Source organism: Artibeus jamaicensis, unplaced genomic scaffold (assembly GCF_021234435.1).
Source record: "Artibeus jamaicensis isolate MK-2021 breed Jamaican fruit bat unplaced genomic scaffold, CSHL_Jam_final contig_240, whole genome shotgun sequence".
Lineage (NCBI taxonomy): Eukaryota > Metazoa > Chordata > Mammalia > Chiroptera > Phyllostomidae > Artibeus > Artibeus jamaicensis.
In genome coordinates this window covers 6,806,233-6,878,321 of record NW_026521506.1, presented here as the reverse complement: position 1 = coordinate 6,878,321, position 72,089 = coordinate 6,806,233, and the positions used below count along the sequence as shown (strand labels likewise).

The 72,089-nt window shown below is 37.3% G+C and overlaps 1 protein-coding gene, 1 non-coding gene and 1 pseudogene across 2 annotated transcripts; 1 reads left to right on the top strand and 2 right to left on the bottom strand.

The window, feature by feature from the left end:
* Window positions 1-34,533: 34,533 nt before the first annotated feature.
* PRR32 (proline rich 32) lies at window positions 34,534-47,887 on the bottom strand. Its single transcript, XM_053662322.1, has 2 exons — window positions 47,823-47,887; window positions 34,534-35,410 (listed from the first exon to the last, which is right to left on the bottom strand). Exons 1-2 carry the CDS (start codon window positions 47,885-47,887, stop codon window positions 34,534-34,536), a joined length of 942 nt encoding a protein of 313 aa, XP_053518297.1.
* A 2,524-nt stretch (window positions 47,888-50,411) lies between these two features.
* LOC119045882 (L-lactate dehydrogenase A chain-like) lies at window positions 50,412-51,524 on the bottom strand (annotated as a pseudogene).
* Window positions 51,525-67,544: 16,020 nt separating this feature from the next.
* Window positions 67,545-67,708, top strand: LOC119045889 (U1 spliceosomal RNA). The gene has a single exon (XR_005081874.2). It is a non-coding gene; the product is annotated as a U1 spliceosomal RNA (small nuclear RNA).
* Window positions 67,709-72,089: the final 4,381 nt, after the last annotated feature.

Genomic DNA, 72,089 nt, shown 5'->3' with positions numbered 1-72,089 from the left:
ATATAATGTTTTAGAAGTGAAGTAGAAAGCCTGAATAGGGCAATATCAGCTAGTGAAATTGAAGCAATAATCAAAAAACTCCTGGGACACAACAGCCATGGACCAAGCTGTTTCACAGGCAAATTTTACTAAACATTTAGGGAGGAGCTAATTCCAATCCTTCTCAAACTATTCCAGAAAAATCAAGTAGAGGCAAGACTCCTAAATTCTTTTTATAAGGCCAGTATTATCCTAATTCCAAACCCAGGTAAAGACACAAGAATGAAAGAAAACTACAAGCCAATTTTATCAATGAACATATATGACAAAACCCTCAACAAAATATTGGCAAACCTGGTCTAGCAATACATTAAAAAGGTCATACTCCATGACCAAGTGAGATTCATCCCAGGGATCCTAGGGTGGTATAATATCCACAAATCAATAAACATAATACACAATATAAATAAAATGAAGGACAAAAATCACATGATCATATTAATTGATGTTGAAAAAGCACTTGATAAAGCACAGCACCCATTTATGCTAACAATGCTCAGAAAATTGGGAATAAGTAGAGCAAACCTCAACATAATAAATACTGCATACAAGAAACCTACATTCAACATCATACCCAAAGGGCAAAAACTAATACTTTTCCACTTAAGATCAGGAACAAGACAAGGATGTCTGCTTTTGCCACTTTTATTCAACATAATATTGGAAGTCTTAGCCACAGTGATCAGAGAAGAAAAAGAAATAAAAGGCACTAAAGTACAAAGTAAAACTGTTATTACTTGCAGATGGCATGACAGTGTACATAGAAAACTCTATAGGCACCACTAGAAAACAACTTGACCTCAGAAATGATTTGGCTAAATAGTGCATTACAAAGTCAATATTCAAGAAATTCAGGGCCTTTTTGTATACCAACAATGTAAAAGCAGAAAGAGAAGCTAGGAAAAAAATACCATTTTCCATAGGAACAATAAAAATAAATTATCTAGAAATAAATCTAACCAAGAGGATAAAAGACCCTCTTGGGTCTTCTATATTCAGAAAACTACAAACACTTAAGAAAGAAATTAAGGAAGTACAAATAAATGGAACCATATACCATGTTCATAGATTGGAGAAATTAACATCATTAAAATGTTCATACTACCGAAAGTTATTTACAGATTCAATTCAATTGCATTAAAATACAAATGACATATTTCATAGATTTAGAACAAATATTTCAAAAATATATATGAAACAAAAAAATGACCATGAATAGCTGCACAACTCTTGAGAAAGAAGAACAAAGTAGAAGAGATCACAATACCTGATCTCAAACTATATTACAAGGTCACTGTAATCAAAACTGCATGGTAGTGCATAAGAACAGATACATAGATCAATGGAACAGAATAGAGAGCCCAGAAATAAGCCAATGTGTCTATGGCAAAGGGGCTGGAGCATAAAATAGAGTAAAAAAGGCCCCTTCAACAAATGGTTTTGGAAGAACTGAACAGGTACATAATAAAAATGAAACTAGACCACCAACTTACACCATACACAAAAATAAATTCAAGGTAAGTAAAATACTTAAATATAAGTTATGACAACATAAAAGTCCTAGAGAACATATGCAGGGAAATTTCAGATATTCCATGAAGCAATATTTTCATTAATATGTCCCCTACAGCAAGGGGTATAAAGAAAGAACTAAACAAATGGGAATACATCAAATTAAAAAGCTTTTGCACAGCTAAAGAAAACATCAACAAAAGAAAAAAGGAACTAATCTTATGGCAGAACATTTGCCCACGGTACCCTGGACAAAGGTTTCATCACCAAAATACATAAAGTACTCACATGACTCCACACAAGGAAGACAATCCAATAAAAAAAATTGGGCAAAGGTCCTGAGTAGACACTTCTCCAAGGAAGACATACAGATGGCCCACAGACATTTGAAGGCATGCTCAACATCACTAGCCATCAGAGAGATGAAAATTAAAACCACAATGAGATACCACTTCATACCAGAAAGAATGGCCATCATAACCAAATCAACAAACAAGTGCTGGTGGAAGTGTAGAGAAAAGGAACCCTACCACACTGTCAGCAGGGGGCAATACAGAGTGGTGCAACCACTGTGAAAAACTGGAATTTCCTGAAAATCTAAAAATGGAACTTGATTTTGATCCAGCAATTCCACTACTGGGATTATACCTGAAGAATCCTGAGACACAAATTCAAAAGAACCTATGCACCCATATATTCAAAGCTGCATTATTCATAATAGCCATGTGCTGGTAACAGCCTAAGTGTCCTTCAGTAGATGAACATTTACTGTCAAATGACAGTGGTACATTTACCCAATGTAATTCTACACAGTAGAAAGAAAGAAGGAATGCCTACCTTTCTCAACAGCATGAATGCAACTGGAGAGCATTATGCTAAGTGAAGAAAGCCAGGTGGTGAAAGACAAATACCATATGATCTCACCTATAAGTGAAACCTAATAAACAGGCAAAGGAGCAAAATAGAACCAGAGACATGGATACAAGGAACAGACTGTCAGCAGGCAGACTGGAGGGGTGAAGGAGATAAGTAAAGAAAGGAGGAGGAGGTTCTAATCAAGGAACAGGTACAAATGATGCAAGAGCATAGACAACAGCATTGGGTTTGACTGTGGGAGCCAGATCTGGGAAAGAAAATGAAGAGCAATGGGAAAAAATTGGTATAACTCTTGTAGAACAAAAATAAAAAAATCTTTGTCTAAAATATGAATTTTTTTCTGGGACGTACTTTGGTATAATACCACTGGCATGAATTGAGATAGTTTATAAGAAATATTTATATGAGATTGATAACATGACTCTTCAATTAAGTAATCATTAATTCACTGCATTGTAGATGTCAAGTGAACTGACTCTGGAGCTATTGTGTAAGAATCTAGCTGAACTTTCATTCATTAAGTTCAACCTTTTCTTGATTTAATTTTTTCATCTGTAAAATAGAATCTTTCTCATAAAGGTTTTGTAAGAATTAAGTGAGTTAATAAATGTAAAGTGCCTAGACCAGCACAGAGCAAATGGGAAGTATTATCTAATAGATAGCCACTGTTAATTGAAGTTGTTAGTATCGTTGTAATTTTATTCTGAATTCCCTCTTTATATAGGTTACATTATTAACTGTCATTAGGACAAAGAATAGCACTACATGTCCTGAATATTTTTAGTTGATATAAGAAGTAAGAATCAAAATATTTAATAACAGGTCTGAGATGGGCCCTCCACCAATCAGAGGGGAGAACAGGTATAAACATGCTCTATGGCTATCCTTGTGACAGCTAATTGAATATCAACCCTGTCTTATAGTCTATGGATGCTATTCAACAGATGATTTCTGTTATAAAACTCTTAACCACTTGTGCTTAACCATAGCAGGTATGTAGCAACCCATAGTAGGCATTTCTATTATATGTTCGTACTTGTATGCCCCTCTCTTTTTTATTCTGTGTCTTTGCAAGCTTTTTTAGCCATTCTGGAAAAGGTTCTTATATAGTATTTCAGACAAACAAAAAATTATGGTGAAATAGATATCTGGTAGCCCAAACCTTTATGTATTTAGAGAGGAAAGATGAGATACTTAAGCTGTATATTAAAAACTCACACTAAATTCTTCAGTTCAACTTGCATATGGAAAAAATTGTGGTACATATACACAATGGAATTCTATGCAGCAGAGAGAAAGAAGGAGCTACTACCCTTTCCATGGATGGAACTGGAAAGCATTATGCTAAGTGAAATAGACCAGGCATTGAAGGACAAATACCATATGATCTCACCTTTGACAGGAAGCTAAACAACAAAACAAACAAGCAAACAGAATAAAAACAAAGACACTGAAATAGAGAACAAGTGGGCAGCGACCAGAGGGGAGAGGGAAGGGAATTTAAGGGGAAAAATGGGGAGGGATTTTGAGGAACAAGTCTGAAAGACACAGGGATGAGGACTGGGTGGGGGAGAAATGGGAGGGAGGTGGAGAGATGGGGCGGGGGGGGGGCTGGGATGGGAGAAATAGACAAAAAAAACTGTACTTGAAAAATAACTAAAGAAAAAATTTTAAAAATAATAAATAAAGAAAGAAAGAAAAATCATGGGTATGTGTAGTTTAAAAAGAATGAGAAAATGAGGCACACCAAAATTCACAGAAAGAGACAAACACACACACACAAAAACACAGGAAAACTCCACTGTTAAGATTCTGTTAGACCAAAGAAACAGAGAATATATTAAAATTATTTACTTTTTATTTAAAGGTGACAAAATTTTATACAATGTAAAACAATAAAGAAATGGTGCATGTGGCCCTTTAAAATGAAATGGCTTTTTGTCTGGACTAGGGCATTTCTGTGAATATCTTTTTTATGGAATTAGTTGTACTAACGAACTAGGAACTACAGTTGTGAAACCAGGCAAGTTTTCCAGCTTCTAGAGAAAAGAAATGCAGAGAACAGAAAGGAGTCTATTCATAAGTAATCCAACGAATGGCTCAATACTGATTGACAATGTTCTCTACAACAAACATATCTCAATCTCCAAATAAATAAACAAATGGTTCTATTATAGTGACTATACAAACATGAATTTAAATACAATAAAGAAAAAAAGAGCTATTTTTTGTAAAAATACAAAGAAAAAGTAAAATATTTTAATAAAGTATTATTTTATTCATCAAGCCACATCTGATTTTTGGTTTATATAATGCACAGGGCAATTTGAAACTTAAGATGACAACTTCTGGTGTATGGGAAAAAGTGAAGAATTAGTCTGACTTTCAATATCAGTTCTGCCACTAACTTAGCTGTAAGATCTTGGATTACTCATTTTCTTTCTCCGACTATCAGTCTTATTATTTGATTTACATCAGTGATATTCTGAATTGTTTGGGTTGATACCCAGAGTAGTAACATATTTAACAATATATACTGTATGAGACCCAGCACAGTTTGAACATACTCTACTAGATAGATGATCATCTGCATGATCCATGCAGAGCTAATACTCTGTGACTCAGATTAGTTAGACTGGTCTTGACACTGCAGGTGTCTTTCATTATCTGAATCTGACCTCCTCTGAAGACAAAGTGGAGAATAATTTTTTTTAAAAAGCATAAATGCTATATTTCACTATTTTATGAGAAAATAATAATGTGTTCCCAACTCATTTATTAATACAAATCATTTCCTTGAAATATTCTGAACCTTCTGTCAAATACCTATGTGATAATCAATCAAAGATTTTGGTATAATATAAAATATTTAAAGACAACTTTTCCAATTAACTGATCATGAAGGTGTCAGTGGTTTTGTGCACTATGAGTAGTGCTATGCTGGAGCAGTTCACAATGGCTTTTCTCAAAAGAGTTGATTTTTTAATGGAGTTCCAGCCAAGATAGAGGCATAGGTGGAAACCTTTGCTTCCTCTCACAACCAAAAGGAGGATAATAACCAATCTAAAATCAATAAACAACCAGAAACACCAGAAAATCAAACTGTATGGAACTCCGACAACCAAGGAATTGAAGAAAAAAAATCAACCAGAACAACCAGACTGGTAAGGTGGACCCCCTGGGGCAGGCAACTCAGAAAAACCTGTGGGAGGTGGCTGAGGAGTGGGGCTTATTGCTGAACTTGGAGGAGCTGCCCAGGAGGGACTGACTTAAGGGGAAAACTGAGATTCAGAGCTCATTGTGGGCTATGACTGGGGTTGCCATGGTGGGAGATACTTCCAGTCTGTTATGAGAGTCTGTTGGAAAGTGTGCTGGAGACAAGCAGGAGAGTAGCATTACCCCCTCACTGGCCCCTCCCCCACAGGCACCGCAGCATAGAGGGTTGCCCTGCCTAGGTGAATACCTAAGGTCCTGGCCCTTACAACTTATCAGGTGAGCCAAGACAAAGAAATATGTCCCAAATGAAAGAACACAGCAAAACCCCAGAACTAACTGATGGAGAATTTAAAGCCCTGATAATCAAAATGCTCACAGAACTGATTGAGCTTGCTCAAAAAATGAAAGATACCCAAAATGAAATAAAGCAAAATGTTTAGGGAACCAACAGTGACAAGAAGGAAATCAGGATTCAAAGCAATGATTTGGACCAGAAGGAAGAAATAAACATCCAACTGGATCAGAACAAAGAAACAAGAATCCAAATAAATGAAGAGGCTGAGGACTCTGTGACAATCTGAAACATTCCAATATTCAAATTATATGGGTGCCAGGAGAAGAACAACAGCAAGAAATTGAAAACTTATTTGAACAAATAATAAAGGAGAATTTCCCCAATCTGGCAAAGGAAATAGACTTCCAGGAAATCCAGGAAGCTCAGAGAGTCCCAAAGAAGTTGGACCCAAGAAGGAACACACCAAGGCACATCATTATTACATTAGCCAAGATTAAAATGAAGGAGAGAATCCTAGAAGCAGCAAGAGCTAAGGGGACAATCACCTACAAAGGAGTTCCCATCAGACTGTCAGCTGATTTCTCAAAAGAGACCTTACAGGCAAGAAGGGGCTGGAAAGAAGTATTCCAACTCATGAAATTTAAAGACCTACAACCAAGATTGCTCTATCCAGCAAAGTTTTCATTTAGAATGGAAGGGCAGATAAAGTATAACTTTATGTATAACATAAAAAGAGGGTCGGGTTTTCCTTCCAATAAAATCAGTATGAGCAATTTCTGTTAGCTACATAATAGAAATTATACATACAACATTTCTTGTTAACTACCATTACGTGTACAACTATGTGTGCCAAAAGTCATACTAAGCATTTTATTCTAAACTTTCTATAACCTTTACAACAACTTTTGAATGTAGTCATATACTCATTTTTTTAAAATATTTTATTTATTTATCTTTAGAGAGGAAGGGATGTATGGTTGCCTCTCATGAGTCCCCTGCTGGGAACTGGCCTGCAACCTAGGCATGTGCCCTGTCTGGGAATCGAATCACGATCGTGTTGGTTCACAGGCCCACGCTCAATTCACTGAGCTACACCAGCCAGGGCCCATATACTCATTTTTATCAAGTATACTTTTAGACTCTGAGACATTAAGTAAGTTGTGCAATGTGACATAGTAAGTATGGGAACTGGAATTTGAACTCAGAAATGTCTGATTATAAATACCATGTACATTTCACTTTAGCAAATTATTTCTCTAAACAAAGAACTCTCAGTATTTCAATGTCCTATCTGAGCAGGTCGTTTCCAAGAATTCTTCTTTGATTACATGCAAAGAAGGGGGACAAAATTAAGTTTACAGTGGTAACACAAATAAATTATAAAATAATTAAAAAACAACAATACAAGAACAGATTGTGTCTAATGCAATCACAATTGTAAATCTACTTTGGCCCGCACCCATATATTGGGATTGGCTTGTCATCATTTTAACTCAGCACTGTCTGATTTTCTCACATCATTTAACAAATAGTTCCATGTATCCTAGTTATTTCTGCTTCTTTCCCCCTCTTCTGTGCTCAAGAATGTTTCAAAATACATGTAAGGATGAATGAAAGTGCAAAGTGGCTGCTAATGGGCATGAGGTTTCTTTTGAGGGGCAATGAAAATGTTCTGGTATTAGATAGTGATGATAGTTACTTTTCAATTCACAATCTTGTGGATTAAAAATCACTGAATGGAATAGGTTACAATAGTGAATTTTATGTCATATAAATTCTATCTCAGTCTAGAATGTAAAATATAAAAGAAAAATAATAGATTCAGCCATATAAAAATTGCCATTGTTGTCTATCAAATGAATGAATCAGCAATTTCACAGTTTATTCTAATTTAGAATAAGTTCTTCACAATAATGTGATAACAGGTACTTTTGTAAATAACCCTAATAATTCTAACTACAATCGCTTCTCAGTTCTAAAATCCTATTGAAGAGAATAAAAGCAAATAATCTCCTTTGCATTATCTACCTGTCAGTTAAAAACCCTCAGTTACTTAAGGTGGCAGATCTCTGCTTAGTAGTTTGTTATTGATGATTGGAAAACTGAATTCTGATAATTTCCACATTCAGGTGGCTGAGAGTTGTAAAATATTAAACATGTAATTTTCTCAGAAATTCTGGAGTGAGTTGTTCAGCTACTGATAAAAAATAGGAAACAGACAAACTCTGGGTAGCAATGCTCATATGCTCTGATGCAGCCCTGAGAGCAATGTGGAGGCTGTTGGTACATTTAGAAAATTGCAACAATACCTTTATACATTCAGCAAAGAAGCTGTCCTGGGTAGTCATAAACAATTAACATGTTGCTCAACAAAAGACTATAAAAACTTAAATAGCAAGAAATAAGAAAACAAGGCAGAGGAAAGAAAATACCATAAGCTGATTTGGGACAGTGGACAGTCATTAACTGAGGGCACATTTAGCTTGGGAATCATTCTGTTTCCATAGAGGAAATTGCTTTAAGAAATATTTATTTCATTTGTTATCATAATGGGATAAGGTGCAAAAATGTCATCTCAACTCCTCCCCATATCTCATGAATAGAGTGGTCCTATTCATTCATTGACACAGTATCAAGCATGAATATTCAAGGAAGAATAGATAGGAGAAACACTTACTGACAGAAGAGACATTGTATTTTAATCAAGCATTTAGTAAAAACAACAGAAAAAAATAGACTTATAAAAGAACCAGAGGTGAAAGAAGGTGTACTTCATCTTTGTCCTGGTGCTATTTCATTCTCCCTTATTCTAATTTCGATTTTCTTAAGAATGTTCACTAAATTCAGAGAGTAGAACAAGAGGTATTATCTTCTGAATTCAATATGTTTACATACTGGGTAGTTGCCTAAACTCCAGGATCAGTTGACTTATTCTTATGGAAATTGAAGTGTAACTTTTTTCCATTTATTTATTTATTTATATTTAATTTTCCAATTACCATTGACCTACAGTATTATAATAGTTTCAGGTGTACAACATAGGGATTAGACATTTATACACCTTATGAAATGATCATTAGTTGTGACATTTTAAAACCTGCACCTTCCCCAAGCATAACATTTAAAATCCAAAAATGAATGATGCAAATATTAGCCCTAATTTTTAGATAGAACATTATCATTGCTTTCTGCTATGTAATAATACCACTGTAGTTTTCATGAAAAATATGAAGTTGTTCTTTCTTTCATTTAAATTTATTGTATTTTTTTCATTACCAATTACTCCCCTTATACTTCCTCCACAACAATAATCACATTGTTGTTCATGTCCATTAATCCTTTTTCCTTTTGCTCAACCCCTCCACCCCCAACCTTCTCCCACTAATTGTCATCTTGCTTTCTACCTTGAGTTCCAAGGTAATAGAGCCCTGGCATATGAGTTAGGAAGTCTGAGCAATCTGTGTGAACGTTATATTACTAGAAAATCAAATAAAATATTTGCTCTATTTCATTTCTAGGTGTCTACTATGTTATATGTATGCCTATTTTCTGCTCAAATGAAACTGTATTAATTAATATTGTACTTTCAACATATGTACTTTCCTGTCCCCTATAATGTTCAGATATGTATGTAGCTTAAGAAAATAATGGCATAAAATTAAAGGTTTTTGTTTCCACTCTAGATGATATTAATCATTACTCTCAGTAAAAATTTAAATGTGATCTATTTAAAGGGAAAATGCCATATGCATAGTATGCATTGATTAGTAAAAGTCTTTGAAAAACATTTCATTACATTGCTTCTGGGGGAAATAGAATAACTTATTGTACAGATAAATGCATTCATAGCTGGTTAAATGGCCAGATACTCACAATATTGATTAATTGAGGAAGGTCTCTAACAGAATGCCTCAGGACTTTGTATTAAACCAATACACATTTCCTGCTCTCAAGGACTGTCATGAAAATATTTCAAAACTACATGCCATTACTTCACATGCAGATTAAAGAAAATGTTACTATCTTGAAGTAAACTTTTTTAATAGCATAAACTTTTATAAATGGCTTAAATCAACAAAAGTAAATTTAATGAGAGCAATGTTAGACAAATCCCTGTGTGTAATGTTGGAGAATCAAATACATTAATTAGAACAAAGAAAATTTAGCTTTACAGCATCTTCAAATTAAATAAGACCCAGGTGTTTCTGTTTACAATAAACTCAACAAAAATCAAGACTGTGTTTAGATGCAGGGAAGATGGCCACCAAGTAGGTGGAGGCTAAACCTATTTCCTTGTACCCCCAGGATGGATTTTTCTCTGATCTTCTGACAAGTGATCTGAACAATCAATGTAATCTCGGCTGAAATGAATTTTATAGCCAATGAATACAGAGGATGCCTTACACTGTCTGGCAGCACCCATACAATGGCATACAATAGCAGACATGGTGGATGGTGTGATTCTCAGTAAGCCAGAGGGAAGGACCCACCAAAGAATGACCCCATAACAACAAAAACTTAATTACAAGAGAGTCCAAATAAATTGCATAAAGGGCATCCTCTCACTATCCAAATCAGGAGATCAAGGAGACGAGACTGCACCACTGAGTTTCACAGGTCTCCTACACAGAAGGCCACCCCATGAAGACAGGGACTCAAAGAAGATCAATCTAATATACAGAAACAAACAAAAATAATCATCTAAATTGGGGATACAAAGAAACAACCCCCAATCAAAAGAAAGGAGGTATTCCCAGAAAGAGTGCTAAATGAAATTAAGCCAAGCAATCCATCATACATAGAGTTTAAAATAATGGTTATAAGGATCTTCAAAGAACTTAACAAGAACTACAAGGAACTCTACAGAAGCTACAAGGAACTTACTGTGAACTACATCAACATGGAAACAGACATAGAAACTATGAAAAAGAGCCACATGGAAATGAAAAGTACAATATTTGATATGAAGAATACTCTAGAAGCAATTAAAAACAGGCTAGATGAAACAAAGATTCAAATCAGTGAGCTGGAAGACAAGGTAGAAAAAAACACCCAGTCATAGCAACAAAAGAAAAAAGACTCTAAAAGAAAGAAGGTAGTTAAATGGAGCTGCAGGACAACATGAAACATAAAAATACTCATACCTTAGGGATATCAGAAGAAGGAAAGGAACAAGGAATATATAACCAGTTTGAAAAGTAATGACAGAAAATTTCTCTAACTTGGTGAGGAAAAAAGGCATGCAAGTCCAGGAAGCTCAGAGGGCCCCAGTGAACATAAACCCAAAGAAGGCTACTTCCGTGTATTGACACATCATAATTAAAATTTAAAGACAATAAGAGAATCTTAAAGAAATCAAGGTAGAAACAGCTAGTAACATACAAGGGACCTTTGATAAGGCTAGCAGCTGATTTCTCAACAGAAACACTATAAACCAGAAGGGATTAGCACAAAATATTCCAGGCAATGAAAAGCAAGGATCTATATCCAAGACTACTCTATTCAGCAAGGCTCTCATTTAGAATGGAAGGGGGATATAAGGAGCTTTCTAGACAAAAAAAAATGGCTAAAAGAGTACATCATCAACAAACCAGCATTTAAGAAGATGAAGAAATAGAAAGAGAGGAACACAAGCACAAAAGAGAAAAATGACAATGAATAAGTACTTATTAACAATAATCTTATATGTAAATGGATTAAATGTTCCAATCAAAACACATAAAGTAGCGTAGCTGAATGGATAAGAAAACAAAACCACCATATATGCTGCTTAGAAAAAATCCAGCCCAGAACAAAATATCTACGCAGGCTGAAAGTGAAGAGAAGGAAAAAATATTCCAAGCAAATGGACATCAAAAAGAAAGCTGACATAGTAATATTTATATCAGACAAGATAGACTTCAAAATAAAGGCCATAAAAAAGACAAAGAAGGTTAATACATAATACTTAAGGGAGTATTCCAACAAGAGGACATAACCCACATAAATATATCTGCATCCAATATAGGAACACATAAATATATGGGGAAATGTTGGAGGACTTCAAGAAAGATATCAACAGCAACATAGTCATCATAGCAGGGGTGTCAAACTCATTTTCACTGGGGGCCACAGCAGCCTCGTAGTTGCTTTCAAAGGGCCAAACATAATGTTAGGACTGTGTAAATGTAACTATTCTTTAACTAGTGGCAAGGAGCTCGGCACTGCTGCCAGGTAGAAACAAGGTACCAGGCTGGATAAAACAAGGTAGAGGGCCCGATTTGGCCATCGAGCCTTGTGTTTGCCACTTTTGTCATATGGGATTTTAATACCCCACTGTCCACAATATATAGATCTTCCAAACAAAGAATCAACCAGGATATTGTGGTATTCAATAAACTCTAGATAAACTGGATTTAATTGATATATACAGAACATTTCACCACACAGAAAGAAAATATACATTCTTTTCATACACACATAATATTTTAAATGGAAGACCACCTGGTAGGACATGAAACAATCCTCAACAAGTTCAAGAAAATTAAAATCAGCCTTCAGCCAAGGTGGAGACATAGGTAGATACACTTTGCCTCCTACACAACGAAAAGAAGGACACCAACAAATTTAAAAACAAAAAATAACCAGAACTACCAAGAAATCGAACAGTATGGAAGTCCAACAACCACAGAGTTAAAGAAGAAATATTCATTCAGACCAGTAGGAGGGACAGAGATGGGCAGCCAGGATGGAGAGACATGTGCCAAGGGGGCAGCTGGGATACCAGGTGGTCTCCCATCTGCATGCAGATAAACTAGGATAATCAACTGGAGAGCAAGACAGCCCACACCACCCACAATTCCAGTGCAAGAAAAGAAAGCCTCAAAACCCCTGGCTGTAAAATCCTGTGGGTATGCAGTAGATGGAGAAACTGCTGGCCTCATAGGAGAGTTTGTTGTAGAGACTCACAGGGTCTTAAAATGTACACAAACCCACGCACCCAGGAATCAACACCAGAAGGCCCCATTTGCTCGTGGGTAGCAGGTAAGTGAGTAAAAGCAGGCAATAGCCAAGCAAGCAGCATTGTTCCCTCTCTGACCCCATCTCCACATACAGTGCCACAATATAGAGACGTGGGTTGCCCAACTCTGACAAATACTTAAGGGTCTACCCCTTAACACATAATATGTATGCCGAGTCAAAGAAATATGGCCCAAATGAAAGAAGAGATCGAAACTCCAAAAACAGAACTAAGCAATGAAGAGATAGCCAACCTATCAGATGCAGAGCTCAAAACACTGGTAATCAGGATGCTCACAGAAATGCTTACAATAAATGATGTTGGGAGAACTGGACTGCTACATGCAAAAAAAAAAATGGAAATAGACCACCAACTTACACCATACAACAGAATAAACACAAAATGGGTAAAAGACTTAAGTATAAGTCATGACACCATAGAAGTCCTAGAGGAAAACATAGGAACTAAAATTTCAGATATCCCACATAGCAATATTTTCACTGATATATCCCCTAAAGAAAGGAAAATAAAAAAAAAATAAAGAAACGAACTTCATCAAATTAAAAAGTTTCTGCATGGACAAAGCAACCCTCATCAAAATGAAAAGGAAAGCAACCATAAGAAGAACATAGTTGCCAATGATACAATCAAACAAGGGTTTAATCTCCAAAATATGTAAAATATTCATATGACTCAACAACAGGACAACAAACAATTCAATTAAAAATGGGCAAAGGATCTGATTACACATGTCTCCAAGGAGAACATACAGAGAGCCCATAGACACATGAAAAAATTCTAAACATCACTAGCTATCAGAGAAATACAAGTTAAAACCTCAGTGAGATATCACCCCACATCTGTCAGAATGGCCATCATTAATAAATCAACAAACAATTGCTGGTGAGTATGGGGAGTAAAGGGAACCCTAGTGCATTGTTGGTGGGAATGCAGACTGCTACAGCCACTGTGGACAACACTATGGAATTTCTTCAAAAATCTGAAAATGGAACTACCTTTTGACTTGGCAATTCCACCTCTGGGAATATACCCTAAGAATCCTGAAACACCAATCCAAAAAAACCTATGCACCTCATTTTTTTTCAATAATTTTATTTAGTTATTTTTCAAGTGCAGTTTTTTGTCTATTTCTCCCATCCCAGCCCCCCCTGACCCGTGCTCCCCACCTCCCTCCCATTTCCACCCCCCTTAGTTCTCGTCCCTGTGTCCTTCATATTTGTTCCTCCAAATCCTTCCCCTTTTTCCCCCTTAAATTCCCTTCCCTCTCCCCTCTGGTCACTGTCCCCTTGTTCTCTATTTCAGTGTCTTTGTTTTTATTCTGCTTGCTTGTTTGTTTTGTTGTTTAGCTTCCTGTTAAAGGTGAGATCATATGGTATTTGTCTTTCAACCTCTTGCCTATTTCACTCAGCATAATGCTTTCCAGTTCCATCCATGTTGTTGCAAAGGGTAGTGTTGCATCCGCCATTATGAGAAACAGAGGTTCGGAGACTTTCAGAATTTTCAAGATGTTACTTTATTGGCCAAGTTTTACCTGCGCAGGGGCGAGCTCTCTGAGTGTCTGAGGACACTATGCTCAGGAGAGCTGCAGATGAGAGCCACGCCCTGGCGCTTACAGCTATGTCCTTATATAGAGGTATGCAAGCAAGCTTTGAACAGAAGCAGATGTGGCTGTTAGCTATTGGCTAGCTCTAAACAGCTGATTGCCATTGGCTTATTAGGGAAATTCAAAAGGCTCTTTGTGTAGTTGGCGGTTAGCCCTTTTAGAAAGTAAAAATTTCCCTGTTCCTGGTCAGCCTAACTTTATCCGGGGCTCATTCGGGATTGTCCCTTTTCAACATCTGTTTTGGACCTCAACAGGTAGTAGCTCCTTCTTTCTCTCTGCTGCATAGAATTCCATTGTGTATATGTACCACAATTTTTTGATCCATTCATTTACTGACAGGCACCTTGGTTGCTTCCAACTCTTGGCTATTTTAAATTGTGCTGCTATGAACATTGTGTGCACCTCATTGTTTATAACAGCGCTATTTACAATAGCCTAGTGCTATAAACAGCCTAAGTGTTCATTAGCAGATTAGTGATTTAAACAACTGTGGTACATTTACATGATGTAATACTATGCAACAGAAAGAAAGAAGGAGCTCCTATCTTTGGTAACAGCATGGATGTATCTGGAGAGCATTATGCGAAATGAAATAAGCTGGGCAGTGAAAGACAAATAGCATATGATCTCACCAATAAGAGGAATCTAATGAACAAAATGAATGAGCCAAATAAAACCAGAGGCATGGAAACATGGACCAGACTGACAGTGAGCAGAGAGGAGATAGGGAGATGATGGTGGAAAGAAGGGCAAGGACTAGATAAAGAATATGTATGAATGACCCATGCACATGGGCAGCATTGTGGGGACTGACTGTGGGAGCAGAGTGTGGGCTGGACAAAGGAGAGCAAAGGGGAAAAAATTGGGACAAGTGTAATAGAATAACAAAATTTTAAAAAAGAAAGAATTTTATGTAAGAAATACACTTTTGAATATTAGGAAAATAAATTTCACAACCCCTAACTACAACAAAAAAGACTGTGTTAGTAGCCAAACAATCTAGTAAAGAATGAGTAAATGTTCTGCCTGAACAGTAGATATCTCTGATTCTGGATCCAGGGAATTCAGTATTCAGTCACAACTTAAAGGAAAGGGGTCTTGTATTTTTAGTGTCCGATTTCAGAGGGAAAATAAGTGAGGTTTTCAAAAGACTTTGTCCTTAATGTTTGTAGCAGAACAAAGAACAGTAGTGTTGTATCTAATTTCAGAAATATATGTATTTGATGATATATTTCAAATAAAAATAATTGAATACTTTAATATTTAGGTACAGGGAGCAGCGTCTAATGCAGCACTGTACAGTATTTTCCTGTAGGTTGTATAGAGAGGCCTGGAAGAAGGTTTATACCATCAAATGACTTCACTCTGCACTCACAGAGACATCACTCATGCCTGGTTCTAAGTAGTCAAGTAAGCGATGCTGTTCCTCCATGTGTGCCTTTGCAATCGCCCCCAGGATAAAATCCAAGCCCCCAAAGGCCACAAGTCTCTGCATTATCTGGACCCACTTACCTTTTCTACCTCACTGTGTTCTGTTCTTCCTCTTTTCACAACCCTTTAGTCCCAGCACTCTTCAAATGCATCCATGATTTTAACCAGGTTCCTCTAGTATACCTAAAGCAGATTGAAAATGCCTGTAATATGTAACAAGTGGGTGTGGAAAATGCAACTCAAGTAGTATCAGTCTAGCTTTGATTCAGAAAGATTAAGAAATTTTATAAGTACAGCATTTAATATTACTTTGCAGCCATTCCCCATAGTTGTAATCATCATTTTTTACCATAAGTTCCTCAAAGCCAGGACTTATAAATGAAACAAATGTTACTTTAAAATGTATTAACCATAATATCCTTCCATTGAAAATCTAGGAAATCAAAAATATTTTTCATGTGGATCAGTTACAAGATAAAATATTAATTTTGGTGCATTTTATTAGTGAGCATGATAGAACAAATGAAAATGTCTATTTCATTTAAAATATTATTTTCCAAAACCTTTGTTTTTGAAAGTCTGAATAGACTGAAAAGGAATGTGGAGAGAAAAGAAATTAATTATACAGTATTGTAGTATGGTTTTGATTAAAGTGAACATTTTCTGAGCTTTGTAGTTAACGAATCTTGCATATGGAAATTACAGTTGCTCTTAATCTGCTTTCGGAAGACTGATGAAAATATTAAAAAGTAATGAACTAACAAGATTGTTTGTTAATGCCACATAAAAGCGCTAATTATACATCATTTCCTGCCTACAGCTGAACCCAAGAGACATCTTCTAAGAAATTGTTAAATAAGCTTCTTTACTAGAAATGTGAATACAGCTGAGTGGCATGGTGAGTTTCCATTTAAGGACCTCAGTACTATCTCACTCTTTAAAAAAGAGAAAATAAATGCAGGAAAAAATATACATCACATTAAGTAATGCAGTCAACAAAATTATTTTGCTTATGAAAAGTGACTAATATATTTACAACTAATATTTAACATATGCTTTAAAGGGTGGGTTTTATATTGAACTATATTTAGTCTATATCTGGGCCTGTTATATTGGATGGTTGTAAATTTCAGTGTTATTACGTTTACTATTTTAATAATATAAACCATAGCAAAAATTTTTCAAAATATACTTGAAACACTTGGTATTTAGGTTTTAGAGTTCTAGCTATATTTCTACATTATTTCCATCAAAATATACTTTATACAGGTGCAAAAGAGATGCTTCATGAGATTTTTACTTTGTAGAAATAACATTAAAGCAACTGGCTTCTGTCAATTTTTTAAAAGATTTTGTTATTTATTTTTAGAGAAAGGGGAAGTGAGGAAGAGAAACATGATGTAAGAGAGATACATCGGTTGCTTCTCGCACACCCCCAATTGGGAACCTGATCCACAACCCAGGCATGTGCTCTGACTGGGAATGGAACCAGCAACCTTTCAGTTTGCAGGGCAGCACTCAATCCACTGAGCCACATTAGCCAGGGCAGTTTTCTTTTTAATTTACTTTTCCACATGAATCCATTTTCCATGTCTAACAGTAGCTTTTTAGCAGGTCATTTGCAGTTGAGAGACTGCTGCTTTTTGATCATTTGCTGGGCATGTTGAATAGTGGTTTTTATTATTTATTAATTTGAGAGAGAGAGAGACATGGAGTGAGATTTGCTGTTCCACTTATTTATGCATTCATTTGGTTCTTCTTGTATGTGCCCTGAACAGAGACTGAACACATGACCTTGGCATATTGGGAGGACACTCTAACCAAGTGAACTATCTGACCAGGGCCACATTATTTTTGTTAGTTCTATCAACATTGAAATTGTATTTTATTTAATATAAAATAGTACTTTTTACAATATTCCATTCTTATCAGATCTGAAAGGAGTTGGACCCACCCAATGGTTATTAACCTGCACCACAACTAGTATCTACTGTTTCTATAGACAAATTAGAAAAAGGAATCCATTCTGAGTGAACAAATTTTAGTTTCTCTCCTCAGGTACAACGTTTAACAGAATAAATATGTTGAGGTCCAAAACAGATGTTGAAAAGGGACAATCCCAAACAAGCCCCGGATAAAGTTAGGTTGACCAGGAACTAAAGTTAGGCTGACCAGGAGCAGGGAAATTTTTACTTCCTAAAAGGGCTAATTGGCTAACCACCAATTTCCCTAATAAGCCAATGGCAATCAGCTGTTTAGAGCTAGCCAATAGCTAACAGCTACATCTGCTTCTGTTCAAAGCTTGCTTGCATACCCCTATATAAGGACATAGCTGTAAGCGCCAGGGCGCAGCTCTCATCTGCAGCCCTCCTGAGCATAGTGTCCTCGGACACTCAGAGAGCTCGCCCCTGCGCAGGTAAGATTTGGCCAATAAAGTAACATCTTGAAAATTCTGAAAGTCTCCGAACCTCTGTTTCTTGTGATGGCAGATGCAACAAAATACAGTGTAGGTCTACACTTAGTGTTGTTGATAGATTCTGTGACTCTAAGTGTAACAAAAGACAAAGGAATCAATTTTACCATAGGCTAATTAATATAAAAAATTAACATCCTATGACATCTCATCCATGTTATAGCAATGTGACACTGAATAAAATGATGTTATTCAAGGGCGTGCTGTACAAACTGAATTTCAATCATCACTTGTACCTCTTTGGCTAGACATCCTTGTGCAGGGTTCACACTGTACAACCCTTCTCTTGGTAAGCCTGCTTTTAATAGTAATATTAAAGTGTGAGTATCAATTTGTGCTTAGTACTCTGAAGTCCTGGTTAGGTTATATGCAGTTTTATTTTGGAAATTTTTATTTTTTAAATATATTGTATTGATTGTACTATTATAGTTGTTTTTAAACACTTAAGTCACCCATGCTTGTCTTAACCTCCTGTTTTGTAATATATTTTATTGATTATGCTATTATAGTTTCCCATTTCCCCCCTTCATTCTTCTCCACCCTGCACACCCTCTTCTACCCACATTCTCCCCCTTTAGTTCATGTCCACGTGTCATAAGTTTTTTATCTTCTACATTTCCCATACTATTCTTGCCCTCTTCACCTCCTGTTTTTAAATTGCTCACATTCAGTAGGAAGGGGAAGGTACTGAGCCAAACATCGTGATAATCCTAGCACCTTTGTTCCTGTCTAGATCAGAAACTTGATTCACCTATATGCCTCTGACATGTTTTTGGCTGCATGTGCTGCAGGTCAAGTGTGCTAGAATTAAAACAAGGATCATTGTAGTTCAATCAGAAATCAAGAACACTGAAGTTAAAAAGAATGGATATATGAAAGAATGGCTAAAATGAACTTATACCTACCTGCACTTAGCTGTGCCAGCTGATATGTCTGGGTTTGAACAGTTGGCCTGCCTACACCTGTGGTATAGGCCAGATCTCACTTTTTGCTCATCATACTGATTCCTAGCCTCTCTTGGTAAGCCCGAACCCTCTGACATTCAATGTCATGTGAAAACTAGCACACAGCCAAATATCAAGTCTTGGCTAACACCGCTGATATAGGGCTTCCTTTCACTAAGGATTAAGAAACAAATTTTGCAAATGCCCAGTGCTTCTGAATCTGTCTTTCTTAAACTCCATCAAATAAACACTCCTGTCACACTTGACTTTTTTCACTTTAACTCTCTGAGTACTCATTTACTTAAAGTTATGGTTACAAAATATCTATAGCATTCTGTTTTCTATTTATAATTGTTTCATTGAAGGGTAGAGCTGAAAAAGTATCCTTATAAATTATATGGATCCTCTGTTTATCATAACTCTTAATTTTCATGATAAAACTTTAAATGTTTATTATAAAAATTCAAGAACAATCAAAAAGAGGAAAATTGGATCATATTCTCACATACTTTAAAAAATTTATTGAATTTGTTGAGTGACATTGGTTAACAAAATTATTTAGGTTTCAAATGTACAACTTCATAATACGTCACCTATATATTGTATTGTGTGTTCATCACACCAGTGAAGCTTCCTTTCATCACCATTTATCCCCCTTTACCCTCTTCTACCTCCCCTACCACCCATTCCCTCTGGTAACCACCATACTGGTGTTTGTGTCTATGAGGGTATTCTTTTTGGCTTTAATACCTTCACTGTTTTCACCCACCACTCAGCACTCATCCCATCTGACACCTGTCAGTCTATTCTCTGTATCTCTAAGTGTGTTTCTATTTTTTGTTAGGTTATTTTGCCTTTTAGATGCCACATAGAAGTGAGATCATGTAGTATTTGTCTTTCTCTGACTGGCTATTTCACTTAATATAATACTCTCCAGGTCCATCCAGGCTGTCATAAGAGGTAAACTTTTCTTCTTTTTATGGCACAGTAGTATTCCATTGTGTAAATGTACCACAACTGTTTTTATCCATTCATCTACAATTGTATCGAAAGAAAGTAACATTTTAGCCTGTGGTGGAGGGTCCTGTTCTCCTGACTAGGCTTTTTCATTCAAATTTGCCTTATCCATAAGTCTTTTCCCCACTTCTCTGACCACTCCATTTATATCTCTACCACTCCATTGTCTAACAACCCAGTAGCCCTCTAAACCCCTGGAACCGTGACTTTGATCACTACTGCCCAAAAGGAAGTGACACTGTTTTTTACCTGCCTAACCCAAGCTTTGCATTCAACTTCAGCTTCAAATTGGGCTTGCCCCACTATGCCCAGTTGACTAGGAACAAGGATACAAAGAGGGAAAATCTCATCTACTTCTAGACTGTGGAACACAGGAAAAATAAAGAGATAAATCTTTGAAACACTGTAACTTCTAGATGTAGTTATTAACTCATCTAGATTAACTATGCTATTCAGAAACAACAGGGTGCCTACCTCTTCAACTGCAGAGGAAAAAAGTGACTCTTTCAAACTCAGGTGTGTTTTTAGCTGTACCTAAAGCCTGGGCCTATGTTCTCAGCCTACATCCCAGCTCACCCTGCCACCAGGTATTTTTACAGAGATGAGCTTGGCTTTACTCCTTATGCATCTTATGTGTTTTAATCCAATAGACCCTTGAGATAGGAGCGAACCAAGGACCCATTGATGGCAAAATTGCCACTTTAGGCACCTCTCTTACTGGATTAAACAATACTGTATCAGCCTCCAGTACTTGCAGGAATTATACCAAGTGACTAGTGCTATCCTCTCTCTCTCCAGCTCCTCATGGGGGAGGAGCCAAACTTGTAAAAGCCTTGAGATCTGCAAAAAGGGTCCAATTTAATCAAATCTGTCGACTTCACCAGTGATGAAGGGGATATGAGTAGTCTGTGGCAAGCTTAGCTCTTAGTCTTTTGCTGGACAGCTCATCTTGCTTCATGTCACCAGAGACATCTGGTAGCTTTGTGGTGGAGAGATGGGGTTCACCCTATAACCCACTAGTTGGGTCCTTGGGTAATTAAGGAGGACACCCCTTGGGAGCCCAAGAGTTCTACTCTTTGTTCTATCATGTCACCAGAGATGTCTGGTAACTTTGTGGTGGGCAAATGTGAGACACCCTACATCCTACTAGTTGGATCCCAGAGCAATGACCAGGGATGCCTCTCAGAGCCCAAGAGTTCTTTATTTTCTTTTTAGAGTTGTGCCATGGAGCAAATGTGAAACACACCCTCTATTCCCCCCCAGAATCTATGTTGGGATGCATCCTTAGAAACTGGGATAAATTCAACCCTGAGTGTTTCAACAAAAAGAAACTGATTTTCTTTTGTAATACAGCTTGGCCTCAGTATAACTTGGGAGAAAGGGTCACATGGCCTGAAAACGGGAGTAGCAATTACAACACCATACTCCGGTTACATCTATTTTGTGGAGGCTAGGCAAGTGGTTGGAGCTTTAGTACGTACAGACATCTTTTGTGTTATCTCATGTCCCATTGTTTTGTTCTGTTTTGAAGGAAACATTTACTTCAGGGTCTACTGATGACCCCCTTCTATGTTCCCCACCTGCCTCTCAGGGTGAGGGAGAGGAGGCTAGTATACCTGTCTCTCAGGGGGAATCTAGCAGGTCTCAGAGCCCCAAGACCTCAACCCCTGAATTGACAACTACAATATCTCCTCCCCCTATTCTCCCAAATACCCAAAGTTACCAAAGGAAGGGCAGACATAAAGAATGGAAATATAATTTTAGTAAATATTCAAAAGAAGGATTTTCCTTCATGCTTTGTATTTTTCTCCTTACCTGATCCCTGCAGAAATTGGCATTCTGAAGTAATGAATAAAGACATAAGGTTTCTATGCACAAAACCAATAAGACCAGTTGCTAATGGTGGTTTTGTCAATAGAGACTTTGATTGGAATATCATGCCTGAAGGAGGCATGCCTGCACTCTGGTTGTCACTAAAAAGCCTTGAGGAATGAGGTCAATTTTCAAAGATAGTAAAAGCCCACCAGAGGAAAATCCTGGTACCTTGTTTTGTTGTGTGGTTTGTGGCAGTCTTTTCAGGGAAGAAACAAAGGTTGCTTTCCTGAAAGATGGCTAGGAGAAACCTGAAGGCACAATGGAAAACCTCAGGAACTTGAAAGAAGCGGGTGTGGGGCTTAGATTCTGTGCCCTCAAGAATGGACTGAAGAGTCAATCTACAGGTTCCCTGGGTGAATTCCAGCAAAGCAGACCTAAAGATCATATATGATCAATTGCTGTTCTGGTTTTATTCATGCAAACACACAGGCAAAATTAAAACTGCACTCAGTGCAGCCCTTTTAATGACAATGAGGGTGATCTTATGGAGAAATACCATGATTTAAGGACAATCACAATTCTCAGTGGCAGACATTAGACTTGTACAGCTAACTATCTTCAAAGTTTCTTTTCATTTGGAAGTTGAAACTGGGTTTAACACATCATCAAAGATGCTCAGTTTACAGGCATGGAGGATCCTTCAAATTCCCACAGTTAAATGTCATACCAACAAAGGCCTTACAACTGTATGTCTTCCTAAGACACAGTGTTCCATACTCAGAGACTAGTTTGTGGGTTGTTGTGTAAATTAACCACTCTGCACAAGTTTGCTCATTGCAGGTTTGTCTGTCCACCTGGCAAGTTCTTGCACTCATTCCAGACAGGGTACCAAGTATTACTAAAGGCCTGGAAGACTCAAGACCTAGAACAGCAGCTAGCCAAACAATGGACTCTTCCATACAATGGCCTGTTGACAACTCATTCTTCCCTAAAGCTGATGAGAATCAAGTCTTAGATCCACCACACAGACTATTTGACAACTCACTAACTCTTCTAAAACAGAGGCTATAAAGATGCAAATGATCATTACAAACAACCTCTGGGCTCTCTGGGACTGGAGGCTCCAGGCACATATCACAGACCAATGGAAAGACATTCTCCTCCACTTCCCCTGACCAACATACAGCATCCTTGGTAGTCCCAGAAATTCTTCACCAACTCCCTGATACAATAGGGATAGTTTTGTGGTTCTCAGTAGGCAGGGTCTAATGTCCTATCCAAGCCTGAAGTAGCTACAGAAGATGAAACTTCACTTCTCAGCAGCCCAAAAAGGAATTTCTGAGAACCATGTCTCTCAGAGGGAACTGAGTCAGGAGATAGCATAGGAAGCACTCTGAGACTATGCTGATGCTACTGGCCAGCATCTAGCATCCTGGTTGCCTGAAAATACCTTTTAGTACTTACATAGAATGAATAGCAAACCAAGGCAGGGAGAAGGAGGGAGACACATCTTACCCACTGACTCAGCAGTCCTGAGCCTAGTCAGATAAGTGCCAAGTATTCCAACATCACAGGTAACACCATGCTTACGTGAGAGGAGAACAGTCCTTGAAATTCCTATAGTGTTTCCACTATCTGGGAAAGAAAGCCTTGAAACTGAACTTTCATCCCAAGGCATGAAATGTGGGAGAGGGTCCACAGGGCCCAAAGAAGCAGCCCATAAATAACTTTGGGTACTGCCCCAATTTTAATTAACTGCTTCCTGTCATGTATCTGTTTTACAATAAGATGAACAAATGGAGTCAAGATAAGGATTCAGGCTGACAGACCTCCACACATACCTAAGTTAGGATAATCACATTCTCCCAGGAAAGCTGGCACCACATTTACCCACTAATCAATATGTAACTTTTTACTCCTATCCTGCCAATTATATAAGTCCTCAGCACAAAGGACTATCTCTCTCTCGGCTCTCTGGCCACCCAGGCTCAGGCCACCCAGATTCAGCCACCCAGGGCCTTGCCACCCCAGCATTCTGCCACCCTTACTTTTGCCTCCCTGCTTTTCCCTCAACCTATGCTTTTTGCCCCCTCCCCCTACCTTAGGTAAGCCCATTCTTTTCCATGGAAATGGATAATTAACAAACTCTGATTGCATGCTTAAATAAATAAATAAATAGGGATAAATTAAATCAGGCATGTGAAACACCTGTATTCAGATTGCTATAATACAACAAAGAACTTGAAGAAGATATATATAAGTGGAAGGATATATATCATATTCATGTACAGAAAGAATTAACAACATGAAAATGCCCATACTACCCAGAGCAATCTATAGATTCAATGAAATTCCTATCAAGATACCAATTATACACTTCACAGAACTAAAATAAATATTCTAATAATTTAAACAAAACCACAAAAGACCCCAAATGGCCACTGCAATCTTGAGGGAGAGGTAGAATTATGCTGCTTGATGCTAGACTATGCTACAATGTTATAGTAATCAAAACAGCATGGTATTCACATAAAAACAGACATATAGAACAACATGACATGCTTTTGAAACTTTTTTGTACTTAAAATACATGTAAAAGTTCATTTTGAAAAGTATAACTTATTTTTCTGATGGTGGCATTTTGGAACATTTTGTTTACTTCTTATTTTTTTGCTGTTAAGTGATAAGCTGAGCCTAATTATAGCTAAAGATTGTTCCATATCCATGATTATTTTCTTAGGCTAAACTTCAACAAATGGGATTCTTGGATAAAACCACATCACAATTTTAAGGAATTTTTTAAATATTGCAAACTATTCCCAATATACATTTTGCCATTTATACTTCCACTGGTAGTGTATTAGCGCACCTGTATTCCCCAACTCTCTGACAATGGATAAAATTATATAATAGAAACATTGCCTGACAGGTAAAAAATTATATTTCTTATTGCAACTTACACTTATAAACTAATTATTTTATATTTATTATCCATTTTATTTTTTCTTTTGTAAATTACCTGTTAAAGTCATTCATCCATTTTTAAGAGGACATGCACTTTTTCTATTGGCTCATAAATGTTATATTTATTAATAACATTTAAACTGATTTCTATAGATGTTCTATAATTTCCCAAATGATTTTTTTGCTTTTGAATTCTGTTTATGATGATTTTCACAAAGGTCATTTTAATATTTTGTGCATTTTCTATGATTTATAAATTTTTGTCATAAAAATCAAGATTGCATAAATATTCATCTATTTTACTAGCATTCACATATATTTTTATTTTATTCTTTATATTTATATCTTAAATATTCTTGAAACATTGTGTTTCAAGAGGATTCTAACTGTGTCATGTTCTGTTCTTGGTCAAATCACTAAATTTCTGAAGTCTCATTTTCTCCATCTGCAAATTGAAGACCTATCAGTGCAATAGAAGAAGGAGAAATTCTAAATACAAACTAGGGAGCATAGGAGAACTCAATCTATCAAGAGTGTATATCTTCTATCACTGAAGGAAAATTAATGTTCCCTTAGTAATCAATTATTTCCACAGGTGTCTACTCAGATTTTATTTTTCAATAACACCCAATGTACAACTATTCTTATAGCATATGAGGTCTGCCTGGGAAAAGTCCAACCATTGTTAATATAACATGGATGGTTTGTGTGACATCAATGTAACCTGGCAGCCAAGGAGAGTGGACTGGAATGCACATGTGTGAACAATGACAACTTCACTGTACTAGTCAGTGGAGGTGGTAGATACTGTTGAGTGAGCATGTGTACTGTGTGGCCATCACGTTTAAAATGACTGAACAAGTAGAGGAATGACTCGGCATCAAATTTTGCGTTAGGCTTGAACATTTCTCCACAGAAACTGTTTTGATGATTCAGAAGGCTTTCAAGGATGATGCAATATGAACAGTGCAAATAAAAGTGTGGCACAAATACTTTAAAGATGGTTGAGAATCTGTTGAAGGTGATCCACATTCTGGAAGGCCTGCAACAAGCAGGACCCTTGAGAATGTTGAACATGTTCCAACTCCAATCAACGAAGATTGGTGACTGACAGTGTGAGACCTAGACGCTGATCTAGGGATTCCACACACCACTGTGTCTGAGATTTTGATGCAGTATCTTGGTATGAAATGTGTCCTGGCAAAATTCATTCTGTGGCCTCTGCAATCAGAGCAGAAGAGCCATTGTATTTCAGTTGCTAATGACTTGATTCAAACTGCTACCAATGAACCAAATGTGGTCCTGTGACCCTGTGACCTCTGGCTTTTCCCCAAAATAAAATCACCTTTGAAAGGGAAGAGATTTCAGACCATTGATGATATTCAGGAAAACACAATGGGGCAGCTGATGATCATTCCAACAAAAGATTTTGAAGAATATTTTGAACAACAGAAGAGATGCTAGAAGACTTGTGTGAGGCCCCAAGGTGCCTACTTTGAAGGGGACTGAGGCATCAATGCCCTCTGTACAACATTAGTTGCATCCTGTATCTTCTTCAATAAATGTCTTTATTTTTCATATTACATGGCTGGATAGTTTCTGAACAGACCTTGCATGTTCAATAAATAGACATCGAATATCTTTAATCTTTAAGCCCATGGATTCCATATCTTATACTCTGTTATATTTGCCTTTTGTTTTGGTTAGATGAGCCTAAGACTCCAAATTAAAGTATATCTTACCAGTTTTCCAATGAATGGTTGATTGCTCCTGATAACAACATCAAATCATATAGAGAGGGTGAGATTTAGGCATTGAAATGGACATTTTCCTCATATAATTTCACTTTGTAGCAAATGCCTAAAGGATAAATGAGATTTTGCTCTGTTTTCAAGTAATATGTACATAGATTCATTTGACTGGAAAGGTTAAAATTGTTAAATAATCATAAACTTTGACAATGTGGGATGCATTTTTATTGCAATTAGTTTGTGAAAATACCTAGCACTGAAGTAATAAAGTTTATATAAACTCTAAAGATATGTTTTTTAAAAGTCACGTTATTCTGTTAAATTTGGGATTGTCCATGATTTTACTGATCATTATTACAATATTATGCAATAGATTTTTAAATATACATCATTATTTATATTTGACTATTTTTCACCAGATGTGACTTATTACTAATACAAATTTTTTAATGTTCTTATTATGGATAATCCAGTTTTTAGTTAGGGCATTAAACATCATCTTCAGTACATTTATTGTAAAGTGTATTACTAATAGTATTGAGCACCATTGAGGATTAACACAATGTATAAGAATTTTACTCCTAAAAGAGGTATAAATAGGGCCTCTGGGGAAAAGAATAGATTACTCAGTTTCTGGATGAAGTGTGATTAATAAAGCCAGTAGCTACTCCTCAGAAAATTATGATTTAGTGGGAAGAGTAAAAAGGCAAAATTAGAAAATCATCAGTGTACCTCACTAGCAGAAAAAATGATTGGAGTTTAAATTTTAAAAATGTTCAGGGTCTGGTATATTTGAGTAGTTGAAGAGAAAATGTTATTTTGTGAGCTTAATTCAATGCATCCCCACTTCACTAATAAAGTGAACCTTGATGATGGTGTATCAGCTTGTCAAGGCCAATTTGAGGGAATGATGAACCTTAAATCAGAAAGAGCTTTCAGTTTCACGGACTGAATATGAGATTGGCTGCTTTCTAATGACAGATGATACTTATGGGAAGGAATGAAGCAGCAGAAATAGATTCATTTTTAGGAAGTGTGAATAGTCTTTCTCTAACCGTCATCTCCACCCTTTCATTGGGCAGCTCCTACATACAGCTCCTACATAGAACCCTTTCTGTCATGAAACACTTAATTCACAACCCTTCTTTCTTTTCAAACTGCACCTTCTATCTTTTCTGGATTATGTTCTCCCATATCCAGATTTGTTACTTTTCCTGCAGTACTTCCAATTAGCATTTGCTTCTTCTTGTAAAGCATATCTCTCTTCTAAACTGACAGTAGCCCTGCCCCTCTCTATTTTTAATCCTGCCTTTCTCCATCTGTTTTGCTCTGTCTCTTATGCACAAACACTATCCATCAACCCTCATACTCCCTGTGTCACTCTACCTCTGAGCCAGAGCTTTTACAATCAGGGTGTTGTTTGAAGTAAATTATAAATGCATAGTTTCCAATAAATTATATGATTAAATACCATTAGATGGGCGCAGTTCTTTCTGGTAAGATTGATGGGTTTGTGTGCTTTATATTAGTTTATTTTACTTAGGAAAATACATTTTTGGAGTTAGGAAAATAATAATTTTGTCTCCATAAAGTAATATATGATACTGGTCTATTCTCAAAAACAATGGTGGAATCACTTCATAAAAATGAGTATTACAGATCATTTCTTTGAGGTGCTGAGATATTGAGAAAGTCTTCCTGAGTGGCAGCAACAAGTCCCCAAAGGTGGGTTAGAAAGCATATATACTTAGTCAATCTTTAGCAAAAGTAACACCCTCTCTTTTTTATTTTAAATTATTTTGTGGTTGTTCAATTACAGTTGTCTGTATTTTATCCACACCCCTCCCCATCACCCCCTCCAAACCCACCTCCCTCCCTTCCTTCCACCCTCCCCCTTGGTTTTGTCCATGTGTCCTTTATAGTAGTTCCTGAAAAACAAAAATAATTAAAGAAATCAACATATAATAAATTAGTGTATTAAATTACTTCTTTTTATACTACCTCAGTTGTACAATTAAAGCTTTAAACTTCTTCAAAAAATGTAACACCCTCTCAAACACTTAAGAAAAAGATTTATAAGATCGCATGATAAAGCACAATTTCTCTGACTTCTCAAATTTAGAAACTTGATTTGATGTATACTATACATTTTTATTATTATAAAGAAAAAAATAAATATCACCACAGAGAAATAGATGGGTTCTTTTACTTAATTTAGTCTCATCACTTCCTTATTCTGTGGGAGTATCATTCAATCTGGCTCATTATAAAGAAGACATACAAGGACTTGTGATAGCTATGGAGTTAACCTATGACATGACTTAGTGTTTTTCATTTGCTTGAAATGCCATTTTTCTCTGGCTTTGACCCATTTGATCTTGAAGTAGAGTCATTTTATATAATTCTATATTTAAGCCCTTTAAAAGTCAACATATCTTAGTAATACTTGATAATCTAAAACCATTGTTACAGTACAATGTGATAATTATAGAATGATATCTTTCTCCCTGACTGTATATATGCTACCCAGTTATTAAGTGACAGTCACAAAGTAAACCTCTTGTTACATGGTAGATGAAGATAGCACTATGATCTCAACCTTAAGACTCCAGTAGAAATAACTTATTTGGTCTCATTTCATGTTTTTGTCATAATAATTCTCAGAAAAATGTGGCATAATTTTAATTTCATTCTGGTTTATGAAAGACTATATACTTTAACACTTTTGTCTCTTTGAACTTTAACCTTTTCAATCTCCTATAGTTTGATTGGCTGCATGTGTACTTCTTCTACTAGGCTACAGAAGTTGTAAAAATAGAAAATAAAAATGGCAAATGAATTGTACTTTGGGACATGACAGGGGTCCAAATTGTACAAGTTTATTATTATCTTCTAGAGAATATATAGGACATTTAAATTCCTATGGTACAGTCTTGTGACAAAATTATGAGAAATATAAATAACAAACAGTACAATATGAACCTTCTTGTGACAATGATTAAAACCTAGAATAAGAAATACTGGACTTCCGCCAAGATGGAGGCATAGGTGGATGTGCCGTGCCTTCTCACACAACCAAGTTTAGAGACAACTAAATATTAGCCATAGAAAACACAGCCAGAACACGGAAAATTGAACTTTTCGGAAGTCCGTTAACAACAAATTCTTCAGCCTGACCAGTAAGGGATGAAACCAGTGGCTGGTGAAGTGGGATTGCACAGGAAAACTCGGTCAGCCGGACTCAGGCATGGAATCCAGACGCGCGGAATCCAGGCGCAGGGTTGGACCTAGTGAGCGACTGAGTGAGCAACCAGGTGAGCGACCGAGGGGGAGACAGCGGGGGAGCGGTGCTGCGTGTTGACTGTGGTCATGCATTTGTGCGCGGGCGGACAGGCGAGGGAGTGGGCGGTTAGACTGGGGCCGGTGGGTCCCCGCGGCAAGCGGCAGTGGAGGGCGCCACCATTTCCCCGCTCTGACCCCACCTCCACATACAGCATCATAACCCAGCCACTCTGAGTGGCCCGGCCCAGGTGAACCACCTAAGATGCTAATCCTCACCCAGCTGTGAGAAACAGCAGAAGGTGCCGCCATTTCCCCACTCTGACCACGCCCCCACATACTGCATCACAACCCAGCAACCTGAGAGTCCAAGGCACCCCTTCTCACACTTAAAGGGCCAGAACAGACCAAAAATGTCGCAAGATCTCAAAGCCCCAGAGCCCATAGATCTAAGTGATGAAGAAATAGCAAAACTCTCAGACGCACAGTTTAAAACACTGGTCATCAGGATCCTCACAGAACTGGTTGATTATACAGACAAATTAGACAAATATATGAAGGAGAAACTAATTGAAATGTATGGAATTGCACAGGACACCAATAGCAATGAAAAGGAAACTGGGACTCAAATCAATGGAGTGGACCAGAAGAAAGCAAATAATGGCCAAACGGAAAAGAGTCAAGAAGCAAGAATTCAAAGAAATGAAGAGAGTCTTAGGAACCTCCAGGACATCTTTAAATGCTCCAACATCCGAATTATAGGGGTACCAGAAGGGGGAAAGGCACAGCCACCAGTGGAAAACTTATTTGAACAAATAATAAAGGAGAATTTCCCCAATCTGGCAAAGGAAATAGACTTCCAGGAAATCCAGGAAGCTCAGAGAGTACCAAAGAAGTTGGACCCAAGAAGGAACACACCAAGGCACATCATAATTACATTAGCCAAAATTAAACTGAAGGAGAGAATCCTAGAAGCAGCAAGAGCTAAGGGGACAGTCACCTACAAAGGAATCCCCATCAGACTGTCAGCGGATTTCTCAAAAGAGACCTTACAGGCAAGAAGGGGCTGGAAAGAGGTATTCCAAGTCATGAAATCCAAAGACCTACAACCAAGATTGCTCTATCCAGCAAAACTTTCATTTAGAATGGAAGGACAGAAAAAGTGCTTCTCAGATAAGATCAAATTCAAGGAGTTCATCATCACCAAGCCCTTATTATATGAAATGTTAAAGGGACTTATCTAAGAAAAAGAAGTTAAAGAAACATGAACAGTGAAAGGACAGCAAACTCACAGTTATTAACAACCACACCTAAAACAAAAGCAAACTAAAAGGACAGCTAGATCAGGAGTGGAAACATAGAAATGAAGATTTCAAGGAGGGTTAGCAACAGGGGAGTGGGGGGAGGAGGAGAAGGTGGGAGAAGGTACAGAAAATAAGTAGCATAGACAGTAGATAGAAAATAGATGGGGAGGGCAAGAATAGCATGGGAAATATAGAATCTAAAGGAATTGAGACACATGGTCATAAACTAAAGGGGGGATAATGGTGGGGATGGGTGGGTAGGGTGGAGGGGAATGAAGGGGGGAATAGAACAACTGTAACAGCATAATCAATAAAAAAATTTTAAAAAAAGAAATACTTACCCATCTTCATTACCATCAAAAGAAAGGGCTACTTTGTGGATATTTATCTTTCCCTTTCTCCTTTAAGAGCTATTTAAGCCACAGAAAAGTAATGGAAAACATAATTGTTCAAGAGTGTTGAATATATTTTGCTATAAGCACTTCCCAAAATAAATATGATGTTGTGGTATATAATTTCTATTGACCCATACTGCACCAGAATAATTTTAAAATAATGATTTTAAGGCAAATCATCTGCTTAAAAATTGATGTTTTGCTGTAATGGAGGGCATGCAATAACAAAATTACATAGTATTTCTATACAGAAGCCATGAATAAAAAATATTTGCATTCCACTTGCATTTAACAATAATATCCTAGGGTCACTTGATCCTTGCATTCACTGATATCTGTTATATAGGCACACAGCTCTAAATAAACTAAAAAATATATATATGTGTATATATATATATATATATATATACATACACACACACATATATATCCTATGCCACACAGGTATAAAGAAAACAATGCCTCAATTTGCTAACGGTCTTTCTTGCTTACTCTAAATGTTCAGTGTTTAGAAATGACATAGAAAATAAACATGTACAGGGTGTTAAGAAAGAGAACAGGGGGGTGAAAAAGAGCAGATTGTGTTGGTGGCACTTCCTTGTTAGAGTGAATTTGTCATGGATTGCTGTAATTGTGAGTAAAGTCTTTGTGAGCAATTATCAGAGCACTTTCTTCAAGAAGGAAAAATTATTCTTGTTCAGTGGCCACTTACCACACCATTTGGCAACTCTCCAGAGATGCAGCACTGCCATTGACACAACAACTTGATTCCTTGTCAAAATATTTTTTAACATCTGGCTCAAAAGATATTTTTGATGACTATAAGCATGCTCAACTCTTCTGTTCATTAAGGCTGAAAATTCAATAAGTGTTTGGTGTACTGGGGACTAAGCTACCTCATAGTGAGCAGCTGTCAAATGATTTGCTGAAAACTTCTGCTCAGCCCACCACAGTAAATTGATAGAAAATTGCCAGTTTCAGGACATACCCAGAGTGAGGGGAATTTTAGTAATCTCTTTCTAAGCCTTGCACTACCACCTGTAAATTTAGAACAACCTATTAAGAAACAAAAAGAAAAAGAAACCTGGATCCATGTGGCCTTTTTACCAAGGCAGCAAAGAACCCGTTATTCATACTGAAGGCACATTGGTGGTTTTGCTTGTAGGCTACGTGTCTTTTGGATCTGCAGGATCCATCAGCCTTTAACCAAGGGCTTACACCCCTTACATCATTTGGCCTGGGCATCAAAAATACTCGTTTGAAGAATTGTCCTCTAAAGTAATTTTTAATCTAGTGATTATTCATATACAGTAGCATTGTATGTAAAGGCAATTATGTGAATTAAGCTGTACAGAGCTCAGAATTACCATCCATCTGCCAAGTATGCTGTGCCCATATCTTTGTCACCTAAATTTGAAAAAGCTCCTATCTGGGCATTTTGATAATCTCTCAAAAATCATCATTATAATGGAGTGTTGCAACATGTTATGAAAAGTGCAAAGAGTAGCACTGGAGAAAATAATTTCACATGAACAAAATACTTTCACTTGCATTTAAAAGTTTTGATGATACAATAGCCCTTTGTTCAGAGAATGGGTGAAGGGATCAGCCATTTACTGGACTTTTTAAGACAGCTTTATATATACCATGCACTTCACATTCTTGAGAGGGAAACACTAGTTCGAGTTTCAAGCAATGGTCTAGAACTCTCCCATCTCTCTTGCCCCTTTTCTTTTGTGCTCTCTCAGACTGGTTCAGCCTCTAACTGTGACATGTTGGCTCTGTTATTCTCATTTCATCTCATCTAGCTATTTTCTTTTTTTTCTAATTCTTTTTTTTTATTTTATTTAGTTATTTTTCAAGTACAGTTTTCTGTCTATTTCTCCAATCCCAGCCTCCCCCGCCCCTTGCTCCCCACCTCCCTCCCATTTCCACCCCCCCCCAGTTCTCGCCCCTGTGTCCTTCCTATTTGCTCCTCCAAATCCCTCCCCCTTTTTCCCCTTAACTTCCCTTCCTTCTCCCCTCTGGTCACTGTCTCCTTGTTCTCTATTTCAGTGTCTTTATTTTTATTCTGCTTGCTTGTTCATTTTGTTGTTTAGCTTCCTGTTAAAGGCGAGATCATATGATATTTGTATTTTCTTGTTAGTGCATTTTTCTCTATTATCTGGACTTTGGGTCTACCTCTATGGACCTATTTTAATCCACACATCCTGCTTCAAGCAACCCCCATAATCTTAGGCAGGTACAAATTCCCCACTCTAGACTTGGCTAAGTCTAGAAATATCCCAGTACAGTCATATGGCTGTAAGCCAGTGATGGGGATCCAACTAAGCTACTTAGAAAACATTGGTACATTACTCATTTCATGTCCTTAAAAGAGAAAGCAAAATCTAAGGTCTAGGCTCCCAGAGTGGCATTTAAAAAATGACTCACGATACTTCCAACTTTAGGATCTTTATTGAATTTCCACATATGTAAGGCACACTAGTGCTAAACAGAGAGAAAGAAGGTAGGGGGCTTCAAATATAAAAATATAAATGGATTATTTTCACCTATTTCCCCTACATTTAAAAAATTTTTCTCCTTCTATTCTTGCTGTCATTTGTTCTCTCTGATAAAGGATGCAGGAGGTAGCATGTTCCTGGGAGGGAAATTGGCAAAAGTGGGAAGATGTGGAGAACCATTTATTGGGGCAGGAACAAAACGCACAGGCATATTGAGAAATGGATTGAAATTCCAAAATAGAGGGCATATGAAGCCAGGAGCACAAGGCCAGGAAGGTAAAGGAGCAATACCAGGAGGAATGATTGCAGGCCTTGACCAGTTTTCCATGGGGAGCCCTGGGCTTCCCGTTGGGAAAGAAACATGAGCCATCCTTCCATTGTTGGGCATTCTCACATATCCTGGAGGCACCTGCATCATTATCCCAGATCTAATGGTGGGGATAGGTGGAGGATCTCCTACTTGTGGGCATTTGGGTGGAAAGAATCCTTGACCTTGTGGCAAAGCCACAGGGAAATTTGCATTATTGACACCTCTTTCTGTGTTTTCATTGCTGACCCCTGCTCCCCCTACCATCAGTGAGGGAGGGGTACTAGAGAATTTTGGGATCACATTAATAGAATTTTGTCCCATTTTCTTCCAGACTGCTAGCCCCTCAGAGCTATTTACTTTTGCAGTTGCTAGGGACTCTTTCACAACTGCAGGTGGTGGCCCCTCTGGGTGTTTAAGAGCTCTTGAACTGTCCACAGGAATGCTGGATCCTCTTTTCTCCCAGAGGCTCTCCAGTTGCTCTCTTACAAGTTCAGGTGGCAAACTGAAGGGAAGTCTCAAAGGCAAACGAGGTTGGCCCCAGGATCCCACTTCGTCCATCAGCATGGTACTGGAAAGCTGCAGAGACACGTTGGGTTGTTGAGTCTCATTCTTATTTTCATCTGCAGTTACAGCTACAGGTGAAGAGGAGTGCCCTTCAAGGCTTACAAAAATAGAAATAAATAAGTTAATAAAAATAGAAATTCAGCAACTATGAAATATCTAAAATATGTGATTTATCGAACTCTCTGAAATACACCAGGGGAAAGGAGAGGGCCTTATTTCTTCCTACTTCTACTCAGCAAACACTTCTTTAACCCACTGGACCCTTATCAGGCAACCTCTTTGGCACCAAACTCTGTGATTACCCTTCACAAATGACTTGTGGCTCCACCCCACTCCTCATTTCCCCACCTCCTCAAGACAGCATCCCTAAAGGCCCCAGTGTGCAGACTAGCCATAGCAAACAGCAGCTATTTCAGTAGGATCAGTGATCCACTAAGCCCAGCATTCACATTTTGGCAGGCATATTCTGGAGAATCTTTTGAGGGAAAACATTTTTTTCTCTCCACAGAAGTTGAAGAAACGTTAGTTATGTTAAACACCCCACATTGTTTCTCTTTATGAAGCATCATTCAACATTGAAGTAGAATTTTGTTACATTTTTCTTCATTCAATCCACACCACACCCTAGACTACCAATTTCCTCATGTTTAAACCTGACTGTTTACACTAAGGATTCTAGAAAACTAATAATAGTTTATTGAATTTCATACATACTTCCGTTTTGAAACTACATTTAAAAATCACCACCCTAAACCCAGTCGGTATTCATAGTACCTGAGTGTATACCCTTCAAGTAGTTGTCTGAGATTCCCCCCCACCCCAGCACCCCCTCGAACCCACTTGTCCTTGTCCCACTTACTCAGGAAAAGTTGTACTCAGTTTTGTACTTACACATTCCCAGTACAAGCCATAGAGAAATTTAATAGGGAAACCCTTTTAAGTTGTCGGAGAAAATCGGCTGAATGTCCATGCAGGTTAACGCCGTCCGGAGCAACAACTGGTACTTCCACCTTAGAGCAGCTTGGCAGCTCCAATGAAGCCAGAGACCAACTGTCTTGGTTCTAGACCTGACGTTCTCTTGCTAAGGTGACCAGTTGCTAGGTAACAAGGGGGGGGAACCACGTGCGGGGAGGGGGAAGGGATGAATCCATGACACTTTTGAAGGTAAATATAAAATTCCTTTTTGCACATAGTAGATGGATGATAAAGAGACATTCAGTCCCTTAACCTGGTTACATGCCAGTTGGAAAGACAAATTATTTAAAGATTTTAGAAGAATCATGGAGACATGGTCCAATGTTAGGAATTATTTCTGAAATTTTACTTAGGAAAGATAGTTGTCATGTCTCTTCTTCAAGTTTGGAAATACAAACATTGAGCCCAGAGTTCCATACCTAATCTTCTCATTAGGTGTGGAACTTCTACTTTGGAAGATACATATTATTAACTTGGTAGGGAACAGAGATTCGGGAGGTTAAATTGTTTTAATCTGAGTCTCTTATATGAAGATGAAACAAAATAACACTATAAAAATACATCTAAGAATCATGTTGCTTTTTATTTTTAGCCCCTTGATTTGCAGTTCTTTCCTTCATTTTACCGTCTAGTTTATCAACTGTGTACATGTATTATTTACACATACATAAATATATATTAGTATATATTTATATAAATATAATTTTATATATTTATAAAATATAAATATAGTTATATATTTATATAACTTATATAAAATATATTATATATTTATATTAAGTATGTATTTATATCATATATTTATTTATCATGCTTTTATATTATATATAATATTTAAATAATATATGATGTATTACATGGTGTGTATTATATATTATAAACGAATATATTATATTTATATATTTATATGATATGCATATAGTATATATTATGTTTATATATTTATATACTGTATTGTGTTTATATTTTTGTATTTTTATATAAAATTATATATATAATCTCCTGTGATAGACCTCTGGATACTTCTGTGCAAATGGAAGGAAGGAATAAAATCTATAACAGGTATCAAACTTTACGAATATTCACATATTGCCTTGTAACTTTTTTGCATAAGGGGTTTTCTGCTTTTCCAGCCTAAATTTCATCCCCCTCTCCCACTTTAAGCAAGAATACTCCCCAGCTTTTATTTTCTGCCATTGGTCTACAGATTAATTGCTCTGAAATTACAAAGGCCATCCCCTCATCTAAGAATACTAATAGATTGCATGCCAGCTTGTTTGTTTGTTTGTTTGTCTGTTTGTTTAAGAGACCGCTTTCAGGAGGGAAAAATGTAATGGAAGCTGAGGATTTATTGAAAAGTAGCATAGTTGTGAAAGCAGCTTAGCTATAAATGCCTTCCATTACTCATAGTCCCTTATTTCATGACACAGCTCCAGACATTACTCACAGATTTGTCAAAAGGTTTTGAGAACTTCATTGAAATGCTAAGTGAGGGCAATAAAAAATGTTTACTTTTGCACAATTATGAGGTCATGAAAGATGTGAATGTACAGCTAAAATCAAATTTTTTTTTTCAAAGAAATTTTGCAGATGTGTAACTGTGGGTAAAGTATCATTTAAAATACATCTTTTCACCCTGACTGGTATGGCTCAGTGGCTTGAGTGGCTGCCTGGGAACCAAAGGGTCACTGGTTTGATTCCAAGTCTGGACACGTGCCTGGGTTTCTGGCCAGGTCTCCAGTGGGGGGCGTACAAGAGACAACCACACATTGATGTTTCTCGCTCTCTTTCTCCCTCCCTTCTCCCTCTCTAAAAATAAATGAATAAAATCTTTTAATAAGTAAATAAAAACATCTTCTCAAGAAGATTTGGCTGGGTGGTCGGCATGCAATGAAATATACTGATCATGTATCATAGAATTGTGCCCTTGAAACCTATATAATCTTACTAACTGTTGTTACCCCAATAAATTTATTTTGTAGTATACATACAAAAATAAACACAGGTAGTTTAGAAAAAAGAATCCAGGAGATAGAGACATAAACATGAGTCTTTCTGTGGCAACCAGACTAATAAGAAAGTGATGAGGAGATTGTTAGTTTGATCTCTGAGAAACAATTGTCAAAGATCTCATCTGTTAACTCACTTTCAGATATAATGTAGCTGTGCCCCTGGAAAGCTCTGCAAGTAAAGGATGCCTAAAAAGACAGACCAGGTATTTTTAGATGTCGGTTGCTATTTAATTCCATGCATTAAAAAGCATGAGATTAATGAAAGCATGATATTATACCACAATGGGCCAGACAGCATTATTTAGTTGCACAACTATAGGCAGTACTCCTGTCCTCTCTGCCACCAGCTGTCCTACAAACTCTATGTGGTAAGTGATGAAGATGAACAGATGGGAGTGTGATCATTTCACCACCAGAACTGGGAAAAGCAAATGACAATATATGCCTCACTGTTGAACCTATTCCTGTGAAATTCAATCAACTATTATTACTTTTCTCAAGTTTTTGCTCCAGATTTTTAAAAAATCATATGGTATTTATTTTTCTCTGACTAGCTAATATCACTTAGCATAATATTCTCTAGGTCCATCCATGCTCTTGCAAAGGGTAAGATAGTCTTCTTTTTTATGGTCATGTAGTATTTCACTGTGTAAATGTCCCATAGTTGTTTTATCCACTCAACTACTGATGGACACTTGGGCTGCTTCCATAACTTGGCAATGGTGGATAATGCTGCAATGAAGATAGAGGTGCCTATGTTTTTTTGAATTAATATTTTGGGTTTCTTCAGATATATTCCCAGAAGTCGGATCACTGGGTCAAAAGGTAGTTCCATTTGTAAGTTTTTGAGTTATCTTCATACTTCTGTCCACAGTGGCTACCCCAATCTTCATTCCCACAAACAGTGCAAAAGTGTTCCTCTTTCTCCACATCTTTGCCAGTTCTTCTTTGTTGATTTATTGTTGATAGCCCTTCTGACAGTGTGAGATGATATTTCATTGTTTTTAATTTGCATTTCTCTGATGATTAGTGACATTAAGCATCTTTTCATATGTCTATTGGCCATCTGTGTGTCCTCTTTGATGAAGTGTCTAGTCATGTCCTTTGCCCATTTTTTAAAATTGGGTTTTTGGGAGGTTTTTTGGTGTTGAGTTTTATAAGTTCTTTATAAATTTTGGATAGTAATTCCTTAATGGAATGTATCACTGAATATGTTCTTCCATTACTGGGTTGTCTTTTTATTTTGTTGATGGTTTCCTCTGGTGTTCAAAAAATTTTTAGTTTGATGTAGTCCCATTTATTTATTTTTTTTCTTTTGTTTCCCTTGCCTGAGGAGATAGATAAAATGTTGCAATGAGCCATGTCTGAGATTTTACTGTCAATGTTTTCTTATAGGATTTTTATGGTTTTGAGTTAACATTTAAGTCTTTGATGCATTTTGAATTTATTCTTTTTTAAATTTTATTTAGTTATTTTTCAAGTACAGTTTTTTGTCTATTTCTCCCATCCCAGCCCCACCCCACTCCATGATCCCCACCTCCCTCCCATTTTCTCCCCCCCAGGCCTCGTCCCTGTGTCCTTCATACTTGCTCCTCTAAATCCCTCCCCCTTTTCCCCCTTAAATTCCCTTCCCTCTCTCCTCAGGTCACTATCCCCTTGTTCTCTATTTCAGTGTCCTTGTTTTTATTCTGCTTGCTTATTTGTTTTCTTATTTAGCTTCCTGTTAAAGGTGAGATCATATGGTATTCGTCTTTCACCACCTGGCTTATTTCACTCAGCATAATGCTTTCCAGTTCCATCCATGTTGTTGCAAAGAATAGGAGCGCCTTCTTTCTCTCTGCTGCATAAAATTCCATTGTGTATATGTACCACAATTTTTGATCCATTCATTTACTGACAGGCACTTAGGTTGCTTCCATCTCTTGGCTATTATAAATTGTGCTGCTATGAACATTGGGATGCATAGGTTCTTTGAAATTGATGTTTTAGGATTCTTAGGATATAATCCTAGCAGTGGAATTGCTGAGTCAAAAGGTAGGTTGATTTTTATTTTTTCTGAGAAAATTTCATACTATTTTCCATAATGGTTGTACCAGTCTGCAATCCCACCAAGAATGAACTAAGGACCCCTTTTCCCCACAACCTCTCCAACATTTGTTGTTTGTTGCTTTGTTTATGATATCCATCCTGACTGGTGTAAAGGGGTTTTAATTTGCATATCTGGATATTCTGAATGCCCTCCTTGGAGAACTGTCTGTTCAAGTCCTTTTCCCATTTTTGAATTGGGTTAGATGTCTTCTTAGAGTGGAGTCGTGTAAGTTAACTTTGTATATTTTGGAGATTAAACCTTTGTCTGAGGTATCATTGGCAAATATGCTTTCCCATACAATTGGCTGTCTTTTTAATTTAATACTATTTTCTTTAGCCACACAGAAGCATTTTATTTTGATGAGAGATCCCATTTGTTTAATCTTTCCTTCATATTACTTGCTCTAGGGGACATAACAGTAAAAATGTTACTGGGTGGAATATCTGAGATTTTTTTGCCAATGTTGTCCTCTAGGACTTCAATGGTGTCATGGCTTATATTTAAGTCTTGTATCCACCTTGAATTTATTTTGGTGTATGGTGTAAGTTGTTGCTCAAGTTTCATTTTTTTGCACATAGCTGTCATGTTCTCCCCACACCATTTGTTGAAGAGGCTATCTTTACTCCATTTTATGTTACTGCCACCTGTGTTGAATATTCATTGACTGTAGAGAGTTGGGTATATTTCTGGGCTCCCTGTTCTGTTCCATTGGTCTATGTGCCTGTTTTTTATGCCAGTACCAGGCTGTTTTGATTACAGTGGCCTTGTAATACAGTTTGATATCAGGTATTGTGATCCCTCCTACTTTGTTCTTCTTTCTCAAAAGAGCAGCTGCTATTCGGGGTCGTTTATGGTTCCATATAAATTTTTGAAGTATTAGTTCTATGTCTGTGAAATATGACATTGGTACTTTAATGGGCATTGCATTGAATCTGTATATTGCTTTGTGTAGTATGGACATTTTGAGGATGTTAATTCTTCCAATCCATGAACAAGGTATATGTTTCCATTTGTTTGTGTCTTCCCTGATTTCTTTCTTCAGTGCTGTGTAGTTTTCTGCATACAGGTTTTTTACCTCCTTAGTTAGCTTTATTCCCAGATATTTTATTTTTCTTTTTGCTATATCAAATGGGATTTTTTTCCTTGATTTCTGCTTCTGCTGATTCATTGTTAGTATACAAAAATGCCTTCGATTTCTGGATATTGACTTTGTATCTTGCTGTTTTGCCAAATTCATTTCTTAGGTTGAGCAGTTTTTGGGTAGAGTCTATAGGACTTTCCATGTACACTATCATGTCATCTGCAAACAGTGACAGCTTTGTTTCCTCCTTTCCTATTTGGATGCCTTTTATCTCCTTTTCCTGCCTGATCACTGTGACCAAAACTTTCAAAACTATATTGAATAGAAGTGGTGAAAGTGGACATCCTTGTCTTGTTCCTGATCTTAGTGGGAAAGCTTTTAGTTTTTGCCCATTGAGTATGATATTGGCTGTAGGTCTCTCATATATGGCCTTTATTATATTGAGGAATGCTCCCTCTATTCCCACTTTGCTGAGTGTTTTTATCATAAATAGGTGTTGTACCTTATCAAAAGTTTTTTCCACGTCTATTGATATGATCATGTGGTCTTTGTCTTTGCTTTTGTTTATGTGATGAATTACATTTACTGATTTGCGACTGTTGAACCATCCTTGCATTCCTGGGATGAATCCTACTTGGTCATGTTGTATAATCTTTTGCATATATTGTTGGATGTGATTTGCTGATATTTTGTTGAGAATTTTAGTGTCTATGTTTATCAGCATTATTGTCCTGAAGTTTTCTTTCTTTGTTGTATCTCTATCTGGTTTTGGAATTAGGATGATGCTGGCTTCATAAAAAGAGTTTGGGAGTTTTCCATCCTTCTGGATTTTTTGGGATAGTCTGTGAAGAATGGGGGTTATCTCTTCCTTAAATGCTTTGTAGAATTCTCCTGTGAAACCATCTGGTCCAGGGCTTTTGTGTGATGGAAGTTTATTGATTACTGCTTCAATTTCTTTTCCTATTATTGGTCTGTTCAGGCTTTCTGCTTCTTCTTCATTGAGTTTTGGAAGATTATATTTTTCTAGAAATGTGTCCATTTCCCCTAGGTTTTCAAATTTCTTGGCATACAGTTCTTCATAGTAATTTCTTATAATCCTTTCTATTTCTGTGGTATTAGTTGTAATCTCTCCTTTTTCATTTCTAATTGTGTTTATTTGTGTTCATTCCCTTCTTTTCCTGATGGGCCAACTTAAAGACTTGTCTATTTTGTTTACGTTTTCAAAGAACCAACTCCTGGATTCATTGATCCTTAGAATTGTGCTTTTAATCTCTATGTCATTTAGTTCTGCTCTGATCTTGGTTATTTCCTTCCTTCTACTTGCTTTGGGCTGTTTTTGTTGTTGTTCCTTGAGTTCTTCCAGGCATAGAAAAAGGTTGTTTGTTTGAAATGTTTCTATCTTCTTTCGGTTGGCCTGTATTGCCATAAACTTTCTTTTCAGGACTGCCTTCACTGTGCCCCATAAGTTTTGGGTCATTGTGAGATCGTTTTCATTTGTTTCCAGGAACTTTTTTGATTTCTTCCCTAATTTTATTCTTCACCCATTCGTTGTTTAATAGCATACCATTCAGTCTCCATGATTTGGGGTGTTTTGGGTTTTTTCCTTTGGGGTCGGTTTCCAGTTTCAGTCCCTTGTGGTCAGAGAAAATGCTTGGTATGACTTCAATATTCTTGAATTTTTGAGGCTTGTTTTGTGTCCTATCATGTGGTCTGTCTTTGAGAATGTTCCATGTGCATTTGAAAAGAATGTGCATTTAGTTTCTTTGGGATGAAGGGCTCTGTATATATCAGTTAAGTCCATTTCATCAAGGGTGTTGTTTAATGCCGCAATATCTTTGTTGCTATTTTGTTTGGAATATCTGTCCATTTTTGATAGTGGGGTGTTCAAATCCCCTACTATAATTGTGTTGCTGTCAATATCTTTCTTGAAGTCCTCTAAGATTTTCTTGATATATTTGGGTGCTCCTATATTTGGTGCATATATGTTTACGATGTTAATGTCTTCTTGGTGGATTCTTCTCTGGAGTATAATGAAGTGACCTTCTGGGTCTCTCTTTATGGCCCTTTTTTTGAAGTCTATTTTGTCTGATATGAGAATTGCTACCCCAGCTTTTTTTTCTTGTCCGTTTGCTTGGAAAACTTGTTTCCAGCCTTTCACTTTTAGTCTGTGATGGTCTTTTGTCCTGAGGTGGGTCTCTTGTAGGCAGCATATATGTGGGTCATGCTTTCTTATCCATTGAGCTATTCTGTGTCTTTTGATTGGAGCATTTAATCCATTTACGTTTAAGGTTATTATTGATAGGTACTTATTCATTGCCGTTTTTGTACCTGTGTTCCTTTCTGTCTCTCTCTTTTCCTTCCTTTCCTTAAAGCAGTCCTTTTAGTATTTCTTGTAGGGCTGGCTTGGTGGCAGCAAATTCTTTTAGACTTCTTTTGTCTTGGAAGCTCTTTATTTGGCCTTCTATCTTGATTGAGAGCCTTGCTAGGTAAAGTAGCCTTGGTTGTAGGCCTCTGGTTCTCATTACTTGGAATATTTCTTGACATTCTCTTCTTGCTTGGAGTGTTTCCATTGAGAAGTCAGTAGCTAACCTTATTGGGGCTCCCTTGTATGTTACTTCTTTTTTCTCCCTTGCTGCCTTTAAGATTCTCTCTTTGTCTTGGAATTTTGCCATTTTAATGGTGATGTGTCTTGAAATGGGCCTCCTTGGGTTCCTCTTGAATGGGACTCTGTGTGATTCCTGGATTTGTGTGACTTTTTCTTTTGTCAAATTAGGGAAATTTTCTCTCATTACTCTTTCGAATATGTTTTCTATCCCTTGTTCTTCTTCTTCTCCTTCTGGTATTCCTATTATTCGGATATATATTGTCTTGCATTTCTCTTAATCCCTCTTCATTCTTTCTGAGCCCCTTTTCCCTTTCCTGTTCTTTCTGTGAGATGCTTTCTACTTTGTCCTCCAACTCACTAATCTGATCTTCTCTCTCATCTTCCCTATTTTTAATGTTTTCTACTGTGTTTTTCAATTCAGAAATTGTATTCTTCATTTCCTCTTGGCCCTTGCTAATAATTTCCATTTCCTTTTTCATGTTGATATAGTTTGCAGTGAGATCGTTATAGCTCCCCCTGTAGTTTCTGGTAGCTCATTGTGAGCTCTTTGAACTTCCTGATAACCAGTGCTTTGAATTCAGTGTCTGATAGTTGACTTGCCTCTATTTCATCTAACATTCTTTCTGAGGATTCCTCCTTTCCTTTCCTTTGGGGATTGTTTCTTTGTCTTCCCATTGTTTGTGAGACTCTTCTTGTTAGCCTCAGCTTCTTTGATTAATCTGTTTTGACTCCCTGGGTTTATGGTGTGAGCTTCTGTGGTTGAATGCCTGTGAATTTCAGTGGTGCAGTCTCTTTCGGTTATTCTGTCATTCTCTGCTTCCACCTACTCAAATATTCAGCAACTTTTGGCTTCTCTCATACAGCTAAGTGAAATTTGTCTCTCTGACTCTACTATTGGGAGGCCTCTTCTATGGGTCCAGCTCTGGTCTTTTCATATTTTCAAGTTCATTGTGACTCTTGTGGGTAAAAGAAGGAAAAGACAAGAAAGAAATAAAAGCAAGAAAAAAGGGGTAGGGGGAATGCAAGAAAGAGAAATTAGTTTAGAAAGAAAGAAAAAGGAATAAAACAGAAAATTCGAGAAAAGAGGACAAAAAATATTGAAAGATGAAACAGTAATAAAATTTAAAAGAAATAACAGATTACTTTTAAAAAGCAAAAATATAAAGAGAGTAATGGAAAAAGAAAGAAAAGTGAAAAAAAGAATAAAAATAAAATAAAATAAAGAGAAAAAAACAAAAACAGCAACAAAAAAGAAATGTCACTTGTTGGTTTCAAAGTAGCCGAACCGGTTTTTCTGGATGCAGTTGGCTGAGAGTCAATTGTTGTGATTTTTCTGCCAGCCCCTCTCAGGAGCCAGATACTTGGTGCCTCTCCCCAGCTCCCTACAATGAGGAACTAGGACTTCCTCACAGACCTCCCCTCCCAGGGGTTACTGCCATAGGCTGGTTTGCTGTGTTTGCAGGCACCTTCACACGCCTAGTTGCCTGGTTCCCTTGGGATTGAGCACAGACCTGCCCCCATTCTGTGGGGAAGCTCTGGGCCCTCTGCCCAATCTCGGTTAGCTGCCAAGCTAGGTGTGGAGCAGACCAGCCTGTTGTGTCTATTGGATTCAGAGCCCCACGCTGTACCTCTCAGTTCTCCTGGGCTGGTAACCACAGAGTCCTTGGCGGGGGCCCTTTGTCCTCAGCACCCTCTCAGCAAATTCTATCAAACAAGTCTCTCCTGGCACCCCATCTTGCTTGGCCAGAAAGGGAGGGGGTTGAGGGTCTCAGCTCTTTCCCCAGGACCCCTCAGCACTTGGGGCTTCCAGATAGTCCAAAAGGGATGGACTGGAAGCTGCAAGCTGATTTGAGGACTGGACACTGACCTAGAAACTCTGTGCGCACATCATGGCACGCTGCGTGGTGTGTACTGATCCCCCGAACTGTGCGCAGGCTGAAATCCCTTCTGCTCCTGTGCTTGTCTGGGTCCCCTGGCCAACATCAGCTGAAAAATCCTAGGGAGGGAGCAGCTCAGGGGACCAGTCTGGGCGCTGGACGTTGTCTCAGGCGCAGTCAGGCACTTGCCCATGTACACTGCATGTCAGGCGCTTGGTTCCCTGAACTGTGCACAGGCTGAAATCCCTTCCACTCCTCTTTGCCTAGGCCACTTGGCCGCCCCAGCCTTAAAATCCCAGGGAGGGGGCCGTCCGGGGGCTGAATGTTGGCCCAGGCACTGTTGGGCACTTGCTGCCGCAGGGAGCTGGTCCCCCAACCATGTACTGGCGGAGATCCCTGCTCTTCCTCTTTGCTCCATCCCGAAACTACTGTACTGCTGCTGTCTCTCTACCGTCTGGTTCCTCTGTGACCCTCAAAGTTTCTGGTCCCTTATTTTCATATATGCTTGGCAACTGCTGGCTTGCTGGCTTCTCCTCCCCAGATTTTTTTAAAATTGTTTTAAAACAGTAATTTATGGCAATTACTCCAAAAAGAGTTATATTTCCTTGCATGCATCAGAAGTTCCTTCAATGTATATACATACCTAATTTCTTGAACTTGGTTTGAAAAACAAAAACTATTGTGGATTAGTTCCTTCTTGATTATAATGAAGAAATTATGCATTCATGTTGAATACATTTTATCAAATATTATTAAAAATGAATCATATGTGCCAAGTTCAGAGTTTTGATTCTGGAGTCATAGGAATACAGATCTGGTATCAAATCTCAGCTTTTCTATTTACTGCCTTTGCGAATTTGAGCAAGTTTCTTCTTTGAACCTCATTCTCCTCATTTGCAGAGTGGAATTACAGAGTTATGTATGAAAAGTGACTGTTACATACTAGGTGATTAAAATATAAGCCCTTTCCTTATAAATATTAGACTCAGCTTTCTTATATGTAAATGAAAGTGAGGATAATCTCTTAACTATTTGAGGGTTGTTGAGAAAATTTAATATGTTAATTACATTAAAGTGCTTTGCAACCTGAGAATCACTTTACATATGTTAGGCTAATATAACTCTGGATGATGTTTCAAGGACAAGAAGAATTTGGGGCCCATTTAAATAACATTGTGTAGGTGGCCATCTATCTCACCTACATGGTTGTTTTTCATTTCCTGAATCAGTAAAATGAGGAGGATTAACCACAGTATTTAAAAAAAACCCAGGATGTAAAATACTTTAAACCTTTTGATTGGCACTATATAAATCTCACCTATTATATTTAATGCAATAGCTGTGTTAGAATAAAGAGCGTGTATTTTTGCATTTGGATATCTATTTAACTGGGCTTTAGAATCTTACGTTTCACAGCAGGAATCACTGAAAACCCCTGTGATGATTAGAATGGAAAGCTTGAAAAAAAATACTTGGTTTTGAGATAGTGAAGATTTGATTGATTCTCTGAACAATTTAGATTAAAAAAATCCCCTACTCTAGTCACCCCACCCGCTCCCACACACATAACCCTCTCAAGTAATCAAATAAATAGCTAACTGGAGAAAGTGTAGCACTTTTATTGGTTGGCTATAATTCAGTGTTCAGGAAAAAATTGCTGATGTTAGTCGAAATTAAAATAATAAAGCTCATCCAGAGAGACCATGTTTGTTCAAACACATAAGTGTTTGTTCAAAGGTCCTGGATAATTGCAAATGCTGTGAATTCAGCTATCTTTTTGCCTTTATTTTTGAAGCATTTCATATGTTCTGTAACTTACCGAACCAAGGTTTGGCAGTGTGGCACCTTGATACATGAGGATTTTATTTACAAGATTCCAACCTCAGGGGCAGGTGGGGGCTGAGTGCGCTTCTGCTCAGAGCTCTGATTTCCCATGGTACCCAGCACTTGTCTTGCTTCCCAAAAGGCAATAAGCCACAACCATGCCCAGAAGTTCCCCATATCCTTATCCTTTCTTAAGCCAGCTGGGCAACACAGGTCTCCATCTCTTCTGTAAGGTGCTATTATGGGTTTCAGAGTCACCATCCTCTTGTAGCAGCTCTCTCCTTCAGGATCTGAGGTATGTTGTTCTCAGCCTGCATGTAATGATTCAGGGAAACATGTGCCATGTTACACTGGATAGGGTGGAGTCCAGGGAGGCGCATGACCCAAAAGAGTGGCTTCTCTGTAGGCCCTTCAGAGAAGCAGAAGTCTGCATTCCCAGTCAGAGTTCAATTCCATTCCAGGCATCTCCCACAAATCCGTGTGTAGTTCGGCCTGCACAGCTCCATCAGATCTCTCTTTATACCCTTTCCTCCTGCTTCTTCTTCTCTTTCAGACCTCCTGATGGAATCCCCTTCTCTTTCAGCCTGTCCTTATTTTAAATGCTCAGCCTAGAACTTCCTATGTGATCTCTTATCAGGACCCACCTATAATGTGCTACTTTTGCTAGTCCCCCTGTATCTTTTACCTTCTTTTGGCTGTCATCTTTTTTGTTTGTTTGTTTGTTTATTTATTTATTTATTTATTTTTATTGATTATGCCATTACAGTTGTTCTATTCCCCCCTTCATTCCCCTCCACCCTATCCCCCGTCCCCACCATTGCCCCCCCTTTAGTTTACGACCATTTGTCTCAAGTTCTTTAGATTCTATATTTCCCATACTATTCTTGCCCCTCCCATCTATTTTCTATCTACTGTCTATGCTACTTGTTTTCTGTACCTTCTCCCCCCTTCTCCTTCTCCCACTCCCCTGTTGCTAACCCTCCTTGGGATCTTCCTTTCTATGTTTCCACTCCTGATCTAGCTGTCCTCTTAGTTTGCTTTTGTTTTAGGTGTGGTTGTTAATAACTGTGAGTTTGCTGTCCTTTCACTGTTCATCTTTTTTATCTTCTTTTTCTTAGATAAGTCCCTTTAACATTTCATATAATAAGGGCTTGGTGATGACGAACTCCTTGAATTTCATCTTATCTGAGAAGCGCTTTATCTGTCTTTCCATTCTATATGAAAGTTTTGCTTTAGTAAGAGCAAGAGTTCCTTATGACACAGGGACACCCACCTCCCTGCCTATATCATGAGTCACAATATGCCCTTAAAGTCATTACACATTTTGCCCAGGGCAGCAGCACTACTATTAACTTGCCATTGTTATGCAAAGTAGCTTAACTGCTGTACCATCCACTTCCCTTTTCTCCCAATCTAGGTTTGTGTGGATTTTCAGGGGAACCCCACTCTGCCCCCTGTTATACTCCCACTTCTGGTTTTTACAATAATAAATTGATATATGTGTTTATTGAGCAAAGAGTTCATCAGAAGAAAACAGCAGACTATGGAGGGCCAGGAAATGGGAAAGCACCTCTTAGAAGGTTACTAAAATAATGGAGAAATCTAATTCAGTTACCAAAGTTGCAACGGACCTATGGTAATATCTGAACCAAAGTGGTCAACCTTTCCATAGGCACTGGGTCATTCTGCAAATGGCCAAATCAGAAGAAGTGGTGGTATGTGCCTATTGTACTATTTTAAGTGCCTCATGCACTTATTTATGTCTGTGGTTCATAAATTTTATTAACAGATTTACCTGGGAACCTTATTAAAATAGCAGATTCCTGGGCTCCATCTCCAACATTCTGATTTAGTTGATCTGTAGTGGGGTCCAATTACCTGAAGTTTAAATACTTCTTAATTCTAAAGGGGTGTTTTTTGAATCACAAAAGAGAAATACTGACTATTTGATCCTATAGTCCTGAAGCTTAGCCTTTGGGAGATGAACTAATAGTTATTTTCCATATTTAACTCACTGACTAGATACAGAAGGACTAGAACATAAAGTCCTTTGATTTTTTTCACTGTTCAAGGTTTATTTTGTGTTTTAATTGGTATGACACTTGGACAGTTGGCTACATTATTTATATCTAGACTTTCTTTTTACATTATATGGCAATGTACACTAATCTGATTCATATAGTACACAAAATAAGATCCTTAAGAACCATTATGCACAAGACATGCAATATTGGATTTACACATTGCATCCTAGGATGTGATTGACTGCAGAGAAAAAAGTTGGACTAGCCAGGTTGGGTAAAGGAACCACAAGTTATATAACACACAGTGAACACATATCTAGTTTGAAGGGCAACTGTAGTATGTGCAACACTGGCAGTAGTGCCTTTGAGGAGGTGGAACTCTTTAACACTAACCAGATTAGGACTACGCAAGGTAAGCACCATCTGGCATCGGGATAGAGATGCAGGGGTTTATGAATCATTATTATTTCTACCTTTGGGAAATTGATGTTTTTAGTCATAGATCAGATAAAAGGGACAATATGCACAATTTACATCTAAAGTCCAATTGTAGCCTAGACAGCAAGGTAGCTTCTTTCTGAAGCTACACTCAAGTGTATCTGTACTCTTCTTTAAACCGGCTCTCCCTCAGGTGTCAAAGTCACCTTCACAACATCTGAGATTCCATTCTGCTCCAAGATGCAGGGAACACTAAGGAACATGTCTTCTTTTATTCCATAGAGACCCTTGATTGTGGCGGAAACTGGATGCACCCACCTAAGATTCCTCATTATATATTCTTCTGCTAAATCTGCCACAAATAATCCAATGACTGAGGATGTGTAGCCTTTCAGTTTGATCACCTCATAAGTACTGTCAACCACCTGTTTGTGAACTTGTTTCCACTCTTCCTTAGCTGCCTCGGTGCCTAAATCAGGGTGCAGAGTCTTTAGGGAGACACCAACAACATTCACTCCACTCCACACTGGCACACTCTGGTGTCCATGTTCCTTAAGGACCCACTCATGATAGCTTAATGGGTAAATTGGCAGCCTTTCACCCATTAGGCAACAGAACTGGTCTGAATCCAGATTTCAGTCACTTCCAACAGCAGAGTTTTGGGGAAAGCTGCTTATCTTCTAAAGCACATAGGTCAAGACATCCACTGAACAATAAGCAATTTGCAGTTGGTAATGTATTTTACAACATTAGGAATGATGAATTTAAAGATGTTCACATTACGATGTACCAAATTAAGATGCCTCTCTCCCTCTCGTTGATATACCCCAGCGGTGATAATAACCAGCTTGGAGTTAAGTCACATTACAGTCTCTGTCAGAGTCAATTTTGGGTGTTCTAAGGAAAAGGATGTCATGATGGAGATCCATCATCTCTCCCTTTAGTTTGTCTTCCATGACATCCACAAGAGCAAGTTCATCTGCAAAGCCCTTCATTAAGATACTGATGGCACAGGCCATGCCAACTATTTATGGATATTTGTTGGATTTAAAATCCAACAGTACCAACCCCAATGACTGTAATCTTATTCTGGGTGGTTTGTTCTTCCTTAAGAAGATTCACAACCAGCTGATTCTTAAGAGTTGCTATATTGAACTTAGAACCAAAAGGACTTGGGTGTGCACAGCTGGATCTGGACTTGGTGGCAGCTGCCCCTGGTACCTAAACTCCTTTGATTTTACTGATGCCTCCAGTTCCTTTTTGTTCCATAAACCTCCAAATACCATGATTAGTTTTGAATAAAAGTGTTGATTTTAGTTCATCTAGAGCAGCATTTTTGAATGTGTGGTGTTGGGAAAGCTGAGTCCCCAAAAGATCATTTTGTATAGACTACAAGTTCAAAATATTTTCACTATTATATAAAGATATTATAGTATCTTTATATAAAATAAAGATATTCTTACTCTCTTCTCTCATGAATGTACAACAGAGTTTTCAAGACTCTATATGATATATGATGTCATCATTTTGATGATTAACGGAATATGTGCATATATATTCCTGTGTTTTAATTTTTTTCTGTTTTAATTTATAACATGGTAAATGGTGACAGATATAAACCACCCAAACAAAAAACTCTTTGGAGTCCTGATAATTTTTAAAAGTGTAGAGTGGTCCTTCCTGGACTAAAAAATTTTAAAAGTTATATTACATTTAACCACAGTTTTAAATATATATTGGTTAGTATAAATTGAGAAAATTATTCCCAAATCTCAAGGAAATCTCAAACCTGGTTACAATATTTAAATTTTTATTTTTTGCCTCCTCTTATAAGTTCTTAAGGTAGAAATGAGTAGTGCAAGTCTACAATTATTGACTTTTTGACTATCACCTGTATTATCAATATTCTATAAGCTATTGTCAATGAGATAAAAATATATTCTGACTTAAGGGGCTTACATTCACTTAAGGAAAATAAAAATAAATCATATCAAGTCAATGTTTCATTGTTAAATGTTTACAATTATTTTTCTTAAAACAATCAAAAGTAAAGATGGTCAGCAATCTAATGATAGAGGGTTTCTTGAAAGATGTAAAGCTGGCTCTACTTTGAAAAATGAATAGAAAAAAAATGCTTTCAAATGAAGTCTATTCCTAAAAATGATTACAGATGGAATCTCCAGGGATTTGTATTCTCCTCCTTGTATCTTTCTGTATTGTTTGATTTTTTTATCAAACAACATCATTTTAGTAATCAATAACATTTTAAGACAAAAATCTATTACCTCAAAGTTTTAAGGTAATATCCAAACTATGAAGGCCTAACAGAAGCTGAAACACTAGCTACATGGTCTTAAAAATTAAGTTGGTATTGGTTTTCCAGTAGAATTACCTCAGATAATTGTGCTAGAACTTTTTTCTTATCTTTATCTTTTGGCTGAAGCTATATAAAAAATTGTTGCCAAAGGCTGGTTTAAAAATCAGATTTTCCCTGTTTTTATTCTGTGCAGCCACCTCATTTTTTTTACTCCTGTGGGTATTTTTGTTTGGTTGTTTTTTTATTTTTGTTTTTGTTCTGTTTTATGTATTTTTAACTGGCAGATTATTTTGGACCAAAGGCCATGTGCTGAGACTCAAGTGCTCTCTAGGGAGCTACAGCGAACATTACATATGAAATGTCCAGTTGCTGGATTGCTCTTGCCCAGAGTTCTTTACGACTATTGGGAGCTTTTTAACTGCTGCAGACAAGGAACCAATGTCTTTTCTCTATTCAAAGCTGACAATGGCTTGCAATTCACTTTAACTTCTCCTCATGATGACCTTTGATATTGTATCAGCAGTAAATGAAAGCAGCAGGTCCTGTTTTTGCTGAATTCATCAGACTTTATTTTCATACTAGAGAAAAATTACTTTCATTACTATATTTGGTTTCTTTCTGCTCTATTGTGAAGGTCCCCGAAAGACTTTCCCAAGAGTCTCTGGCTACCCAGTTGAAAGAATACCATGTCTGTGCATTTACTGTGTATCATATTGCACAATGTTTGGTTTCCATAAGATTAAAATGACAATTTTTATTTTTTGCCATCTCCAGCTTGTATTTCCAAGAAATTTTTGACATAGTTTTACTGGGCTTGGAAACAGCAGGGGAAATAAATTTTAATTACAAAAATATAAAAATAATCAAAAGTAGGTGAATATCAGGTAGAATTGATGAAAGCTTGGACTGTTTTTCAATATTTACTTCTTGTCACCAAATTAAATTTCAGATTATGTTTAGTAAGAGGATTACAATATTTAAACAAATAACTTTACACAGCAAAACCTAATTATATTTGTTGAGTCTTGTGCTTTGGATCATTCACAGGAAAGAGATTTGGAATCACCAATAAAAAGTTTTCAGTATTCAGCCCTGGCTGGTGTAGCTCAGTGGATTGAGCACAGGCCTGCAAACCAGAGGATCGCGGTTCAATTCCCAGTCAGGGCACATGCCTGGGTTGCAAGCGAGTTCCCTGCAGGCCAGTTCCCAGCAGGGGATGCACTAGAGGCAACCATACATTGATGTTTCTCTCCCTCTCTCTTTCCCCTCTAAAGATAAATAAATAAATATATATTTTAAAAAAAAGTTTTCAGTATTCATTATATCACCCAGCCTATTATTATTTTCTAACAGAAACTGCATTTTAGACACAATTACTTTCTATATCTAAAATAGGATGTGGTACATCTGTAAAATTATTTTTACCTATGACTGAGGTAAACTCACAATTGATCTCACTTTTCTTTTATATAAAAATTACACTTCAAAATTTTGGGAACTAGAATGTGGTCTTAATATGAATTTATTTATTAGCAATTACCAGACAACATAATGGAATATACCATCAAAATAGTCAATAAATTGCAATAAAATAAAAACTGTTATAAGTTATTTAAAAATTAACTATGTAAAGGGAACTTATTAAGTAAATTTGTCATTATATGTCATCCCTGTATGCTTAATATGTACATTAATATAAATAAAACATATTCCATATATGTGTCAAATATTTAAAAGGTACAATTCTTAGTAACTCACTATTGATTGGTTGTTATTAAGTGTACAAACATATTTTATACACATGTTTAATCTAAATTTTAGAACCCAGAAGTGCTAATATGAAAAAATTATAAGCATTGAGTGTCTAGAAAGTTAAACTTATGAAAAGAGATTATGTCAAGATTACTACTGAAGTAAATACTAAGCACCCTAAGAATTCTTTCAAGAATGTGAAATTATCTAAGGTATAGTATTACTAGGGTTATAATGAAATTCTTTTTCATTTTCATTGTATTTTTCCATTACCATTAAGTCCCCTTATACTTGACCCCAGCAATCACCACACTGTTGTCCATGTCCATGAGTCCTTTTTGCTCAATCCCCCCACCTATTAACCTCACCCACTAGCTATCACCTGTTCTTCATCTATGAGTCTGTCCCCATTTTCCTTGTTAGTTGAGTTTGTTTATTAGATTCCACATATGAGTAAAACCCACTTGCCATACTTTTCTCCAGGTCCAAAGACCCTCCATGCCTGCAAGTCAGGGGATAAAAAGCATTGCCATTTCGCCCTGGCTGGTGTAGCTCAGTGGATTGAGTGCGGGCTTGTGAACCATAGTATCGCGGTTCGATTCCCAGTCAGGGCACATGCCTGGGTTGCAGGCCAGTTCCCAGCAGGGGACACATGAGAGGCAACCATACATTGATATGTCTCTCCCTATCTCCTCCCTTCCCCTCTAAAGATAAATAAATAAAATCTTTAAAAAAAAGCATTGCCATTTCTACTGAAAACTTACTTTTTTATTTTTTTTAATTTTGTTATTGCTGTTCAAGTACAGGTCTCTCCATTTTCCCACCACCATTTTCTTCTGCCCCACCCAGGCCCACCTCCCACCCCCAGCCATCCCTACTTTGGGTTTGTCCACGGGTCCTTTGTACATGTTCCTTGATGACCTTTTCCCTTCCTTCCCCCTTTATCCCCTCCCCCTCCCCTCTGGTTACCATCAGTTCTTTAATTCAATGTCTCTGATTATATTTTGCTTGCTTGTTTGTTTTGATGAGGCTCCACTTATAGGTGAGATCATATGGTATATTTATTTCACTGCCTGGGTTACTTCACTTAGCATAATACTCTCCAGTTCCACCCATGCTGTCGTGAAGGGTAGGAGCTCCTTCTTTCTTTCTGCTGTGTAGTATTCCATTGCATAAATATAACGTAGTTATTTGATCCAATCATTTATTGATGGGCACCTACATTGCTTCCAGCACTTGGCTATTGTAAATTGTGCTGTTATGAACGTTGGGGTGCATAGGTTCTTTTGAATCAGTGTTTCAGGATTTTTAGGTTATAATCTCAGAAGTGGAATTAAGGAGAACATAGACAGGAAAATCTCAGATATTCCACTAAGCAATATTTTCACCAATATATCCCCTAGAGCAAGGGTCATAAAAGAAAGAATAAACAAATGGGACTTCATCAAAATAAAAAGCTTCTGCATGGCTAAAGAAAACATCAGCAAAATGAAATGTGAACCAACTGTATGGGAAAATATATTTGCTAATGAGATCTCAGATATGGGTTCGATCTCCAAAATATATAAAAGAGCTCATAGGCCTCCACTCCGGGAAGACAAACAATCCAACTAAAAAAATGGGCAAAGTACCTAAACAGACACTTCTCTGAGAAGGACATACAGAGGGCCCAGAGACATGAAAGAATGCTCAATTTCACTAGCCATCAGAGAGATGCATATTAAATCCACAGTGAGATACCACTTCACACAGGTCAGAATGACCATCATTAAGAAATCAACAAACAAGTGCTGGTGAGGGTGTAAAGAAAAGGGAACCCTCATGCACTGTTGGTGGGAATGCAGACAGCTGCAGCCACTGTGGAAAACAGAATGGAATTTTCTGAAAAAACTAAAAATGGAAAACTTATTTTTCATCAAACTCTCTGAAATTACCTTCCCTCCTGCCACCATACAGACATCTATTGAAATTTTTTTAAAAAATTTGGCTATTCCAGGTGCTGAAAGACAAATACCATATGATCTCACCTTTAACAGGAAGCTAAACAACAAAACAAACAAGCAAGCAGGAAAAAAAAAACCCGAAGACACTGAAATAGAGAACAAGGGGATAGTGACCAGAGGGGAGAAGGAAGGGAAGTTAAGGGGAAAAAGGGGGAGGGATTTGGAGGAACAAATAGGAAGGACACAGGGACGAGAACTAAGGGGGGTGGAAATGGGAGGGAGGTGGGGAGCAAGGGGAGGGGGAGGCTGGGATGGGAAAAATAGACAAAAAATTGTACTTGAAAAATAACTAAATAAAATTAATTATTAAAAAAATAAAAGATTTCTTATAGGTCAGCAAACATTAGAACACATTTCAGCTGAATACTATGTTAAAAGAGGAACTCCGTTTAAAACCATTCATGCAAATCATTGAAAAACACAATGTTCACAAACATATGTTCACAAACTTAAAATATATACAAAAGGGCAATAAAGAACCTTTGTAAAATTTAAAAAAAATTTGGCTACTAACCTATTAAATAGCCCATAAGTATAAGTGCAAGGCATGAAAATGAACTACTGAGACCAAAGGTGATATTCAGTGTAAACTTTTGCCATTTTCCAACCCTTCTGTTTAAAGTATGCACCCAGGTTCTGACCAAATTGGAGGTATAGGCAGACACATTTTGCTTCCTCGTACAACCAAAAGAAGGATAACAACCAATTAAAAAAAAGAACAACTAGAACTGCCAGAAAATCACTTGCATGAAAGTCTAACAACCAAGGAGTTAAAGAAACATTCATCCAGACTGGCAGGAGGGGTGAAGATGGGCAGCCAGGGCAGAAAGAACACACAGCAAGACAATAGACTGTGAGGGCATTCCCACATTGATGGGCAGATAAGCCAGGAAGAACAGTGGGAGAGCAAGACAGACCTCACAACCCAGGGTTTCAGAATGGAAAACTAAAGACTCAAAACCCCTGGCTGTAACAAATCTGTGGGGGTTGCAGTGGTGCAAGAAGCTCCCAGCCTCACAAAAGTGTTCATTGGAGAGGCCTGCAAGACCTTAAAATGTACACAGGCCTACCCACTTGTGAACCAGCACCTGAAAGGGCACAACCTGCTTATGGGAAGTGAGAGAAGTGATAGAAAGAGGGGTGAGAGCCTAGCAAGCATTATTTTTCCCTCTCTTACCCCTCCTTGACATATAGAGCCACAAAGCAACAACTAGGGTGGTCCAGAATTAGAGAATACCTAAGACTCCACCCCTTATCACATAACACATGCACTGAGACAAAGAAATTTGTCTCAATGAAAGAACAGAGCAAAACTCCAGAAAAAAAGGACTAAGCAATGAGGAGAGAGCCAAACTATCTAATGCAGAGTTCAAAACATGGCTAATCAGGATACTCAGAATCCATTGAATTCAGTCTCAAAATGAAAGAAAAAATAAAGGCTACATAAAGTGAAATAAAGGAAAATGTACAGGAAACCAAAAGTGAAGGAAAGGAAACCGGGACTTAAGTGAATGGTTTGAAACAAAAATAAGAAATAAGCATCCAACCAGAAGAGAATGAAGAAACAAGAATGCAAAAAAATAAGGAAAAGCTGAGGAACCTCTGGGACAATTTTAAGTGTTCCAACATCCAAATTATGAGGGAGCTGGAGTGAAACAAAAAAGAACAAGATACTGAAAACTTAGTTGAACAAATAATGAAGGAAAACTTCTCCAGTCTGGTGAAAGAAATAGACTTCCAAGAAGTCCAGGAAGCCCAGAGAGTCCCAAAGAGATTGGACCTAAGGTGGAACACACCAAGGCACATTATAATTAAGTTACCCAATATTAACGATAAGGAGAGAGTCTTAAAAGCAGCAACAGGAAAGGAAAGAGTTACCTACAAAGGAGTTCCCATAAGACTATCAGCTGATTTCTCCAAAGAGACCTCACAGGCAAGAAGGGGCTGGAAGGAAGTATTCCCAGTCATGAAAGGCAAGGACCTACATCCAAGGTTACTCAATACAGCAAAGCTATCATTTAGAATGGAAGGGCAGATACAATGCTTCCCAGAAAAGGTCAAGTTAAAGGAGTTTATCATCACCAAGCCCTTAGTATATGAAATGTTAAAGGGACTTATCTAAGATATAGAAGAAGATCAAAACTATGAATATTAAAATAACAACAAACTGACAACTGTCAGCAACTGAACCTAAAAAACAAACTAAGCAAACAACTGGAACACGAACAGAATCACAGAAATGGCGATTACATAGAGTGTTATCATTGGGGAGAGGGAGGGAAAAATGGGGAAGGAAAGGTACAGGGCATAAGCAGCATAAATGGTAGGTACAAAATAGACGGGGGGAGGTTAAGTATAGTACAGGAAATGGAGAGGCCAAAGGACTTTTTTGTATGGCCCATGGTCATGAACTAAGTGGGGTAATGCTGAAGAGTGGAGGGGTGGTGCAGGGTGGAGGGGGAGAAAGAAATGGGACAACTGTAATAGCACAATGGATAAAATATATTTTAAAATAATAAATGCACCCCCAAATATACATACCACAATATGGTCTTTGATATGTGTAAGTTCAAGTAGGACTTAGAAAGTAATGAGAGAAGATAGTAAGAAACACACAAAGAAAAGCAGGCCCTACTCAAAGAGAAAATGTCAAATGTGTAATTCTTCTGAAAACTCTAGAAGAGAAAAAAAATAAAAATAAATGTGTGGTCAGAAGTATAGGCCGAGCTCCACAGATACAGATTCCGTTTTCTTTAATATTTTCTTTATTTATTTTTAGAGAGGGGGGATGGGAAGGAGAAAGAGTGGGAGAGAAACATCAATGTGTGGTTGCCTCTCATGTGTCCCCCACTGGGGACCTGGTCTGCAACCCAGGCATGTGCCCTGACTGGGAATCGAACTGGTGACCCTTTGCTTCACAGCCCATGCTCAATCCACTGAGCTACACCAGCCAGGGATATTCTGTTGTTTTCATGTTTGATTTCACTCTGCAACTTAAAGTGACTCTGAAACCCTCTGAATCAAAAAGGGGAGCCCCAGCAACTACTAGAAGGTCAAAATTGATGACAAATACTATAAATAAATTAATTTTTAACTACCTAGTTTTTTCCAGTCTCCTACTTACTAACATTTTGTTTATGGTGGAACTCTACTTGATACTATGGAGTTCAGTTTTACTAATTGTAAATTCTAGATGTGACTTTAAATAAAATTTAGTGTTTCTAAAGCCATGTTTAATGTTACTTATAGATTCTTCTTTTAAAGAGACAAGTAGAAAGCAAAGACACACATAACTAAATAACTAGAGTCTTGGGAAGTGGGAGTTGTAATTAATATTATAGTGAGCTAAGGATAACAGTAGAAATGTTTTAACTTATCTAAGTAGAAAGTTACTGAAATTGTCACTTAGCATGTGTTTGAACATAGTGGTTAAGAGTAATGGCTCAGGAATTACGGGTGTGACCTTGGATAGGTTATTGACTTTTCCTGAACCCCAGTTTCTTTATCTGTAAAAGAAGGATAATAATATTGCTCATCTTATAGGGTCATTTGGGAAATTCAATAAAATAATCTATTTAAAATACTTAGCACTGTGCTTGGTAAACAGTAATTATTCAATACAATTGCTACATAATTTAGGCAGAGCTTTCTCTGATTTATAATATAGCTTTTGGAAGAGTATTTGTTGTAAAGATAAAGATAGTCCTATTTTTCCTTATTCTTACTTAAGTTTAATTATAAAATACTTACTCTTGTCATCATTGCACTGTACTTCCAAATATGGGCATCCCTCTGTATTTGATTTCTAGTTATATGTGCTCACCCTATCCAAACCAAAAATAAAAATAAAAACCACAAATATTTGGAGAGGTAGGCATACCCGAAATTGAATATTCCATTACCCTGAGTAATAAATGTCCTTTCATTGGCATAGAAATGCTTATGTTGTCAGAAAGAGGGTATGTCATGACCGTTCATGAGGTTATCTACAGTTGCTAGACTTGAAAAACTGGAGTAAAAAGAATTTCTTGGTTGGAGACATGCTTAAATATGGCCTTTTTACAGATTTACTTACATGCATCAAATATATATTGAAGATAGCCTATGAGTCAGGCATGTTTCCTAACACTGATAAAGTCCCTGTTCTTGTGAAGCTGATATGGATATGATTATACATAGGAAGCAAGGCCACTGTAAGTTCTCTCCCATTACCTAAGCTGTGCTGAGAGAGAGCCAGCTTGTTGGAAATATGGGGCTTCCACAGTGAGTGTAATTCTCAAGCTGTGGGCTTCAAACTTGGATTTATTGTTGGTGTTGGGAGAGACGGTGTTATTGTAGAGCCTGGGAAATTGTATGCTCACCAATCTTTGTGGACGGAATGAATAAATACCATGCCTTGCAAAATATATATATATATATATATATATATATATATATATATATACAACTTTTTAAAGAATACATAAATGATATGATTAGGATAATACAAATCCATTTAAAAGTGTTAGTGACTATATCTTGGAGTTTATATACCCAATGCTTCAACAACTATTAAGATGTAACTATTATGTGGTATCCTTACAATTTTTAGCCATTAAAAAGTTATCTCCAGGGGACTTCCGCCAAGATGGTGGCATAGGCAGATATCCGTGCCTTCTCATATAACCAAATTTAGAGACAACTAAATATTAGCAACAGAAAACACACCCAGAACACAGAAAATTGAACTTTTCAGAAGTCTGTTAACAACAAATTCTTCAGTCTGACTTGTAAGGGGCAAAACCAGCAGCTGGTGGAGCGGGGTTGCACAGGAAAACTCGATCAGACGGACTCAGGTGCAGGGTTGGACCTAGTGAGCCACCGAGTGAGCGACCCAGCGAGCCACCGCGGGGAAACAGCGAGGGAGCAGGGCTGCGGGTTGACTGTGGTTGCGCATTTGTGCTCGGATAGACAAGCGAGGGAGTGGGTGATTGGACCGGGACCCAGCGGGTCCGCAGCAAGCGGCAGGGAGGGCGCCCCCATTTCCCTGCTCTGACCCCACCTCCACATACAGCGTCACAACCCAGCGACTCTGAGTGACCCAGCCCTGGTGAACCACCTAAGGTTCTGCTCCTCACCCAGCTGTGAGAAACAACAGAGGGTGCTGCCATTTCCCCGCTCTGACCACGCCCCCACATACAGCTTCACAACCCAGCGACCTGGGAGTCCAAGGCTCCGTTCCTCACACTTAAAGAGCACGAACAGACCAAAAATGGCTCAAGAAGATCTCAAAGACCCAGAGCCTATAAATCTAAGCAATGAAGAAATAGCAAAACTCACAAACGCACAGTTTAAAACACTGGTCATCAGGATCCTCACAGAACTGGTTGATTATAGCCACAAATTAGACAAACACATGAAGGCAAAACTAATTGAAATGAATGGAATTGCACAGGAAACCAATAGCAATGAAAAGGAAACTGGGACTCAAATAAATGGAGTGGACCAGAAGAAAGCAAATAATGGCCAAACGGAAAAGAGTCAAGAAGCAAGAATTCAAAGAAATGAGGAGAGTCTTAGGAACCTCCAGGACATCTTTAAATGCTCCAACATCCGAATTGTAGCCAGCAGGGGGAAAGGCACAGCCACCAGTGGGAAACTTATTTGAACAAATAATAAAGGAGAATTTCCCCAATCTGGCAAAGGAAATAGACTTCCAGGAAATCTAGGAAGCTCAGAGAGTACCAAAGAAGTTGGACCCAAGAAGAAATACAGCAAGGCACATCATAATTACATTAGCCACAATTAAAATGAAGGAGAGAATCCTAGAAGCAGCAAGAGCTAAGGGGACAGTCACCTACAAAGGAGTCCCCATCAGACTGTCAGCAGATTTCTCAAAAGAGACCTTACAGGCAAGAAGGGGCTGGAAAGAGGTATTCCAAGTCATGAAATCCAAAGACCTACAACCAAGATTGCTCTATCCAGCAAAACTTTCATTTAGAATGGAAGGACAGAAAAAGTGCTTCTCAGATAAGATCAAATTCAAGGAGTTCATCATCACCAAGCCCTTATTATATGAAATGTTAAAGGGACTTATCTAAGAAAAAGAAGTTAAAAAAAACATAAACAGTGAAAGGACAACAAACTCACAGTTATTAACAACCACACCTAAAACAAAAGCAAAGTAAAAGGACAGCTAGAACAGGAGTGGAAACATAGAAATGAAGATCTCAAGGAGGGTTAGCAACAGGGGAGTGGGAGGAGGAGAAGGGGGGAGAAGGTACAGAAAATAAGTAGCATAGACAGTAGATAGAAAATAGAAGGGGGGCAAGGATAGCATGGGAAATATAGAATCTAAAGAACTTGAGACACATGGTCATAAACTAAAGGGGGGTAATGGTGGGGACGAGGGTAGGGTGGAGGGGAATGAAGGGGGAATAGAACAACTGTAACAGCATAATCAATAAAAAATTAAATAAAAAGATATCTCCATTATTGTAAATTTGGAACTGAATGCTATCAATATGTATGGATATTATGAAACCTCTTAGAGCATTGAGGTACATGAAGAAATGATACATATGTCACATCTATAAGTCCCTAATCCTAAAGAAATGAATTCTGTGGGATAGAAAACATGAATGTAGGAAAATCCAAGAGAATTATGTACCAAAAAATATGTTTGACAGAGTACAAAGTTCATAAATCCCAGGTAGGCACTTATAAAGGGTGGAAAACAACAAAAGCTCTCATTTATTGCTGATAGGAATACAAATGGTTCAGGCCACTTTGGAGACAGTTTACAGTTTCTTTACAAAGCTGAATATAGTCTTAGCATACAATACAGCAATTATACTCATAGTTATTTGCCCAACTGACTTTAAAACTTATGTCCACACAAAAACTTGCTAATAAATATTTATAAAGCTTAATTGATAATTACCAAAAACTGGAGCTAACCAAGATGTCCTTCAATAAGTGGATGGATAAACTGTGGTACACCCAGACATTGGAATGTTGTTCCGCAATATGAAAAAAATGAGTTATTAAGCCATAAAAGAACATGAATAAACTTTCAATACATATTTCTAAGGTAAAGAAACCAGTCTGAGAAGGCTACATGTTGTATGATTCCAATTATATTACATTCCATAAGAGGTAAAACTAGAAACAGTAAATATCAGTGGTTACCAGAAGATTTCAGGGAGGTGGAGAAGTTTAAATAGGCAATGCACAGGGAATTATTGAAGGTAGAGAAACTATTGCATATGATACTGCAAGTGTGGATTCATAAAACTATCCTATCAAAACCCACTGAACTTTGAAGCGCAAGGAGTTAATCTTAATGTATGCAAATTTAAAATTATCCTTGATGAGGTCAAAAGAATCCCAAGATGAAATGGAGAATGTGACAAAACCAGCTAACTATATTACAAATATATAGAACAAGCTGTCGGAAGGAGGTAGGAGAATAAGTTGCAGAACTGAGTAACTTGGGAAATAAATGGAGTTTAAGATTACAGATAAGAAGAGCTGCACAGAAAAACTAAGCTCTAGTTTGATAAAGTTTTTTCCATTGGTAGGGATTAACTATTTGATATTTTTATACGCATAAACAAGAACTGAAAAAGTAAGTAAACAGATGGCAAATGGTGAGAGCCAGACTTGTCATTATTGAAGTGGGAATTTACAGTTAAGCAAGTGAAGGTAGCAAGAACAATGCATATGTTACAGTTCAAATTATTTTTAGATATGTGTATAAAATTGGTTATACACACATATATTACCTTTCTATGTCAGCTATCAGGGCCAAGAAACAAAACTACCCTAGTAGCAATGCACACACATAATATCAAAATTTGTTTTCTAATACCATCCTCTAGTAAGTGAACTTGGGCTCCTTTGAGATGTAGCTGAGTCAAGACTTGGGACAGGAAATAAACAAGTTGAAACTGAGCAACTTATACTGCCAAAAAGAAATAAAATGCCAAACAGAAAAAGAAAAACCCACAATTATGGGACTATGCCAAAGGGACATAATATTCCACTGAGTTACCAATGGCCAAATTTGGGAGATTTGAACAACCCATTAATTATAGTATCAGAGTATAACCCAAAATGTAAATGAAATATTCATGAGTTTATGATGATGTAAATAAAAGATTGAATAAATTAATAAAAGAAGACAAATCTTCCTTGCATAAGAATTTCAAATATTTTATGAAGCTATTCTACCCTCAGGGAGGGGATCTTGCCACTCAGTAAGTGTGGGTAAAGCATAGAGTGACTTTATTTCTAAAGAGTACTAGGTGAAAATGAGGGGAGGAAGAGTACTTATATAGTGGAGAAACCTGGCCAGCACTACCTCAGCCTGAAAATCAATACAGATGTCATGCTAATGGTCATGTGTCCTGATATGATGAAAATGGTGCTTTACTTCTGTGCTTTTCCTGAACAAGCAGTGTACATATTTCTTTTGACTTCCTCAAACTATTTCTGATAATCATTACAGATTGACACTATTGCTATACTATTATTTTATGACATAAAACACTGCAAAATGCCATTATGATGGTTTGCATTTTCCCCATCATGGTAATAATAGTGAGATCACTATTTCAGTCCTAATTTGCAACATTTAGTTTGGTATTATTTTGCTGAGCACTTCTCCATTGCATAAAAAGAACATTAAGAAAGAAGTGTGCTGTAACCTTCTACTATAAAAGCAAATCCAACATTTTCTTAAGAATATATGGGTCAGTGATTTTGCCAAGTAATATTGAGTGTTTAATATCATCATGCTGTTTATAATTGCATTGTTCTAATTTTCACACCTGTGAATAAATACAAATATTTTAGTTTGGAATGTGAAACATCTTCACTATGAAGAGAAAATTGGAGAAAACAAAAAAATGCCAAAAACATATTCAAATGTAATGTCTTAATGATACAAATAATCTCTCCCATCGTACTCTTGGTCCCAAAGGAAGAGCAAAAATTGGTCAAAGATGACAAGTCTTAAAGCATGAGCTGCCCAAGTAGGTGACAATCAGGAAATAGTCCTACAACAAGAAGCTGAAAGGAGATAGCAAAGGTGATTAGATATTTAGGATTGACTGTGATACTTGCTGGAGAAAAATTGTGCCTTATTTAGTAAAAGTTATTTGAAACTCTCTAAAGTTTCCATAAGAAATCAGCTTTTCTTGTTTTCAAAAGTGTAGTTTTAAACATGCAAGTAGTTTTAGATATGCTGGCACTTTCAAAGATGGAGCCTAGATAAGAGTGATTTGAGGCAACTTTGGTGCAAACTTTAAGAAATTGTTTTCTCTCAGGGTTACAAAAATGCCAAAATTTCACTAAGAATGAGTTTCTCCTTGAGTTTGCACCCTACATACCTCATTTGCCTCACTGTAGTTTGGGCCTAGTTTAAAAAATGGACCTTTATATGCTAGATGTTATCTGACTACTTAAGAGAAGAAATATAACATTATTTGATATTTCTAAGTCAGTATTTGGTCATTCTTTGTGCATTTTTTTTTGTTAAACAGTCCACTGAATATTTCTGTAATGTTATAAAAGAAGGAAAGCACTATATATATAGTTTACCTTCAAAACATAAAGATAGCATGTAGGAAGAAAAATCTATTATAACATGAAACAAAAAGAGACCAATAGCAAATGTATGTCTTCATAGGGCAAGCTAAAATTATGTATAACATTACTTAATTATAGAGATTCACTGAGTGGGCATTTGAAATTACAAATTTAAAATGTAATTTTAATTGCATATGTTTCTATATCAGGTCATGAATGTGCGTAGAACTTCAAGTGAATTTCTTGACTTAAGACAGCTATAGGTTTATTTTTTTAAATTCCAACTTAAAAGTAGTACGTATATGGATTTGATTTGCTGTAGATTAGGACTGAATTATTTAGCTATGCCCCCATGAGAAAAAGTAATACTGCACAGAGACTGGGTAAATATCTGTGTTAGTTTTATTTGAGATGATACTCCTTTATTTGGTAGGCAATACTCCTTGAATCCATGTCTTTTTTGAGGATTTCAGTCCCTGCATCTTATAGTTCTAAAGCTATAGAACTATAGCTTTTTGGAGGAGGACAAGGAGACAAAATGAAGGAATTAATAAATACAAATTTATAGTCACAAAATAGTTACAGGGATGTAAAATACACATAAAGAATATAGTCAATCATACTGTAATAATAGTGCATTGTTAGATGAGTACTAGACTTATTGTACCATCACTTTCTAAGTTATGTAAATGTCTGACCACTATGCTCTACAACTGAAATTAATATAATATCAATTTCAACTATAATTAAAAATAAAACATAATTTTTTAAAAGATTTTATTTATTTATTTTTAGAGCTAGGGGAAAGGAGGGAAAAAGAGACGGAGAGAAACATCAATGTTTGGTTGCCTCTCACTCACCCCCTGCTGGGGATCTGGCCTACAACCCAGGCATGCGCCCTGACCAGGAATCAAACCAGTGACCCTTTGGTTCACAGGCTGCTGCTCAATCCAGTGAGCCCCACTTGCCAGGACAAAACACAACTCTTTTAAAAGAAAAAAAATTAAATTGTTAAAATTTCAAAACAATAATAGCAACAGAAATATTTTTAGTAGAATAAATTTAGAAAATCAAGTATCGTTTTCAATAAATGATGAGCAGTCACAATAAGGGGAACAGAGAAGTTAAAACCATGTGTGTTTGCACAAGAGAGGCAGACAGCTAGAGACATAGAAAGAAACATACAGGGGATGCATTTATTATAAATACATTGGTCTCTTTTCCCCTGAAGTCAGAAACCTCTTGTGTCATAACTTCTTTGAAAAGCCAGGTTTATTACTGCTCCTTCCTTTTTTCCTATCCTTTATTTGTGGATAACCACAAGCAATATTTAGCCCTTTGAGATTTTGAATGTTCATATTTCTGGATTTGTTACCACTCTGCTAAAAATCTCTTTCATTACTCTCCTCTTGTTTTTTCAATGCCAAATTTTCAATTAGGTGCTAACCCTAATAGTACAGCTAACCCTCTTAGCTGGAAGTACATTATGCTTGTTAGGGCGAGGCTTTGTAATCTATTTTACTTACTGAAGTATCCCTTTTAGGTATGGTTAACAGTTCAGATACAGGACACCCAGTTTAGTTCTGTTTGATTTTCAGGTAAATTGGCCTCTTTCTACCCCAAATATTGTAGGGGACACACTTATTTTAAAAATTATTCTTATACTTACCTGACAGGAGAGATACCATGATCACAAAAGTGGTTTTCCCAGGGCGAGGCTTATGCACGGCACTCTGGATGTGCTGACCCCTACGATTTCCCCAAATGTGGGAAGCTCAACTTCCTAATTTGTGGTATTGCAGGACTGCATTCGCTCTCTCCTCTGACAGAAAAAAGGATATCCTTTTGTCTAAAATTTGAATTACACTGGGTGTTTATTTTTTATTTTTGCTTGCTCTAGAAATCTTACTTCCAGGTAAAGTAAGACAGCATTATGCAGCCCTTATGTACTCATTCCACTTTCACAAATTTTATTCTACTTAATCCTTATAATAACTCTGTGATGTCTGAATAATCATCCCCATTTTATTAATGAAGAAATAATCTCAGAGATTTGCACAAGGCCATAAAGCTAATGGCTGGCACATTCAGGATTCAACTACTTCTGTGACATGAAACACAATAGGACTCTCACTCCACAATACTGTCTCCCCCTTAGTCTTTCCTATTTTTCTTACATAATACAGAACACACAAAAAGGAAGTTAATTCTTCTTACTCAGTGTGTTTTAAAATATACTTTTTCCCTGCTGAAAATGTAAATTATGGAAACTTTTGGGCATTCATATAGGTGTAGAGAATAGTATAGAGAACTCCCAGGTACTCATCACCCATCCTCAACAATTAGCAACATTTTTACCCAATCCTATTTCATCTGTTCATTGTCTCCCTACTTTTTTTCCTACAGTATTTTCAAGACACCATATCATTTAAGTTCTTGTTATTGTCACAAACTTGGTCCATAATTACATCATAGTTAACTATTAAACAACCATTCTTACTCATCTTGTAACTGAGCAAACTGTGGCTCATGCACATGGCACCTCAATACATGACCCAATAAGTAGTGTTGGAAGAAACAGGTTTTTATTTACAGGATTTCAACCTTGGTTGGGGGGCTGGGAGCACTTCTGCTCAGAACCCTTTTCTCCCATGGTACCCAACAATTCCCTTTTTCCCCACCAGGCTATCAGTGAAAATCATGCCCAGAAGTTCCCCACATCCTTATTCATTTCTAAGCCAGTTGTAAGAACAGTTCTCCATCTCCTATGGAAAGTACACTTGTGGGTTTCAAAATCACTATCTTCTCAAAGCAGCTCTACCCTTCAGGATCTGGGTTGCACTGTTCTTAACCCCCATGTACTGGTTTAAGGAAACATGTGCCATGATACACTGGATCATGGTGTAGTCCAGGGAAACACACTTCCTAAGAGAATGGTTTTTCTATACATCCTCCAGAGAAGCTGACACCAGCATTCCTTTGTCACAGTTCAGCATTCAAGGCATCTCCCACTAACATGTGCCTAGTTCAGCAGATTCTCGCAATTCCCAGCTCCATCAGATTTGCCACATATATATCCTTCAGGCAGGTTTCCCACACAGTCTCCTTTTTCCTACTCCAGCTTCTTTCTCATCACAGATTGGCATGGTTGCTCCCTACACTACAGTCTGCATAGCTGTGTCTCCTCGTGGCTGCTTCCCTTTTAAACCACATGGTTGCATCTTTCTCTCTCCCATGGTAGACCAGCTCCCCTTCTCTTTCAGGCTGTCCTTACTTTAAGTGCTTACTTGGAACTACCTATGTGACCTTACATCCAGCCCCTTCTACAATGGGCACCTTTGCCAGTTGCCCTGAATCTTTACTTTCATTCTGCTTCCATCTTTAATCAGGGCAAGAGTACCCCCTGACACGGAGCCTTCACCTCCTTGCCTCTCACGTAGGTAAGGTGTAAGTTTCTTGGCTATGTCAGGAGTTGCTATATATTCTGAAAGTCACTGTACTTCTTTTGCCCTGGACAGTAGCACAGCTATTATCTTGTCTTTTGTTATGCAAAGCATCTTAAATGCTATATCATCCCCTTCCCTCAAACCTCAGTTATGGGCTGTGGGGGACTTTTTGGATCCCTCACTCTGCACCCCATTACAATCTTATGCTACCAATGTCTTTATACCTAATTACTCTGTGTATTTTTGTGTCAGCCTAATTAATTAATTTGAGATTAGATCTCCTTTCTCACACTGGTTCTCTTTAGCAAAAAAGTTTACTACAAATACCTTTACTCTCTTAGAATTTTAAAACTATTCTTAAATATGTAAAAACATAAAAACCATACCAGAGTTATTTAATAGTTGTTTTTAGCAAATCATGAAAAGTAACTTAAATAAATGTTGATTTGGTGTTACCCAAGCACTTACAAAACTTATTAAGCACTCTAGGTTGAGGGGGAAGGGAGGAATGGGGGAAAGGTACAGGGAAGAAGAAACATAATTTGTAGGCATAAAACAGATGGGGAGAGGTCAAAAATGGTATAGGAAACAGAGAAGTTGAAGACCTTATATGTACGATTCATGGACATGAACTAAAGAGGAGGAGGGATGGAGGGCTGAAGGGTGCAGGGTGGAGGGGGGATAAAGGGGAAAATTGGGAAAACTGTAATAGCATAGTCAATAAAATATACTTTTTTAAAAATCAGTTTTTATTTTGCAAAAAGTGGTGAGGTGAATTCCTTCCTTTTACCTTTATGGAAATGAACTTATCAGAGAACTGAAAGGTATATGGAATTTTGGCCTTAAATGTAATATGGAAGAATTTTACCAACTATAAACAGTTAGAAATAATATCTGGAAAAATGTGCACCATCCTTAGTAGAGTATAATTAGAATGATGTTAAAGTGGAATGAAGTTAGCCATCCTATAACTCTTATACTTATAAGCTGCCACTGTACTTAATCAGAAAAAAAGAAGGGGGAGGGGGCAAAGTGTACATTTTGCAAAATGCTTGTATATTCTTTAATAAATAAAGTCAACACTGTCATTAGTGGCAGCTCTAAGCAAAACTTCTACCTTTTTTTCCTATGGATAAGCACTCTTTGGGGAGATGAATATTGCTGCAGTCATATTGTGCTTTCAGTTAATGAGATGTGGGTTCTATTTGTTAGAGTTTTATGGTAATGAAGCTTATAATTTACTGACAAACTGGCTTGCTTTCAAAACATTCTCTTATTGCACTGACTTTTTTTTTCATCAGAAACATTGATGTGCTAATTTGTGTGTTTCTGGCAGCAGATGTGCACCTTCACTGAAAGGCTGCCAGAGTGAGGAAAGGACAGGAGAGAAAAGGAAGAAAAAAGGTTTCAGAATTTTCAATTGGTAATAAAATCCATACACAAATGAAAAATTGCAATTTATTTTAAATATCCATGAGCTCAGTAACGGTATTATCTGAAATATCAAATATTTATCACTAAACTTTGGTTGAGTTACAGATATCTTAAGTGCCAAATCCCTTTATCCAATGTGAAAACTGAAGGGCAGGATTTGTCATTTAAAATTCAATAGCTGTAACTGGACATTACGTTAAAACTAGGTGAAAAACACTTTACTTCCCCCAAAGGGTTGAAGATATTATCTTTCTAAGTAATGTGCATTACAGTTGTTAACAGTGATTTTACAGTACAGACCTTCTGGATTCTGTTTGTTTCTACCAGCTCTATTTCAATTGCATGATTCGTAGGGGTAAAAACTTTGTTCTCAAATTCCAACCTCATTGTCATTACTTACTGCCAGCTAAGTGTGGTGTGTAACAGAAATCATGCCATCTTTAGTAGAAAATTGAAATATTCTAATCAAACGTATATCATTGCTAATAAAGGACATACAACCATGATTAATTTTTCAAACACCCTCATTAAACACAAAACAAAACACAAATCTTTATGTAACACTTGTAATGAGAAAAAAATGAAGGGAGAATAAACCGTTTATGGTGCCTTCCATTTTAGTGGGAGTTAGGAAACAGGGAGGAGACTGAACTTGAAAACAGAGATTTACTGGTGCCTAAAAACTCCATGTTGAGAGGCATTGTACATAATCCCTGTCAGTTAAAATTTAGCTCTCAGAAGGTGCATGCACCATAGTGAAAGGGACCAAAACCCTAAAGCTGCCTTTTGGGATATTGATTTTAAGCTGGTTATTAAGAATCAAAAGACTCAGAAAGAGCCTTTGACCCTCCCCACTTTCTTGCCTAAGAGATTTAGATGGAAAGGCTTACTCCATTAAAGAAATTTCAGGAGTTAACCTTATCCTGATCTAAATTAAGTGTGGTACTTAGGAAGGCACTAAGCAGGAGAGTATTAATTAGATTACCCCTTGTGTCTCATTCATTCTGGGTTGTCTAGCAAAAATTGACCAGCCAACTTACAAGGGTTGCTCTTTCTCAACTACCTATAAATTGTCTACTTCCTTTGAAATCCCATCACTGATCTACCCTACCTTTCTCTTTTGTCCCAAATGACAACATATACCCAGTGTATGTATACAACCTATATATCCAATTTTACCCCTGTCTTTGGAATTTTCATGCTTATGTTAATTCTCTTTGGGCATGTATTAAAATTTGATTTTCTGCCCTGGCTGGTGTGGCTCAGTGGATTGAGTGCCAACCTGCGAACCAAAGGGTCACCGGTTAAATTCCCAGTCAGGGCACA

Bases quoted from the DNA above. Each gene is read 5' to 3' on its own strand.
- PRR32 (XM_053662322.1), bottom strand. From the start codon at position 47,887: ATGGGAAATCAGAGCTCTGAGCAGAAGCGCACTCAGCCCCCACCTGCC. The intron at 35,411-47,822 runs GTAAATAAAATC...TATTTTTGTAAG, and splicing joins GCCCCTGAGGTTGGAATCTT to CCTTGAAGGGCACTCCTCTT.